Source organism: Larus michahellis, chromosome 5 (assembly GCF_964199755.1).
Source record: "Larus michahellis chromosome 5, bLarMic1.1, whole genome shotgun sequence".
Classification (NCBI taxonomy): Eukaryota; Metazoa; Chordata; class Aves; order Charadriiformes; family Laridae; genus Larus; species Larus michahellis.
In genome coordinates this window covers 26764749-26836837 of record NC_133900.1, presented here as the reverse complement: position 1 = coordinate 26836837, position 72089 = coordinate 26764749, and the positions used below count along the sequence as shown (strand labels likewise).

The following is a 72089-nucleotide window of genomic DNA, read 5'->3' as shown; positions in this document are numbered from 1 at the left end:
TGCATTTAGCAAGCAATAACTGTGTCAGTTTTCTCTTATGGAAAAGAAGAAAGCACCTGAACAAAGTCAGTCAGTTAAACAAAAAGGTTTATTGATTACAGGAATACTTTCTTTTTTTTTTATGATTGGATTTGGGGTTAGGGGAAAAAATCCTGAGAGAGTGGGGAGGGATAAAAAACAGAAACAGAAAAACAGAAAGGTAGGTGCACTACCAGAGCAAATAAGGCACGGAACGATTAAGTGAGAGAAAAATTACAAGGGACAGCCAGCCTCTGTTAGGGGTCCAGACTTGGACAACAGCTCTGAAGGATTAGGAAAGAGCTTAAGGACAACAGAGAAGATGGTTATATGCCCCTACTTCCCCGTAGGGACTGCATACGATGTGTCCCCACCACTGCCTTCAACCTCCCCACAGGCTATAAAGAGCTTCCAAAGGGGTCTCTTCTATTGACATGAGGGAACGTGTGATCTGTATAGTAGGTTACCTTCACTATCTCAAACCAGTTCCTTAAGTATTTTTAGAAAGAAAGTCCACTTCCTTTTTTTGCCCCTTCACTTTCCATGTCACATTCACTTTCTGTACATTTGAAATGTGTCATCAAGCATTGCCCCTTCTCAAGAAAGGGGACTGCTCTGTTTAAGTTCACAGCAGTGCATAGGTCTAAGCCATGAAGAAGGAACCAGCATTTTGTTGCCTGGCAACTCAAAATAAGTGTCAATAATAAGACCCACAGTGTAAAATTTTCCAAAGCTTGATTCATTTGTGGAAATCACTTAGGAGTCTAAATTCTACTAAAGATTCCTATTTGACTTACGAATGTCTTTAAAAATTGCTTTTTAATTTCAGGTAGTGTTTGAAACATGGGCCATGGTCTAGCATGGAAACATGACTGGCAATATAGTAAGATTTTCCAAAGCATCTGACCCACTTCTGTGCTTCCATATACCCCTTCAGCCATTTATCTGCATCCTTTATTTATAAATCTTTTCCTCCAGGCTCCTTACTGTCAGAGCTGGGTCTGAAAAATACATCTCCTTATCCTTGGAGTCAAATAGAGTTTATCTGTACAGCAAACTTTAGTTTGATTTGATTTTTTTTTTTGTGTGTGTGTGTTGGTTGAAAGCAGAGGTTTAAGTAAGCTGAATAAAGTATAGTCTGACATGCCAATACATGACAGCTGGCTCCTAGTAAAACAATCCATCAGGTCCTTGCTTGTGCCCATTTGCAGAGATTGAAGAGACAGTGATGAGTTTCCAAAACACAGCATGTGGCTTTAAAGCCATGAAATCTACTCTCCTGATGTATACTCAGAGTGCTGCAGGCATGCAGGTATGTCAATTATTTTCCCCAGCCAGCTTGTGAAACAAACTGTAATCCCTGAAATGCTCTGACACTGTACCTACACAGTTCCTGCTACAGAGAGGACAGCCAGGAATATACTATATATTACCTTCCTACACACCAGTTTATTTATAGCATAATTGGCAGAGCACAGCTATTGCAAGAATAAAAATGAAGTGTACGCAAATCAGTTTCTCCCCCCAAACACAACGATCTCTTTGGAACCACGGAGGTATGTGCTGGGATGATCTACTTGAGTTCGCAGGCAACAGGTCCCATCTGGGAACGGAGATGATAACATGGAATATATTCAGAATGGCCTATGCTAGGCCAAGGGCAGAGACCCATGTCTTGAGAATAAAGAGGCTAGCTAAGTATCCAATGCCTACCCTGCCCACCTGGGAACTAAGAAACATTTAAAACCTTGCTTTCTCTAGTGTACCCACTTCAATCCCCCAATACTCACCTAAAAAACTAAAAAAAGCCAAGCATTTTAACGAGCTCTATCAATACCTGCCTTAGTTTAAAAACAGTTTACCTCTCAGTCTCAGAGCAAGCTGGCCACATACAGCAAGAGCAGACAGCTAGTTAGAGACAGCTGTAGGCTTCCTGCTGCCTGTCAAAGCAGGCAAGTTATGGAAGGGCAGCAACTACACTGCTAAGAATTTTTTTTTCCAATAGACATACAACACGCTACCCATGGCCCTGTGATTCTCCTGTAGTTTATAAGAAGGATTTAGCTCATGTTTAAGCCTACAACTTCAATGTTGTCCCAAAGGCAAAGGGGTTGGTCACATTCATAAGAGTTTAATTAACAGTGGAGAAAAAGCACAATGTGATGCCAAGATTTTGCACGGTGTTCATAAAGGTACTCAGTTCTAGTGAATTTTCCTCCTCTTGCTAGAGCTGATAAACACGTAACAATGCACCATAAAAATGAGCAAATCTCCTTCCCTATCCAGTCTGGCATCTACATACAGCTGCAAAGACAGATAGCAAGAAGGCTTAGACCCAGCTGGCAGAAATGTCAGGTCTTTCAGCTCTATATCTCTATTATATCAAATACAAACAGCATTAGCTCCTAGCTGTGCCAGTCCTTGGAAAATGCAAGTATTTGGATGGAGAAAGATTGGATAAATCTAAGCCTGGACATGGCTGGAGAAATGACAAGGAAGCAGGACAAAAGGAGGAGCCAGAAATAACTTTAAAAGGCTCGCTTTCACCATGCACTACCAGCTATCACGTTTATCTCTCCTTTTATATGTGCCCGATCTCAAAATCACTAGAAGCTGCTTCCTGAGCTCTTTGTTGGTGAAGTCTTTCCCCTATCTACAGAGGACCAAGATATCACACCCACCCTCAAATAGAGGCAGGCAAGAAAATCTGCCCACTTATTATCTAAGATTAGTTTAAAACCAAAGACTTGTGTAATGCTTCTTTCTTTATAGCTGCTGTAATCAACACCTTCCTACAGCAAATGTCCCCAGACACAGGTCAGGGGCAACCATTTGAGAAGGAGTAGTTCATTTGCTTTTGTATTTGAAAATAGGATGTGTAACCTTCAGCAACACATTTGGACTCAAAACACCTTCAACATTTAACAATACAGGCTGAATGTTTCTTCTTTTGACTTGCTCCCAGTGGCTTTTCACTCAATACAAAAGCCAAGTGAAAGCAGCAGTCCTAGGGACAAGTCCTCCAGGGACTGCTGTTCCCTCACTGGGACCGCTTTGCCTGGCATGACCAGAGCAGGTGTGTTACTTAAAGAACCTGACACTAATTCTTCGTCAACCCGCTGTTGTTAGGATAGAGATTTGCTGTAAACATGAGAGTTTTCTTGGCAGTTTGCTAATACCTATGAAACTCCCTGCTGACGTTGGCCAGAAAGATCACGAGCTTCAACATGCTCAAGAAAAATGAAGTTCCTTTCACAGTGCTCTTAGACTAAGAATCAAGAGCTAAAAAAATAGGCTATCCCCAAATCCAAATCCTTAAAAATTAGCTAAGAGAGAGCAAAATAGAGAAGGGTATTCATCAAAAGCTTCCATCTTAATGGTCACAGAGTGTGACGATGCTCTGAGGAGGGTACAGACAGATTGATGAGAACCTATTTTGCATGCAGCCTCAAACTAGAAAAGCTTAATTTTCTGATACCCTGAGTAGAACTATAAACAAAAGATAAATATTATTTCATAAGCAAATTGTTTTTTCAATATGGGGTTTCTTACAGTTCCAAACTACGCCATCTTCTATGTAAAAAAAAAAAAAAAAAAAGCCACAGTCCATACAGTCGCATACACACACTCGCACAAATACTTTGCCACCCAGCACAGAACATGGGGAGCCTGGAAATTCTGATTTCAGGGATGATTTTTGCCTCCTTCAGCACAGGCCAATCAATCTGAAATCCCCACAGATCCAAGAAGTCTGATTACTTACAAGGGCTAATGGGAGCCCTAGCAAACCCCAGAAGCCCCCTGTATGTTCTGCCTGGTACAGGGAACCCAAGTACTCCAGAAGCTTCAGTGATTGACTTCCACAGAGCTACTGAGCCTGGAGGTTTCAGCCAGGTTGTTAAGAAATAGGTCTAGAAAGGAGACTGACAGTTGTTGGAAAGTTTTTTTTTTATAAAACTGAGTGCTATGAGGATCTGCTGTGATCCCTGTTTTGGGCAGGGATCCTCCTAACCAGCTCTAGATCTCATCTCAGAGGGTGTGGTGTTGTGACCAAGCATTTTACTTTCAGTTGTCTTCCAGTGGCTAAGAGCAGCTTTCTTAGCACAAAAGACCCAGGAACGCTGACACTGCTTGGACTCAGTTCAAACACAAAGTACAGAGACTCAGCATTCTCCTACATATGGTCTTCCCAGACAGCAGAAAGGCACGTTCCTCAAATACCATCTGCTGCTAAAGGTCTTCTGTAAATTAGCAGTGAGCATCACTTCTCAGAGAAGCTGAGTACTACAGCAGTAGAAAACGGTGCTTGGAGATCAACTGGATGTCAGTCCAAATTCCTCTTCTTGAATGACTGAGACCATGAAGGCTCTGACATTTCCCTTCAATATTAAGTTTAAAAAAAAAAAAGAGAACCTAGATGACTTAATAAATTGTTCTGTGTTCTTCAAATAAACTGAGAGTAAGAGACAGACAATAAAGCATTGCTGTTCTTTGCCATACAATTGCAAAACAAATAAATGAACAAAATTACTCTCTGGAAAGTCATATTGATCTATAAAGTTGCTTAAAGAGCTTCAAGGCATCTTTATCAAAACAATGTAATCAACAGAAGTTCTTTCTGACTCCAAACTCCGTACACAGATAAAAGCCACGTCTGCCAAAAAATATGCAACAGTTCTCATTCACATAGCACTCTGTGATTGGTGTCTGTGCTTCATTGCTTGCAAAATAGGATGGTCACTTTTTCCTAGGGTAGGCATTTGAAAAACTAATTGTCACCAGCAATGTCCTCATCTGCATTCTTCAATATGGCCAGATGCTACCTCTCATGCATTCTTGAAATAGAGCACCCAGGAAGAACTTTGCAGTGTGAAATCCCAGTTGGGGTTAATTCGAACTGACTCTCAGTCTGAGAAGTTTTAGGAATTTTCAGGCTGAGAATCCCGATTCACTGAGGATCCAGAACAGTATTTTCTAGGTAAACAGCCAGTTTTATTCAAACTGGTGTTAGTCTCTGGACCCCTGTGCACATCGGCTGACAGCTGTATTTTAATATAGGTAAGTTTCACTTAACATTAACCTCTCCTTCAGCGGTCATTGCTAGCTCAGCATGACAGCCAAAATTAAGGACACAGCAACACACCCTCAGAGGGGTCCAAAAGAAGTGTTTCTAGAGAAATGTGATGAAACAGAACCAAAACAGAAACCCTCAAAATAAACTGTTTGCAAAAAGGACTAGCCTTTCATTGTTTACTGAATAAATACGTACCAATCTACTGATCTGTAAATATACAGAAACTTCTCTTAAAAAGAGAAGAAATAATCCTTTGTACTTACATGCCTCTTGTTGATCCCTACCCCTAGGGTATTAAACACATTTCTCTCAGTTGCAACTGCGTGGTTTCACAATGAATTTAACAATAAATTCACAACTCAGTGTTCCAAGCCAACAATACAAGCAATCATGTAAGCAAGTGGTGTAAAACTGGAATTATACACAACAAGCCAATTATTAATAGGAGACCAGACAGTTACTTGAAGAGGTGATTAACAAGGTCAACGAGTATTTCTGTCCATTCTTCTCATATTTTCAACTTACCTGAAAAACGCAGCCTTTCCTTCATATCTATACTTGTAAATGCCTTTCCTCATATTGTTTGGAACTTAAAGGACCTTATGTACTTAATATCATTCCAAAAAAGGCCTTTCTACAATATATGTGTGTATATATGTATATATTTTCGAACTTAAATGGCAGCTTTTGAATTAGCAACTTTCTCCTCTGGTAAAGTGAAATGCTTACAGGGCACGTTCATCTCTACTGAATCCACATTTAACCTCCCAACCCAAGAATTTTCAGGCGGAAGAGTAAGACTTAAACATAAATTGTCTGAGAGGCTTCAAACATCCCTTACTTCACCTCTAGGCAAGAGGGGGTCTCTGCCTTGGTAGGACACTGAGACCTATTTTGGAAAGCATTAGAAGACTCCTCTCCTAACCTTTTGAGATATCCCTATTGCAACTGTTTTTGAAGCTTCATTCAGTTACTTCAAAAGCCAAACCTTACTTAAACTCTGATGTGTTTGAAGATACCAACATTTTATACCATTGACCTTTCATTCCCTCCTTTTCGTAGTGAGTATTAAATGCTTCTCAATCAGATTTAAATTTACTTCCAACGTCATCTAGACTAACAAAATTAGCTGCCACTGCCTTAACTTGATATTCAAGCACGAAGCTATTTTAATAAATGTCAACGAACAAATTAAATATTTGAATTTTGATGTTGGTCTCCAGAAGCAGAAGAGATTTAATGCTCATCTAAGGAAAAGCATGATTAACATTCAGGTCAGACCCAACCAACAAAACCTGCTGAGTGTTCAGCACTGACACACTCCTAGTGACTTTTAGAAGCGCTAGTCATAAGATCTGTTTGCATACAAACATATGTGACAAAATTGACAAGCCAATCTTGTAGAATTTAAATATTTGCAGATTACTGCAACGTGATTATCACTGAATTGGTGAGATGGATGGTGTTGCTATGGGAGCTGGACTAATGCTTATATAATGCAGGAGGCATCTGCCCTACCATGCAGGTCAAAGCATACATGAGGTTGCTTTGTAGTAGTCAAGTTTTATACTTCATTTGGTTGTGGACAAATTCTGTTCAGGACATTGAAGAAAACAAGGCTTGACTTTAGCCTGCCTTTGCTCCCCATATGGTTTATAGTAGATTGGATACTTCTCCAGTATATGGCAGGTGGCAACACGTCCTATCCACCACCTATCTTTGGCAGGTCTGCTCACGGTATTCCTGGCTTACCTGCAGCCTTTGACATCCAGCCTTGCAGTTACAGACTAGCTGTGTATAGACACAGTGCCTGTCGCAGGGTTTTGGGTAGCACACAGCGTGTTCAGAAGTGGAGCTGGTAGACATGGTAGAACACAGGAAGCAGGACCAGCTGCACTGGCCCATGTTACCTGGTCTTCTTACCACATACAACAATCTGACACAGACCTAGCAGGAGGGACTAACATTGCAGCACTCCAGCCAATGTGGCAGGAAGAAAGGATTCATCAGGACACTGGCAAAGACAGGACTCTCCACAAGGCCAACACTGCTCTGAGCAATGCTCTGAAAACAAAGTTGGGAAATGCATGAATGGATAAACAAGGGACTAGTGGGACATGGAAGGAAAGCATGTTTGGGGTGGAGTTTAACACATCATGTTGTGTATACAGACCGCACTAAATGAACAGCCTTTCTACTGCATTCTCTTTATTATCCTTCCCACATTAATCAGCAAGCTCCACAAAGTCAAGACAAAGAGATGTAGATTTGATTACATCCCTGATTATCATTGATAGAAGAGTGCAAACAAACACAAATCCCTGAGACAAGGTAAAACAAGGATGTGATTGATATTGTAAACAAACAAATAAGAGATGGGGCACTACAGATGCAGAATTCCATTTGTGAAGAAGTTAACAAGTAAAAAGAAAGCATTTTTACCTGGAAACCTCCATGACCAAGGCACAGACAGACAGTCATTTGCATGTTAATAAACTGCAGTCTGAAAGCAAAAACCTAATGAAAAGAACTGAGCACAAGATGAGTACTGCCATCCAGAGTACCATTGTGCAAGTTAAAGGACTCCACACACGACTACCCTTTACCCCATGCATCCCGTATTAATGGCCTGGGGCCTTATTGTTGATTACTGCTACTCCCAAGTAATCACTGGGGTAACATAGCGGGAAGTGGCTGTGATGGTGAGAAGCGACTGGACAGTGCTGCAGCCACAGACAAGCCTTTAGGAAGACTAGTACTGAAATAACAAAGAACAAGAGAAACCCAAACCCTGGCCAACACCTTTGCGTGAAAAAAAGGAAAGAAAAACTCTCCCAGCAAAATTGCTGTTTTGAATTCACCCCAGGTTATTAACATGATCACCCTGAATCTCAGTCACTGTAATTCACCAAACAGAGCAGACATGTATACAGAGGAGAAGGGAATGCGATGGCACAGCAAACATTTGCTTTCCATCCTCAGATAATCCTACCAACGTGTCACTGAATTCAGTGCACCAGAAAATTCTAAATTTCCCATTAGAGCTAATATTGTGGGCTCTGGGGTCAACCTGTGTTCTCTGTTAAGAGACTGTAAATTCAAAGACTTCAGTGAAGTCATCTCAGATTTATGAAGGTACATTTGGCCTTGTGACTCCCTGAACTTAATACCAATTGAGATAATTTTGTCCATTAAAAAAAAAGAGAGAGGGAGAGAAGCTATGTTATGATCATTTCAACACCAATTTATTTGAAATGAAGCCCTGAAAAGAAGTCTTCAGAGAAAACTACTATTAAGACAGCATTAAAGGAGCTGAAAAAGACAATAAAGAGTTGAAGGATGTTCAATTACAAGACATTCTGATACAGGCTTTGTTATGAGCTGCCACTGACAGAAACTGTAGTTTCTAACTGGTAGGGAAAGCCTTCTGAAAAAGTGGTGAATGGCAGAGCCAGAAAACAGAGGCAGTTTTACTATTAACTAATTCACTCTGCAGAGTTTTAATTGAGGTGCAAAGTATAAGCAACAGTGCCTCCTAGCCTCCCTGAGTGAGAGCTGTCCCAGTGCTTCAACCTCAGAAATAAGGAAACAAACTAAAGACAACGGAAAACTACAAAACAGGATGGAGAAAATATAGGCAATCTCTCATGTCATATGTCTGAGAGGCCTCAAATCTATCCCATCTGAGCAGTGCTACCAAGAAACCCTAACACGCTACTTTTCCTCCAGAGACAGAACACACGAAAAACACACAGGACTATCATGCGGGAAGCATTAAGTTGGTTTCAGTGTGGTCTCCGTGTCTTTTACCAGCTCCCAATGTTACACTGTATGAGTGCCAGAGATATTACATTCATTCATTATTTCCCATGCCAGAAATCTGGAGCTGCCAGGCTGAGACGCCAGGAACCATGTGGTTAACGTCCAGAACAGGGAACCACTAAGTTCCCACAGACTGCAGGAGCCCCCAGGATATCTTCACTCTTGCAGCAGTTCCCCGCCCAGCCACTGTGGGCCTTCTAGCTACAGCAATAAGCAAGGCAGTAGTCCCCATTTAGCAGGGTGGCTACCCAGTCTGAGAGTAGCAAAAATAATAAAGCCCCCTTTATCGTTCATTTTGGTGGCCAGCCCAGCCCAAACGAATACAGACCTTGTCTTTAATTGTCTGTTGAGTTTGATCACAGCATAAAAGCATAAGGGATTAGAAGGCCACGTGAAAGAATGTAGTTAGGGGAAGACTAAGTTAAAAAGATAACATGTCAAAGTTTTCTGATTTTGACTAACCAAAACACATTGCAAAGCTCATTCTCATCTACTTAATTTATTTGGCACTGCATTTAAGACTCCTTGAAACTCATCTGTCTTTTCAAATGAACTCAGCTATATAATAATAGGCCAAACACGTCAGCTGCTGGGAAATCTCACAATGTCTTGTCTATTTTTACTTCTTTTAGTATCCTTACTAATTTAAAACACCATCATTCATAATAGCATGTTATTCAAATTTTAGCAAGAGCAACCCGCTCAGAGGCCGGTATTTGGTAAGATTCTGTCATATCCAATTCAGTTTAACTGAACAGCAATAATGATCGCTTCCAGGACCAAGGATATGACAAGCAGGTATTTGAAATGGAGCTCAGGGTTCTGACTGCTTGCGCGTTACCAAACAACTATGATATACCTACAGTTGGTTTATTTTTTAAACTCGTAATAGTAAGTTTGCATCTGAATATTTTCTTGCCAGAGGAAAGCATGCCTGGGCAGCACGCTTAATACAATTGAGTTTGTTGATTTGTGATTTGTTATTCTCCTTCTTTGTGTTCTAAACTTCTCTGCCTGCTGATGCATTACCTCCCCGTGGGCAATGCCCACCGAGTACATAAAGCCGTGATTCAAGGTACTTGGTAAATGTTAGTTTGATCCCAGGGTATTTAGTTGAAACACCTGCCACATGAAAATAATTTGCATCTTTTTCTGATGCCAGAAAAAGATCTGTTACTGTGGAAGCTGAAGTGGAGCCAACCTAGACACATCCGCCTCAGGTTAAGAAAAGAAAGAGTGAGTTTAAAGTGATAGCTGTTCATTTTGACTGAGAAGTACAAAAAAACTTTGGACCTACTTTTTCCTGAGTCCTTCTTAACACTTTATATGTCCTGGGTTCAGCCAGCAACGGACCTATTTACTAGGCTGTTTGGCAGGGTACTCACACACGTCGAGACAAGTTGCAGGATGGGTATCAATCCTTTCTGACTTCATCAGCCTGTGAAATAATCCTAAACAATGCAGAGGAATGGTGGAAACTTACTACTTTGGGATATCAGAGTGAGGAGAAAAATCTGAAGAAATATTTTTAATGAATCAGTCCTATTATGGCAGTGCTATGGATGAGAGGCCAGATTTTAAACATATCTAGGGAGCCTACAGATGGCTTAAGGACGCCAAACATGAACTTCAAAGGCACTGATAAGCCTAATTCACATTGCTTTCAACCTTATGACTGTAAAAGTGAAAGAATCCCATCCCCAAAGACCTCATAGTCTCAATAAGATACAGAAGAAAAAGCTTGACCACTTGTGTCAGTGCTCTGCCAGGGACACAGACTTTGGGGCCAGATTTAGGGTATTCAAGAACTGAACTGCCAGTACTTTTGAACTAAAGGATTTGCCAAGTTCCCAAAGACATTATATAGCAGAATCATCAAATACCACATCTTCTCAAACCCAAACCAGTGCTTCCTCCAAGCTTCCAGACAAATCTTTACATCTTGAATCATACCACACATATTCTCCACACACACCATGGAAACAAACCTTCCAGGAGATGGCTGGCATTTTCCCTGAGCACTATCTGTATCACACACTGTTCATTTGAAGAATTTAAGAGGGTTTTTGGTCTCCAGAGTGAAATTAGCAGTGAATTAAATATAAAGATGAAAACATGGAATACACTAATGTTGTGCTGCGTATAATAGAACTGTATTTGAGGGATAAAATGCAGCAGCACAGCATTTATATGTACTACTGGCTCTGTATTTTTTTTTCAGGTTTTCTGTCTTCCATCCAGTTCTGTCAGAGAAAAAATTCTTAACATTTGGCATTTTGCATGGGTTAGCATTTACTGATTTTCTAAGGCAAAACCAATGGATTTGTTTCCTTCCATTTACCTGAAATACTGTTATATGTTTATCAGTTTAGTCATTAAAAAACAACATTCATCTCCACAAAGAATTGCACTATCATTACAATAAATGAAGAATTAAGGAAAGGCTGGAGCTGGGGAAGATCCTAGATAATTTGGGGATTTTTTTTATTTATGATTTCTGAGATTAACTCAGATATGATGTACATGCATGAGTTTCCACGTACAACACTTTAGCTATAGATCTTTTTTCTCAGATTGTTGTGCTAAGATTATCTGGTTCTCAGACATTGACTGAAAGAGCTGGACCTGGTCTAGCACCCATGGTGAAACACTAGCACCTGATAAAATATTACTGCTAGATGCTGCTATATTGTTAAGTCTCTTGGTTGAAGACTTTCAAACACTAGGTCTTTATCTGTTGCAACATACTGATAAGGAGAAGTCCACCAAATACTTCTAATAAGGGCCATTAGTGCTCTTTGGGGCACTGGAAATATTATTGTCCTGGACTGCATCTTTAATTCACAGGGCTTTTCTTACAGAGGTATCAGTGAGACTGTAAAGAAGTATTTGCAAATATTCCACATAACATAACATTACCCATTCTCTTGGCATCTCAATCACTGCCTAAGATCTCATTTTCAAAGCTTTAAATTCCCTCAAAATATTGCAAGTCCTCCTTGAGGTAGAAGTTCCCAAAGGTGGCTTTGGTATTACTTCAGTGTAAGACAAACCTCACAGTGTAGGGCAATTGCACCATCCTGAGGGGCTGCTACATAAATGTGTCCATCAGCCTTGCTAATGGAGAGTGTGCAGCCACATCCAAAGAAGCAGCTGGCAGAAGGAGCACACACCAGAGTAGGACCCAACTCCGCAAACTGTGCAAGTCATCCAGAAAAAAAGCACAGTAGTTGTACCTTCCCACTGAGATCCCACCACATGACTACCAGACCACAACCCTGAGGTGAGTCTGACATTGAGAATGGCAAACATTTATAGCCTACCAGAAGGTGCTTCAGACAGAAAGATGGCTTAAAAGATGCCTCCTTCCACTGAATTTCTCAAGTATCATCACTGATGTGCTAAACCTTTTAAGTTGTTGGGTGACATGGCTCACTTCAAAACATCAACACCCCTTAAAGCATTATAAGGCAACAAACACTCTTTATAGTAAGGACATTGTAATAGACATAGGAACTGTTGTCAGCCCTGCCTGAATTTGTTCACCTGAAGAGGTAGGAATAACAACTCAAGCAGGACAGAAAGGAAGAAAAACAAAATCTTTTTCATTGGAAAATTTCAAGAAAACCGAAGTACTTTTGTAAACAAGAGTACTTTGGTTTAATGGTTTCACTTAGACAAAGCTATTGCTTCTTAACCAGCTATACTAATGTTCATGTCTGTGGTAAAGAAAAACAAGGGAGGATTACAGCATCCCTCGTGTTTCTTCATGTCTTGGGACCTTTGAATATTTATTGCCACTGAAATGCAAAATGCTAGTGGTGAAAAACTAGATCCTTTAAATTAATTGCTCTAATATTGTACGTAATGTCTACTCTGAGGTTGTGCTGGTCAAGCTACTATCTATAAAGCTTTCGAAAAGCCACTGGTTGCCACCCCATATACCTATTACAGACAGTAACAGGTTTGCATTAACTCATGTTTTCTTACAAAAGCTGTGCCTAAGCAAGAGGTAACAAGGTTTTTGCTTTGTTCTGGCTACTGTAGGACGCATCCAGCAGGCAGGGATCACTTCTTTGACCAAAGGACCTGAGACCCCTGGCTTTAAAGCAGACTGAATGGATCCAATTGTTAAGTGCCACCGTGCCATCCCATGCTGTGAAGTCTCACCTGAGACTTCTGACTCATCTGAAACTCATCTGACCCTGTGCGCGGCCTGCTCAGTTGGCTGAAAAAAGAAACAAAATCCCACAATAGCAAACCAAAAATGTCACCAGTTTTCTGCTGCCTCAGCAAACTGAACAGGCTGGGTGCATGGGCGGTACCAGGACCACATACATGGCCAAGGAATAGTGGCAGAAAGAACCAGACCGCTATGATTAGGCTGATTTGGACTACTATGGATTTCCAGCCTTAATATAATCAGTTGGATGAACTGGACAGAGTCACCGGACTTGGAGTCTGTGAGGGGAGCAGGGAGTAGCTGATAGCCAGCACTTGCATAGCTAAACTGCAGGGATGGAAGAAAGAAGACATGCAACCCCCTAGGAGTTTTGTTAAAAAACCCAGGATGCCCCAGAAAACTTGTGGACTGGAATAAATGACTTGCTCTGAAAGGGCTCTGTGGACAAATCAGAGATTTACTTACTGAAATTTAATTTACGTCATCTAACAGTTCTGAGAATTCTAGGGCCAAAGAGGGAAAAAGCAAGGAGGAGATGACTGAAGCCAAGGAGAATAAAATATTACAGAGGGGAAACGGAAGAAGCAGCTAAAAGTACAAGCAAGGAAAAAAGGCTCAATACAAAGTTTGCCCAGAGGCAAGGCAAATTTCTTGATGAATCCTATCCAGCATAGGGTGTCTCCTCTTCCCCTTTCTACTCAATATATCCCCAAATCTGCTCCAAGGATGGGTCAGCGTGCGTGCCAGGGGCTCCTGCTGCATGTTCTGATCATCAGCTCCAGGGGATCATCACCTCTGCAACACAGCCGTGCACGAACATGCCTGGTGTGACAACATACACTCCTGCACGATGTTGGCCAAGTTTGCCCTGTTCCCACCAAACACCCCAGTAGCAGACCATTAAAATCCAACTTTCCCCATCTGTCCAATGCCCCGAGTGAAACAGCCACATATCTGCTGGTTAGGGCATTAGTGTGGGATGCAGTCAGCTCAAATTTATATACCAGGCTGAGCCACAGAAGGAATTGCACCCACATGCCTGTGTCCCTGTAAGTTCCCCAGGCCCTGAACATATGACTGTTTCTGAGTAAAGTCCCCTGTTCTGGCCCTACCAGAAAGTATCCTCCCATCCCCCTCCTCTCCAAACTGGGAAATAGTTCCTGAACACACTTTTGTCACAAAAATTATACATCTATCAAAAAAGTATTGTCTGCTTTTTTTCTGAGCAGAAATACTCCCAGTAATATGATCTAGTCTGTTCAACCGATAGATTTACCTTACCCTGTCTTCTCATCTATTTCATACCGCTGATTTCTGAAAGTCTCTCACTGCCAGTATTTCCTGCTTCCAGATGGTCAGTAAATTGCACGCAAACAAAATAACCCTTGAATTTTCACATTTCCATCTCCAGCAACTATTTATCCTGTGTATCAAACACATCTTTGATTGCATTCTCAGTGGGACAATAAAATTATCGCCTCTTATTAAAATCTGATGATGTACACAGGGAAAAGAGTTACAATTGCACATATCTGTTTGAGGACTGTGATAAACTCATCTGTGATAACTTCCAAATAGAGAAAACAATTTCTGAAGGTGGAAAACACCTCTGTCCGCAGGTTGCTATTAAGACTGCTGTGGCTTGTACCAAGCTGCCTTTTAAAAAGTAGTAGGCTACTGCACTGAATGCTGACCTTCGCCCATAGACTTTTTTTAAAATTGTGCTCCATCTGGAGCAATAAATTTCTCTTGCCTCAAACATTAAACCTGCTTTAATTCTACAGACTAAACAACAGGTGGTAGATTATTTTTCAGAATTAGCAGCCAACTGCCAGAGCAATTCTCAGCCCAGTTACTTTGGTTTGTGGTTTGAATTTCATGGCTTAGTGGCAGCCTACATTTCTTACCAGAAGAAACCAACGTCAATCCTCCAAGACACATGTCCCCATTTCCCCAGTCCCTCCCAAAGTGAAGACAACTTCATAGCCCTCACTTTAAAGATAAATACACTTCCTGGCATTAAAACCCTAAATGTAGTAGGACTCTCATTGCAAAATATAGGAAAGGTTTTTCAGAAGCAGTCTGAATTTTCTCAACATTTTCTCCCACTGGGCCTTAAAAAAAAAAAATAAAACCCACCCTTTGACTAAAATGGAACATATTTAGACCAGCACTCAATAGAGATAGATAGGACATTATTTTACCTGCCTAGTAGAATATACAAAATATGAAAAGACATTCCCTGTGTCAAGTTGACACTAATACTGAAATTGCAAAAACACAGCCTAAACTACATGCACAGTGTCAGCTCAAGTCAATTTAGTACATCTTTAAAATGACTGGAATTGCTTTGTTCTAAGTTTGATCAGTAATCAAAATAAAAATCACCAACGTAACACATGCTTTTAAAATTAATTTCAGGCTAGCAGACAGCAATTTTTCAGTCAGCTTATGTTGCCATGAAAACACCTTAAATCTGGACTTTTTTTTTTTGTAATTTTGTAGTCAGCTTCTTGAAAACAGACCTTTGTCCTCAAACTTCGTGTTTCAATAAGCTGGCATTTTCTGATTAAAAATATTTGAGAAAATCCTGACAAGTTCTAATGCTAAGCACTTCTGAAAAATTCCAGTACTGAGTGATTTAAACCATTATCCCTGAGTTGTATAGGTATATATTTTTAGAAGCGGCAGTTTTTACACGAATGGCCATTACGGGTGCTGCCATGGGAACAAGCTAGCAGCAGGCTATCATTAGGTATTTGGGAGTCCAGACAGCAGCTAAGCCATGGGCATCTCCCTGCTTCCACTTGCCCTTATATATCTGATTGTTAGGTGACCTGTTTAAGGTAGTTACCTTGTTCGTCCCCAGTGAGAGCTGGCACCTCCGGAGGGCATCTCATCTATCAAACACTGATCTCATGATGGGGCTATTCAGCCTCCTCCGCATCAACTACAGAAGGAGGGAAGCTGCCTGGTTTGAACAAAATGCCAAAGCACCTCCACAGCTCACAGCAGAGAACGTGGATCACTGTGTGGGTAATTGGCAGAAGTACCTAACGAAGGCCAACAGGCTCTCTTGCAGACTAGTTGTCCTCATGGCTAGTTAAGGGACAAGTAATTGCTTGAAAAAGGCTCATCTGAGATTAAAGTGAAGATAAATGGAAGATGACAGGAAGAGCCAAGGTTATCTAAGGCCAAAGTTTTTCAGACTGATACATTTCCATGAAAGCCTCCCTTCGATTTCAGTTAAATCTTCCTCCACCCTACCATTGAAAACAGAGAGAACCATCTGCCTTGTAAACTTCACCTCCAGACTTACAGATTTCTTTTAAGTATATTTAGACACAAAAATAATTAAGGCATCACTATATATTGAGTGTGTTAATTGAAAAATCAGGGACTACGCACTTAACTTTAATTAGCAACTGTTCAGTATTTACTTAGGAGCTTGTCATCCTAGAACTTGTTTAGCTTGCTGCCAAAGCTATTTTTGACATGCATATTTTCTACATTGGTTTGAAATCAGGGGAGGATGTAGTGTATCACACAAGGATATATACATTAATGCAGCAGGCATAATTTCTGATATAATTCTAGAGAAGAGCAACAATGAAGGTGCCATGACTATTTTTGCTCTGCTCAAGCACATGACAAAACTCCAAACCTTAATATGGCTGTTTGCCAAACACATTAAGCCTCTCCTCGCTCTCCAGCCTAATGCTCTCAAGCTCCTGCGACAACAGACCCATCTCCAGAGCCGGTTCCAGCTCAGACCCACTCAACAAGCAGCTGCTGCTTTGCCCTCCTGGCTTGCTCTGCTGGCAGTCCCCAAAACACTCCTCTCCTGTGTGCCCCTGCCATATCTACACTGGTCCAGCTCTGCCACACAGGTTGTTCAGCTTCTTGTCATAATTCCCCACCTATTTTAGGGGCTTACTGAGCTGTTTGGTCACCTATGCTATTTCTTGGGTGTCTCTATGTTTTATGCCCTCTGTTCCTTGTATAGAAGTGTCTATTTTACTCATGAAAAAGGCCCGCTAGTCATTAATCTAATGTTTTGATTATACATGCAGCTCCAGAGATATCTGCTTTTCCATTTAGTTCCATTTCTCCTGCCACCTCAGTTTCTCAGTCTTTCCTCTCCCTCTCCCAGCATCTTGTGCTCCTGTTGCCACCTGTCCATCACCATTACTCAGAGTTAGAGTCATAAGAGCCTCCATGCTTTTAACGCTTACTTTAGCAACACAGCTTGTTCCCACGACTATACAAGGGCTTTTTTTCTCCTCTTGTTTACTCCAGAGATCCCATCTGATACGGTTTCTAGCAGGATTCAGCAGATCAGACCTCCTCCCTATAGAGTGAAGCAAACTTTGCAAGAAGGGAGATGGAGTGATTTATTCCCCATACCTGTTCTCGTCAAGGTCTTGCCACTGAGAATATCAACAAGCTGCCAATTAGTGGTATTTTATCAGAGCTTGATACCAGTAATGTCAACAGTGAGAAAGGGGCCATAAAATCTCCAGTTCAGGTCATAATAGGCCATAGGAATGCTTATGTGGAAAGTCAGGAAGCAGCACAGGTCACACACCACTTAAGTCAAAGCTCCAGAGTTACTACCTTTCCTTTGTACAGCCAATTTTCCTGTAACATCTTCCTTTAGATACTATGTGTGTATTACTTAAAAACAGAACTACTCCAAAGACACAAGTTATCCAACACCCACTTCTTTAGAGCCTGTGCTTTGCGATAGTTCTAGACAGTAGCAATAAACACTTCATTTTAATTTTAACCTTAGCAATAGCAAAAGACTACAATGTGCTAAAAACTGAATGCAGACATAAAAACTCACAAGCACAGTTTTCAATTTAATTAAGCGCCACTTCATTTGTTTTCTTTGATTCTTGACAGCTCAAAACTCAATTTGGGGGAACTGTTCCTTGGTGAATATTTTGAGGAGGTAAACACAATCTACTGGCTTTTTCCTTTTTGAAGCATTGTTTTCTTATAGCCAGCATTTGCAAAAATGCAATTATTAATTTCTAAAACGTAGCCCACATCATCTCACCCTCTTTTTGGAGAGGGCAGGATGAATGTAAAGAAAAGATGGTCCTTGCTCAAAATGAAATAATCATAAAAGGAGAATTTCTACACCTCCAGGGAATGCAAAGATGACAGGCTCCAAGTGTGCAGAAGTTGAATATGCAGCAAAAGAGGGCACAGAAGGCTTAATCTACAGGGGCATTCAGAACACAGCATCTTGGCAGGATCTGCTCTTCATCTCACAACTGGTGTGAAAGAAATAGGACCTTCCTGGGCTACACATGCACAGCAAGTAGATAATGCAGCCCTGTTCAAAGGGAGAACAGCAGACTGCCAGGGATAAGAAAACTGCAATACTCAAGCCAGCACCTTTGAGCCAACATGACATACCATCAAGCATCTAATGGATTTAGGCATATTCATTACCAAAGGGCTAATGAAAATCTGTCGTATAGCCCACATGCATATCCATGTAAAATTTTGAAGCTGAAGCTCTAATAAGCCTACTTAGGCCCAAATACCAGAAAGAGGGAATGCTCCCACTGCCCTCATAGTAAATAGTCTATTTTGCTACTCACTGCTATTGCCATATACACACTTTCAGGTGAGAGTTTGTATTGCCATTATGTATCTTTATTACCTGCTAGGAGAGAAGCTATTGGACTTAACAATTATCCATTACTGGTACCTGGATACATTTCCCAAGGGAAGCCTTCCACTAATTCATACTCTTGTCATGTTTGCTGCATCGCATCTAATGTCGTTTTTCTAAATTAGATAAATAAAATATTTATATATGGTGACCTTGAAAAGAAATGTGGACCACTAGCTCAGGATGAATTTCCTTGAATTCAATAAATATTAATAGAATACAACAAGCACCAGAGCAGAAAAAGAACGACTGATACACCTCTAATGAGTGTGGTGGCATTTATTATTTAAATGACCATTAGAAACACTCTTAGCCTTTTGAGGAATTCAAGCAGGAGTAGTAGACAGATGCTCCTGTATGCAGGAGATTAATCATTCTCTCTGTGCAATGCAGGACCAATTAATTCTTTTTTTTTTGTGCTGTGGGGTTTTCTTTTTTTTCTCTCCAGTAAACAAAAGCAAATTAAAATTAAATCTGGATCTTCTTAGACATTTAACTTACGTAGTAGGAAGTACTGCTGTGGCTTCTGGGTAGGAGACAACACTTCCCACACAAACTGCTGTAGCCTGGCTACAACCGGTTTTGTTAATCCTTGCAAGCAAACCAGAGACAAGAGGACAGACATGCTGTCATATAATAAAAAGTGTTTTGACATGCTTGTGCTAGAAACAGCAGTTCTGGTCAGGGATGGAAACCGCTGCATTTTAGCAGATCTCACAAGCCATATAACAGACAAATTTGGAGGACTGGTTTTAAGAGTCAAGTTTCATCATGGGTCTGAGTAACTTGTTACCATGACTTCATTAAAATCAGTAGATCATGGCGATATATACCAACCAAAATCATGGAAGATCATTGTAAAAGTTGAGATAAGAAAGAATGGTGATATATTGCGTAATTCTTCCCTTTATGTCTACAGCAACTGTCCCAGCATATGGCAAAGGAACACCACAAACCCAGGGTGACCCAGTCCCATCCTCTGGTCAACTGACCTTGCCCCACCATAGACCTGTACCAGCACAAAAGGGTCAGACAAGTGAGTTACTGAGGCTGTGCCTCACCTCCAAAACTCAGGACTTGCAGAACAACATCATCTACCATACAACCACAGGCCAGAAAAAAAGGTATCAAGTTAGCATTGGCATAAACAGGCCCTGAAGTCAGACAAAGGCTTTAAGTTCCACATTGTACATTTTGCATTAGATTGAACAAATGCAGGAGATTTGTCACAATGAAGTTCTGATGCTGGTTTCAATGTAATTCTGATTATTTCCACAAAAATTTGGAGATGAAAAGAGAAACAAAATAAATCACGTCAAATATCATGCTTACTGGCTATATAGGGAAAATACGAGGGGGGGGAAAAATAAAAGTCAATGTATTCTATTGATATAATCAGTACTGCTTGGCATCTCAAAAAAATAACTTTCCCAATGAGACACTGCTATTTAAGATAGAAATTTTTCAAATCAGGCTGAGTGAAAATGGAAACAAAAATTAGCATTTTTGTATATGTAAAGCAAAAGCATTAAAGGCTTAGTACCACTTGTTCTGGTAAATCTTTATGAAAGATAACAGAAAGCTGAAGCTCTTAGGCATCCTCTTATTAAATACAGCAGAAGAGGCACATTTCTTATCTCTCTTGCTACTGCACGTCCTTAGCTTCACACCTTGATTTGCTGGCTGTTAAACAAGGGGAGCTCTTGCTTTATGACTGGCTTGTAAGGTTTTGGAAGGTTATAAAATTTTGAGTAGCCTGAACCTGTTTAGACAAGGCTCAGAAAAAAAGGTAAGATATTTGATGGGATAGTTACTCCACCCTTCCCTTCCCCTGCAGAGTTCTGCTGATAGGTAGGTAACTCTCAAAAGGCTGGAGGCAGGACACCTTTTGCCTCCAAGCCCATCTTGGGTCCATGAATATCCTGAAACTCTCAGGTTTGGTCCAAGTTGGTGAATGGCATCCCTAATATGGGAATTGGGACACAGAAATGCTAATGTCTTTTGGAGGGTTTTTTGGGCGATGAAGGTAAATTTGCAAGATTTTTGTTACAAGCTTCAAAGTTTAAAGCCAGAGCCTGATTTGGTGTAAATCAGCAAAGCAGCTTTGATTTCTGCCAAAATATTTCAACGAAGATTTGACAAGAAAATGACTGAGTGAAGGGTAGCCTGGTTGCAGAGGTACAGAAGCTAAGAAGAGGATGACATTTGACTTTTAAGGCTGCTGTTGTAAAGGTCAGGTGTCTAGATGCCTGTACATTACGTCACACTGGTTAAGGATCAAGTTATTTCACAATTGCCTAGACAAAGTCAGATGTTTACTGCAAGGTAGATAATGATCATCTACTTGAGTATGATGGAAAAACTTATTAGGTGCTGATATGTCTCTGAAAAATAAGATTGGAGCTGAGATGTTCTTTTCCCTCTTCCTCCCCCTCCAACACTCTCCACAACGGTTTAAGTGAATTTCATGGTAAAGGTACAGACTTAAACCTCCTGAGACTGAATTTTTGAGTTCATTATCAGACCAAAGAGTATGGGTAGGAGCTGGGCAGCTTGTTGAGCGTAACTGCTCAGCACATTCCCTGATAACACAACACAGCCACATCTACAAACAAGAAAACTATTTATTCCTCCTGATATTTAAACTTCTTGCTGCTAAACACAACACCAGAACTTGGTGGCTTTTGCCACCATTCACTCCTATGCAAGGCTACATTTAAGCAGATGCTTACCATTGAGCAGGTGTTTACAGCCAATTGATTTCAGTGCTTACAACCTCCACACATTACAATCAAGAACATTTTAGGTTTTGTGGCATTGTGCACAAGTAGGTGGTTTGCACACTGGACACTAGACAGATCATCTACAGCAAAGCAGCGCTCCAAAGGCTTTTGCTATCAAAGTCATTAAACAGAAGGCAGTGACAGGGCAGAGAGATTAGAGTGCTGGCGTGGGTTCAAGTCCTGCTGCTCCACTCACCTCCTCTGTGATCTCGGACAAATGATTTAGGATAAAGGCATTGCTTTGCTTCCCAAAGATGTTGCAAGAGGCATAGATACGGTGGTGATTGAAGATCTTGCAGCCTCCTGCAAAGAGGTGATAGGTCATCTCTGCATCTGCAATTAAGAACTATCCTGGGGAACATAAGAACGTGAAAGGAAAGCATAGCCAACTGCTATTTCCCAGTCCCATTTTTCATAGGATTGAATTGCCTTGGTATTTTCATGCATCACAAAAGAAAGCCTTGCCAAACACAGACCTACATCCCCATATTAACAGGAGACAAAATCATGTGATAGAGCAAACGTCATTTCTTCTGCTTCAAACCAGAGGGTGGTTTAGGAACTTCTACGGAGATTGGAAGGAGGAAAATGAAGGTAAGAATTCACTTAGCTATGAAGTTGTTATGACAAGTTCTACATAAGTATGAAGCATTTCCAGCCAATTACCTTTTAGTAATATCATTTGTCTATAATGCACACGGATATTCGTGTGCCTTACAACAAAAACAATGAAAATGCCCATATATCTTTGGAAGAGCAATAGACCTTTTTGCCCGTTAACTATTAGTCATGAGGTGCAACTATGTAGAAACATAAATACCTCTGAATTTGATGAAGCTTATGCTCTCGGTATCACTCCATTTGTTTCTCCACAAGTGGCTGTTGCAGATCTACAGCAGGCTTTATTGCCAGGCTAGCTTTTTAACCAGATAAAAGGACATTCAAGCCCCCTATGGCTCTCACTCACAGTTTAGTCACAGCTAGATGAATTAGAGGCTGAAGCACTTCCAAATGAAGCATGATGTCCATACAACACTGGCAATCAATGCCCCTAAATTTCTCTGTGATCAAGTCTGAGCTTCACTGCTACAGATTCAGGAGCACATGATTCAGTCTCTATATCAACAAGTCCAGTCAGGTGAGTGTGTACCTGCATATGAGAATTTTCTCTCTAGCATCTGTTGCAAATAAATGCGGGTCAGGACCAATCTCTAGTGAAGATCTGAACCATCAGTTTTACTCAAGATGCAATGCTCTTGTTACTAACAGTGATTTTCACCACTACATTAGAACCCATGAATGGTGACTATAATGTCCACAAAGTCCACATAGTCCTCTGCACATGAACTTTACAAATAGGTTTGCAATGACTGGAAAACTTTTGTATATCCATCAGTTGAAACTGCTGACTAATCTCAGCAATAGTACAGGTGGAGGGGCATCAACTGTAGCAATAGTGTCCTGGACTTTCAATCCTCTGGCTGGTCTACGGCAAACCTAACAGACTGCTATCCACAATTTCCTGAAGGGTTCTGGTAATAATACCCACTCTTGCATTCACAAAGCACAAGTCCATTCCCTAACACACCACAGAAATTGTTAATGGCCCTAAAATCAAGAGAAGTGCCCTCAATACGATTATTCCAGATGCTGCAGTTGCTGCGTTAATTCACCTCCCCTTTGCATAACCAAAAGGCCTATGCTTCACTACATATGCATGCTCCTGTAATAGAGGGCACGGCCTGACTTGGTCTGTGACACAAGGCACCAACAGCTGAGAACACCAGCAGAAGAAGCTGCAGAGAGCTGTACACTAGCACTGCCAAACCAGACAGCGTGAAGTAAATTTAAAACAAGAAGTGGTTTAGTTACACTGACACCTGACTTCACCCACTCTAATCCCGTCAAGTCAAGAGATGGCAATGTCCTACCGTAACAGCTAGAACAGAATGACCCCTTTTGAAAGTCTCATGCCACGTGTGTGACGCTACCTGTCACTGGAAAGATGAACAACATCATGGTTCTCCTATTCCCAAAGCAATTGGCTCAGACGTGCAAGAGCTAAAATCCCCCACAGTTGCTCTTTCAAGTAATGCTTTGTGGAGTGCCCATGCATGCCAGAGTGGTGGTACACCTCTGCTCACAATGCAAGTTTTACCTGTATGCTCTTCAATAAACAAAGAGCAACTTCAAAAACCACAAATAATACGGTTAAATAAAAAAAGATAAAGTGCACTGTACAATAGAAAGTAGAAAGAATATCTAGAACATTATCAAAATCATAATAATTTAAACATTTTCAGATGCTTTGAGTATTCTGTAAAAAATCAGGGGATTGTATATGGATTTTTAATCTTCTAAGCATTTCTACATTCCAGAAGAAGCTAATCCCTGTGACACTCCATTGGATAAGGCACTAAATTACAGGCAAGCATGTCATGCTGCAGAGTCTGCAATTTAAAGCCTTTCTTTAAAAAAAACATCCTTGATTGAAGCATCTGTGATTTGGTGTATGCAGGTGATACTAAAAACAGTTTCCTGATGAACATAGCTTCTGGCACAATTATTTATTTCAAAGAAGCTGTATGTCTGAACTGGGTTTCAAAGCGCATCGGGCAAAACAGGCATCTAAACCTTTGACTCATTCTTAAAAGATCATTTTTATCTACACTGAATTGAAATGCCATTGAAAAAGAAAAAAGCCATTACTCAAGCTAGAAGCATGTTTCCTGCTTTAAAGAGGTCGTATATAACGGCAAAAAAAATCCTTTTTTTAAAAATGTGAACAGTAGACATGCTCCATACCTCTTGTCTCAATAACTAATTAAGCATGTGTTTAAGGGGTTTGTTTAAAGACATGCAAGTTTAGTAAAGGCAGAAGTGTTGTACTGAATTCAGGAGTATAATGCTAAGTATACACTTCAATGCTTTGAAGAACTGCTTTTGATTTGATAGAGAAGAATTTCAGAGGGAAAAGAAAAGATGGTCTCCTCAAGTTCTTAAACTGAACTGTATATGTAATTTCTGATTTACAGGAAAAGATTTAATCTACAGTGCTTAATTTCTAACAAAGGAGCTCTATAATTACCTCTTGGAGCTTGTAAGTAAACACAACAGAACCCAAGAAGCTGTTTTGCAAATGAGGGTTAATACAACATATGATATACCATATAGGACTGGACAGCATTAAACAAAGGTTAATCCTCAGCAGCCAAAGAGATTAAATGGACCCTCTTATTGAACACCCTAGCAGCAAAGGGAGAGAGAAGAAAAAAAGCATTGCCTCTCAGATACTTAATTATCTGCAATGTATATGCAAATATCCAGAATTTGATGAGGTCTTTACTTTTCACCTTTAAGCACCACATCAGTAATTCATGAAGCCACTACTAACATTGTTGAGCGCAAGCAGCAGTGAAAATTAAGTACTAATGACTTCAAAGGTAGGGTACCCATAAAATGAGTAGATACCTCTGAGGTCATCCGTCCTATCTGAACACAAATTATGGAAAATGGTGCACGAGCTCAGCATTTCATCAGCTGCACATTTTTAAAAATCATCACTGATGCCAGGGGTGGTTAACCAGACAGCAGGTAAGTTGCTATGATCAAAAGTTCACACCACCATTACTAAGACCTCCACACATTTCCTGGGCCTAAAAGCCACCAGCTTATGAGACGGCATTTCAATAAGTCCAGAGAACCAAAATAAAACACTAGCGAGTCACTATACTGGGGAGGTGGGCTGACAAGTAAGGAAACCATGACCACTTTGGTTTTGTAACCTTTTCTGAGGACAGGATGATTCAAGTGAGCTGCAGAATTATGTTTACATAGTCATTGGCTTTTCAGGCCCACTTGTAAAGTCTGAACCCCAGTTATCTGAAGACTAAACCTGTGACAATGCAGGAGTCACACTGCAGGAAGTCAATTAACAATGTGTCCATTAAATTGCTGCAAGAAATCCACTAGACTTTCAAGCTATCCAAAAAAGTATATATTTGATATAACTATTATAGTAAGTTTAGTCCTGAGAACTAGCAATACAGTTTAAACAATATTAAAGAGCAAGTACTGAATTTACAACATAAAAGTTACAGGGTTATTTTGAAGTGAATGATACATTAGTAAATTAAGATAGCTGCTCGTGGCGTAATAGCAATCAAGCTTCCTATGAAGATGTCTCCATACAACTCATTTTCCATCTTACTGTGCTTTCAGTATTTCAACCCAAAAAGAACATAGGAAGAAAAATTTAGTATAAATAACTTCAAGAAACAGGAGAAATCAGTGGGCCCAGCTTTTTCATGCTCTTGAATTATTTAAGTACTATTTGACTTGCATGATTCCCATATACAGATATGTCAGAAAATGTGCTGCTCTGGAAGACCACAGCCCCTCTTGGTGTCCATTTGAATAGCCCCATGGGGCTGTAGCAATTTACACCCGTGGTCTGCTCTAGACCGTGAATAGAGAGGGGAGATTTGATTTTTAAAGTGATATCTCCATGAAAAGCTTGTAGATCAGACATGTAGCTGGCTGCTTTGATTTTTGACAGTAAGCATGAAGACTAGTGGAATGTATATTTAGAATCAGTAAACTTGAGTCTTAGCATGGATGGATGGCAAAGGCACACAAGTTGATGTGCATTAGAAATAGTGAAATCAGTTCATTAAAAATAAAGAGGGACAACAGGGGGAAAAAAAAATAAATCACATTTTCCAGAGTTAGAGTACAGCTCTTTAAGTGGCTTCACAATATAAGACAGATGAAATGGCAAAAAAAATCCAAATACAGATGCTGCACAATCAGATCAAATGGCATATATTTTATTACAGGCAAAAGAAACACGTACTTGCACCCTTTGCAACACGCTGAGATTAATCATTCATTACGGGTCTGGCAGAAAATGAGAAGGACAGGATAAAAGACTGCTGCCATCAGCGGCACTCCCTGAATTTAACAAGGTAAAACTCCTGTTCAGCTGGAACGATGAAATTATTAAGGTCTGGGAAGCACAGGACTGAGAAAGCATAAATGATTTATAACTGACTGAGGACTCCACCTTAGCATGTCTCTCAGAGCTATGAATTCATCCACCTCAGACAGGAGAGGAACTCCTAACTATCAGCAGGAACATGTCTCTCCCATCTCTCCCCAGACCAGGCAGGACACCAAAGGTACATGGCAGTCTCAGGGAGGAACATGGGGCCCTTATAAGCATGGTACCACAGCCCGTCCACTGAGCTTTTACAGGGCTATTTCCTGCTTTACCAGATATATCTCAGACCTGCAAAGACTTGCCTGCTCTTTGCAAAACTTACTCCAGGGCTCTCCATTGCTGCAGTGCCTGGATCTTGCCTATTTACTACTGTGTCAGTCCAGCTTTCTACTCCTCTCAGAAATAATGCAAACGCTGAAGATGTAGCATGGAAAAAGATGGTGCTGCCTAGCAGCTGGGGAACTTTGCCCTTCAGTGGGGCCCTGCAACTTGAAAGAGCACTGCAAACAAAGAAACAACCCCCAGTAACCGAGCACAGCAAGTCCTCCCACCCATGGCAACCAACACACAGGGTGGGTGAGAGATACTTGCTAACAAAATGCAGTTTCCCACACCAGGGAGTATTTAGCAATAAGTAATCTTCCTTCAAGAGGCCCCTTTGACTTGCTGGCAGTGAGAGGAGAGGTATTGCAAGAAAGTAGCATGCCATGGCTTCACTTGGGCCCCACAGTGCCCTTAGAAGAACAGTTACCATCGGAGATACTAGAGTATGTTCCAGAAATGCTTTAAGATAAGCATGGCCAAATTGGCCCCTTTGGGCTAGTTTAGGGCCAGACTAGACAGCCTAGTTACAACAATCAGTTCCTGTTTGAGTGGTGAACTTGTACACTGCAGGGCCGGCACTTACTCTGAACCTGCGGAACAAGATTATAGCTGACAAAACTGGAATCGAGACAATCTGACATACACCTGCCATAGAAATGCTAGAAAACAACATTAAACCAAAAATTCTGGTGAGGCTGGAAATTCTCAGACTTCAGTGTATAAAAGCCAGCCCTTAGTTACAGGAATTTAGGTAGGTTGTATCATAATTACTAACCCCAGGATTTCTTTTTCTGAGGCAGGCAGCTCTGCCTAGCATCAGCCCCATGTTGTCACCCCACTCCTAGCCAGTCTCGCTCAGCAAGCACAGGAAGATGTCTGCTCAGTGGTCTAGCTATGTGAATAGTGCCTTTGCCTCCTCATGAAAAGTGGATTTGTGACTATTTAAAATGGAAATACTGCTTTCCAGCACAAGAACTCCACTTACTGTTGGGGATCTTATGCAAAAGAAAAATAATATATATTAACATATGTAAAACTGAAAGAAAAAACTCTTTGAGAAAGGCATGTAGCCAGCTGGGGAATGACTCCTGAGAAAGTTGTTATACAGTGGTTAGTGAATTACCTTTTCCACAGTGGCAGCAGCTAAATTATCAATATCCAGCAAGTGGCTGTCTTGATTACAGTAAATCCTAAAGGCAATACAGTCTCTTCAATAGAAGAACTAACTGCATTGCTATTTGCAGAATCAAATCACTTACTTCATGTCAAGCCTTTGATTTCTGCCTGCTTCTTTTGGACTTTGAAGGTCGCATTATGCATTAAAACCTGAGCCCCACAAAGTTTTCTCTGCCTTGGAAAGGAAAAGAGTTTAAACTGTGATGGTAAAGGGAGAATAATGTGGAAATTGGCCTGGAAAGTCCTACAGAGCCAGACACAATTTACTGTTCTAGGCTGATCTTGGGGACCCAACAGGTCCTGATTCAGCTTCACTTTTTATGAATCCAGAAGAAAAAACAGCCAAAAAACCACCCCAAACCCAAGAACTGAAACACATCTTTATTGTGGCTTTATTTGTCTACAAAGCCTCATTTAATCTGTCTCAACCATCACACCAAAACTTTTACTATTTATAGGGTTGTCTTGTTCCAATCTACCTATTGTGTTCTATTAAAACAAATTTTAAAACAGGAGATCTCAAGGCTGTGGTTAGCTCCTCATGCTCATTTTAAGGACACAATGTCAAGCTTACCAGTGTCAGCAGAATGATAGAATTGTCTAGGTTGGAAGGGACGTTTCAGTTCATCGAGTCCAACCATCAACCTAACACTGCCAAAACCACCACTAAACCATGTTGCTAAGCACCATGTCTAGCCATCTTTTAAATACCTCCAGGGATGGAGATTCCACCCCTCCCCTGGGCAGCCTGTTCCAATGTTTGATAGCCCTTTCGTTGAAGAAATTTTTCCTAATATCCAATCTAAACCTCCCCTGGTGTAACTTGGGGCCATTTCCTCTTGTCCTAGAAGCATTCATAGGTCCCCTGTTATTCACAGTCATTTTATTTTTGTTGGATTTCTGGGAAAAACTTTAAATAAGCAAACATGTTCAAGAGAAAAAGGCAGCCTGGATTTTTTTTTTTACCACCTTTCTATTCTTTCTCACTTTTCAAAGATGCTTTTAAGACTGGTTCATTTTAAAGATCACAGAATCATGGAATGGTTTAGCTTGGTAGGGACCTTAAAGATCATCTAGTCCCAACCCCCCTGCCATGGGCAGGGACACCTCCCACTAGACCAGGCTGCTCTAAGCCCCATCCAGCCTGGCCCTGAACACTTCCAGGGACGTGGCATACACAACCCGTTCCAGTGCCTCACCACCCTCACAGTAAAGAATTTCTTCCTGATATCTAATCTAGAACTGCCCTCTTGCAGTTTGAAGCTATTACCCCTCATCCTATCACTACACACCCTTGTAAAAAGTCCCTCTCCAACTTTCTTGTAGGCCCCTGACACGTATTGGAAGGCTGTGACAAGGTCTCCCCGGAGCCTTCTCTTCTCCAGGCTGAACAACCCCAACTCTCTCAGCCTGTCTTCATAGCAGAGGTGCTCCAGCCCTCTGATCATCTTCATGGCCCTCCTCTGAACCTGCTCCAGCAGGTCTATGTCCTTCTTATGTTGGGAGCCCCAGAGCTGGATACAGTACTCCAGGTGGGGTCTCGCCAGAGCAGAGCAGAGGGAGTGAATCACCTCCCTCGACCTGCTGACCACACTCCTTTTGATGCAGCCCAGGATGCGGCTGGCTTTCTGGGCTGCAAGCGGACATTGCTGGCTCATGTTGAGCTTCTCGTCCACTAACATGCCCAAGTCCTTCTCCTCAGGGCTGCTCTCAAGCCATTCTCCACCCAGCCTGTATTTGTGCATGGGATTGCCCCGACCCATGAGCCGGACCTCGTTGAACTTCATGAGGTTTGCACAGATGGAATTTTCAGATAGATGGCAGCTAATTGGTTATAACTGCTTCTCCAATTTTCTGTGATACTAGCGTGCCTAACTGCAAATAGAACTTCCAGATTACAGTTCTTTCCCCTAGCTGAACACAGCTTCCTGAGAAACAGCCTACCTTTTGGGAAGTGAATCTGAGGGACTCAAATTTAGACGTTTGGGAAACCAAGCAGCATATTAACTCATACCTCAAAACAGGTCTGTGCAAAGAAACTAGGAACAAAGTGAAGTTCAGAGACCCCAGGAGATGCAAAAGGCAAAGGGGTCTGCTGACCCTTTCAGGGGAAGCACTAGATGAGATACCACCTGTCAGAACAAAAGCAAAGGAGATGCTGGGTTTTATTAATTCCTCAAAACTCCACAGATAAAGTGGGGTTTATCAACATTCAGGTGATGCAATACATTTTCCCTGAGGATCACCAATTACCTTGTGCAGACACCTGTCGTTATTTAATAATGTTTCTGTCTTGCATTTCACTATTCAAATACATTGACATTCAGTATTTTCTTGGGGTGCAGCACAACCCAGAACTCACCAATCTTCTCAGCCTTCCATCTGCAAAGTGGGTTTTGGCCCGAGGAAGGGATAGGTGAGTGCACACGTCCCACCTCAATTTCTATTTTTACTACAATATCCTTCGAAATCTTGTAATTATTAAGACTGGAAAACTGAAAAAAAATTTCAACAGCTTGTTTCTTAATATAGATATGCAGGAGAGGATCATCTTACCCAACACTGAATGGCTAAAAGTCAGGCATCTAAGCTAAGCTAGTTATTTTACAGAAATCAAGCGTCTCTCACAGACAACCCACTCTATCATATCAGAAGGAGCTTAAACCATTACTTAGACACTTGCCCCGTTGATGGGCAAATTAATCCTTCCCCAGGATTCCTGATTTGCATAGCCTAGCCTTTGCTTTTCTGCCATAGTTGAAACTACAAAGCAGTAGTAACAATCTTCTATTTACAATTGATGCATTTCAGCTCCTAAATAGAAACAGTACCTGGCTGAGTTTCAACTTCCCTCACTCTTCTGCACAGAAGGAGATGCTGGTTTCTTCCAAGAGCAGAATTATGAAGAATTTTTAATGCTGATGGTGTGACCTAATCACCTTGAGTATTTTGAAAGAAATACATACGAAGACTGCACGTGTGCCATAACTACATCACTACTAATCAAAAGCATCCTGGGCATTTTATAGTGTTTGTCACTGAAGTGAGACACACAACCATGTCAGTCTATTGTATCAGCCATCTGCAGGACTCAGTTCAGCAGTAAACCCAAGTTAAAAGTGATCAGAAGAAGCATCTTTGCAGCTGGCCTTTTGTGTCTAATCTTTTTTCACAGCATTAGAGGGAAAGCAGTTCAAAACATGCTCAGAACTGGTAACACAAGACTTATGAATGAGTCTGAATGAACCCCTCACAGACTGAAAACACAGAATTGACTGTAAACACAAATGAATTTGGGTTTGATCTGACAGTCTTTCTCACACCCTGGATTTCCTTGCTGTCCCAGAGATAAGCTTACAACCAGTGCTGCAGCCTATTTGGAGCTAGCTGTTCTTTCCCCTCCAAAAAACCAAGTGGTAACTCTCCAGCATGACTCCAGCAGATACAGCAGTGACAGACCTCCACAGTGGTCCGGCTTTCCTGTACAAAGGCGTTAAGACATGCATTAATAGAAAACCTGCAACACAGAACTCCCTGTTAAAAAAGCTAGCAGATGGCAATTCAGAAGAGGAATTCCTGGAGAAAGAGAAACAATGAGAAGTAAATCACAAAAAGGTTAGCACAAGAGCTCAATTCATGACCTTTACAAAGCCCTCTGTGCACACAAAGCCCAGCTGTACTTTTTCGGTTCAGATTGAACAGGATTTCTTTACGGTTTTCAACCCTGCAGGTGCAGATGAGTAGACAGAAGGCCAGGGACAATGGCAGCGCTCATGGAGTAACCAGAGGCTGGTTAAGGCCTCTGGCTATTACTTCAGCTTAGACCTCACTCGAGGTTTGTGCCTCACATGGTGTTCCCAGCCATGTGTGGGAACCCCATTATGTAGTGCTTGAAGCCAAAAGCTGAGTGTTTCCCAAAGGTGGAAGACAGACAGGCTGTGTGATAGCCCAACTCCTCCCTGATAGCTGCAGCAGCTGACAAACCTGGATAGCTGCCTGCCACCTGCGTGCCACAGACACCGGTGGTGGTGGCACCATCCAGAAGATGCTCTAAAAGACCAGCTCAGACATCGTTCCTGGACATATCTCCTTTTCCTTCTAGTGTCCTCAATCCTTATTCACTGCAAGTGTCTTTTGTAAGGGACAGATGGGTTCACCCTGGTTCCCTTATGTTCATCACCAAATGGCCATGAGGGAAGCATTTCTCCCCTCCATCCTTCAGACAGAAGATTCACGGTCCAAGCCACCTCTGTTCTTGGTTTGCCTGCATGCACGGAGAACTGAGGTCCCACAACACAAGTCCAAGGCACTTGGGAAGGATCTCATGACCCTTTGTCACTGCAGCTGACAGAAATGGCCCTTAAAACTCTGAGCACCAAACCAGCTGGGAAATACATTCACTTCCCCTTGGAATGGCAATACAGTCCTTCACTGACCTGAAAAACAAACCAACCCAGCCTTCTCCCCATCATCACTACCCAAACATACACAGTACAGCTCCAATTACCCAAATACTTCATGGGAGATCCAAAACACCAGTTAGTTAGATTTGGAAACAATCCCCCTGGGCTTTAAAGACTGCCTCAGACATCCACTGCCCTAGCACGCAGGCTTCAATGCCTCTTGGCTGGCTCTCCAGGTTTTGCAGGCAGCAAGGCTGTGCTCTGGGACCAGTAAACCCAAAAGGCAGGTCAGAGCATTCCCTGTGGCCAGCTGGCTCTGCTAACACGTGGGTGCTCATGCAAGCGATGCCAAGACAACAGGAAGGAGATGCCAGGCATCTGGTTTAGTATTACAGCACAGGGAACATAGACGTCTCCCACATTCATCTATCCAGTCTAGCTAGATTCACCTAACTGGTACACATCTGCAAGGTATCTATTTCCCTATAGCATGTGCTCTCTGCTCTCAAAAACATAGCAAGCCTCACACAAGCAATGCTGTGGCATTGAAAAAGTGGTTAGAAAAAGAACAGAACTCACCTATTTTGCACGCAAAATAACAGGTAACACTGAATTATTTGCTCTGAAAACATGCAACTAACCACAGACTAGCTCACCACGCCCAACAGCCCTCATTATGTCATTAATAGGGTGTTGCTCGTCTACTTCCCCCTGCTTTAACTAGCAGGTCTGTTATCAACACCACTGACAACGAGATGATTTCTTACATATAAACATACCACCTTGCAGTCACCACATGCTGTTTTTCTTTGGGCAATTTTACTTGACAGCTTTTAGTAGAATGAAGCATTACTAAGTTTCATAGGAACTGAATTCTTTTAAGACAGTAACGCTTCCTTTTCTAGTTAAGGCTAGTTTGGATCATTTTATCTATCTATATGTATGTATTAAAAAAAAAAGCAAAGCATTAATTCATCGAAACAAGCTCTCTCCAGATAGAGCTTGCATTAAGGAGAGTTTCACTAGGAGAAATTGTACAGGTTCAGGAAAGATTTCCAATGAAATGAGTATTTTGACACAGGGAACAATTTGAGAGATGTTTGTCCCTGCTAAACAGAGCATACTGTGCGTTACAATAGACTTGGCTAATGGGTACAGCACCAGACTCAGGCTCAGCTCAAGCTGGCACATAGGGAGCAGAGACTAAAAGCCTTCCACAGTGACTTTGGGATGACCAGGGTGATGTGACCAGAGCCAGACAGCTGGGCTGCAGTCATCCTCCTGGCAAGCACAGGCTAGACAGAGGCCCTCAAAAAAAATAAGAAAAGCCATTGACTGAATAGTGAGCAATGCCTGAATTAATAATTTAGCCATGTAGCCTGGGTGGACTGTCAGTGAGCTGTACAGCTTGGGTTGTTTAGGTTCCTCTCCTCCTCCACCCCCCCACAAGCTACTGTTTTTCATTCAAGAATGTTTGTTGAACTTGACAACATTTACTGAAGGAAAATAAAACCCATGAAATATTTCATCATGTGAAAGAATTTCATGTTTTATTAACAACAGAAAATGCATCGTGAATTTGAAGTGTCCTTTTAAGTGTAAAGTGGTTTCATTTTATATGTATATTTGGAGAGAGTGAAGTATAGGAGTTAAATCCAGAAGAGGACATTCAACAAGCACATCCACAGTGGGACAGTCACCTCTGAGGAGAGGCCTCTGACCATGCACACAAATGAAAAGTCAACCTTGGTATTTCACTCCAAAAGCAAACTCAAGAACAGCAGCAAACTGACATTGTTGGTTTCATAGGGTTTTTTGGGTGATTTTTTGTTTAGTTCTTTGTGTTTTTTTTTTTTTTTGGTGTTTTTAGGTGGGGGGTTTTTTGTTTTGCCTTTTTTTTTTTTCAATCTGGCTGCTTGGGGAAAATACTTGAAGGTATCTTCTTCCTATTCAGTAAGGAGGCTGCAGTAACCTAACAGAAAAGTGTACTCCTCCATCCAGTTGGGAATTCTATGTTAAGAGAAAAATCCCTCAAAGACAGAAACACTAGAACTGAGACTTATTCAGAAAGACTGCAGCAAAACCTCAGAGGAACCATAGTCAGCTTAACGGATAGTATGTGCCACTTGAATCCAGCACACCCTGGCTGGACTACATCTCCCACGAACTCCCACAAACTTTCTTCCTGCTGCAGAGAATAACAATTTTTGGCTTGTCATCTGAACACACCCCTGCAGCCTAATGCATTGGAAACACCTTCCTAGTAGTAGAGCTGCATCAAGCCACCATCTGTCTTGTTCTTTGGAGCTGGAGCCCTACCTATTTTCATGTATTAAAAAAAACACCAAACGAACCACAAACTAACAAAGGAAGTTGTTGGGCAAAGTATTTTAAGCCAAAACAAACTTCAGCCCAGCTATTGTTTCTTCTTTACCTATTGCAGCAAATACCAGATGAGATATGATGTACCTTTTATAGGCAGCCTTGTGAAACCTTGAAGTGCTATGCGTAGTAAAGTCCACTGCTGAGATTGTGATCAAAAAAAACCCTGATACAGGACAAATGTCAGAGTGAGAAAAGAGCTAGGAAATGTTAATAGCGTGCCTTTAATCGCACACTGGCTCTTCATCACAAGGCAAACGGCTTGCTAGAGCTTCAGTTGTACTACAATAACAATGAATGTAGCAGCATTGTTAACGCTCAGCTACTATTATGTTCTTAAGTGTGCATGACTTACTTTTAACAGAACAGTTCAGTTCACATTTGTTACACAGACAATAGCACCACTTTGGGAGAGGGTATAAAACTTTCAAATCTCCAGAGACGTTCAATGTGACAGTAATTCACGAGTTGTTCACAGCTACCTTTCAACAGAAAATAGTCTCTTGCAGTAATGCAAGCGCACCCCTCACCCCGCTTTTTTTAAACAGTTGTACCATTCATAAACTGGAAGTTGAAGTAATAGCAAAAATTTTACAACCACTCCTAAAAATATACGAATAAAATCTATAACCATCTCAAAGTTAATCCATTTAAGCTGCAAACATATCTAGAGAGCATGAATTTCACTAGGCAGGAAACAAGAAAACAGCATCGTCTCTTGATGTGCAACAGCCTATTGTTTACTCAAGGCAGACAGAGGGAGCTGTTGCTATTCAAACAAGAGATGCTCTCGGACAGACACACATGATGATATATAATCAAATAGTTTGAAAGATGACTGGCACCAAAGACCTCATTTACTAAGGTCAAAGAGAAAATGCATCTGTAATTCCCCCCATTCACTTGTATAGTTTTCATCATGTCTTGCAAAAAAGCACCAACAGTAATGCAGAAGGGTTGCGTAGCATTAAAAATAAGTTTTTCAAGCCTGCCTCAATTACAGTCCATTATCAAAGCCAAGTAGATTTGAAAACATTTATCCCCAGATGTGCCTTATACCAGTGTAAATGGAGCAGTTGCCATGGTCCAATAGAGGGTTGCAGACTGAAATGACCAAGGGGCACATCCCACGCTGCCTCAGGGCACCCTGGACACAGGTTCTAATTGACTGCTGCAGGCTTGCAACATGACCCTGGCCAAGTCACATAGTCCCAGTCACCCTCTCTGCAATAGCCTCTTGACTCCCAGCACTGCTGGTAGCAGTTCTAGGTAGGACCCAGCTCTAGTTTTCCAGGCTCAGGCTGTTTTCTCAGTGACCCATCTAAATGCTGGCACCTAAATTGTTCAGAAACAACGAGTCGTTCTCAAAGCCTAGGAACAGATGACTATGGGGACCTGTTCCGGATCAGACTGAAGTCCAGCTAACTTCTACCCGGTAATTATTTAGAGCAAGAGTCAATACAAATCTTGACCCCACTACATCCTTCCACTTTGACAGGTAAGAGATGAGCGTTCCCAAGAAAGATTTTATCTGGAGCATTAGCTGCATTAATGGATATTCAACATGTTCATTAACTTGACTAAGCCTTTCTGAAGTTTTACTAATACCCTCCATAGCATTCTCTGGCAGTGAGGTCCGCAGGTTAATTAAGCACTGCAAGTTAAAAATAGTTTTAAACTCTCCACCCAACAACTTTATTGCTGCCTTATTTTCTTCTTGCAAGAAGTTTCTCAACACCCCTTACTCTTCACCCCACATACAGAAACAAAACCACTGCCCAATTATCAGCTATCGCACTAAAAACTAGCCATCACTGCTGTCCTCCCAGAACAGGGATGGAGGAAAAAGCCAACACCTCAGAGATGCAGCCAGCAGGCTCCAACTGAAGTCCCTAAACCCCCAAATTGCTCAGAATATTTGGCCAGCAATAGGCTAGTTGCACAACTCTTTCCTTTGCACTTCACTTTTGCTTTCTAGCAGCTTCATTCAGTACATTAACAGGTTCCCCCATGCAGTGCAGCAATGTCCTTGGCCTCAAAAATGGTGACTAGACAAGCAATAATTAGCTTAAACTGGGTATCTAAAGACCTTTCATTAGCAGGATCTGTAGCAAATAGTCTTCAATCCTCTTAAAGTAGGGATCTCAACTCTGAATGGGAAATTTTAGGTATACAGAAAACATGCCAAAGTATTATCCTGCTATATTGCTTTTGCTCATATTGGCAAGAGTGTTGTGCTGTATGAAGTGAGCTCTAGTTCAATATTCACTGCAAAAAAAAAAGCCTCATAAAAATTAATGGCATTTTAACTAGAGCTGGGTGAAACACCCAATAAAACAAGAAAGCACAGGAAGCCAGCTTGACTTGCTGATCCATTGCCAGCACCTTACCCTTGCTAGTCTTCACTCTGTTACAAGCAGCTAAGCAACAGAGGACAATAAGAGGGCAGAGGTTTACCATGTTTAGAAGACATCTTTTAGAAGATCACCAGAGATTATTTATTCCTTTCTGCCATGTCTCGGTTTTAACAGAGCTATCATCCCAGTAATTAAACAGGGAACTCTAATGCATGTTCCTATGGAATTTAATGACTAGTATCTAGTGAATATCAGAGCACAGGCTTCTCGCTCTGTACTTCATGCTGAAGTCCTTCAGGTGGGATTCCCCAGAGTACTCAGTATACTTCACCTTGTTGCAGCCAGTGGCATAAAACCTCATGACCTGAGTAAGAACAGACCTCAGCAACGCAACATCCTAGCTGCTCTTTCTCCTACCTTGAATTTGTCTCCCTACTGCCACAGACAGTTTAATTGATGCCAGTCAAGTTATGAAACCCCATCTCATGTAAGTACATGGAAGAGACATACATCATTATTCTTCTGAGCAAAACCCAGAGGTATCCACTCCACAGAGGGGATTCAATTTCAGAATCTAGTCCAAAACTGTACTTTCTATCTTGTTTAATACTTTGATTTATATCCTCATTACCAAGGGGGAATAGCTCCTATTAAAACTATTAAAGATAATTTTTGCAATAATATCAAAGGATATGAGTAGGTGTAATGATAGTACTAATGATAAAAATTAATAACCATTCATTATTTTTAATCATATGTACAGTTGAAATGAATAATCAGGAAAATAAACAAGACATTTTATACGAACCTAAAACTAAGAGGATGTGAAAACACCATAAATTACACTCAAAGTTATCAGTTGTCCACTCAACATTTAACATTGCACTTTTGCAGAGAGGGAAGTGTGCTGCAGGTAGGCCAGATAGCAGGATCCAGTGAGCAGCGTAACATCAACTAAATGCCCGTTTACCTCTTCTATACTTGAATCATTTGATGCCCCTGTCACTCTTGCACATCCAGGATAGTGGGGGCACTTGGCATTTTACTTCCAGGTGTAGGAGAGATCACTAGATTGGGATGTTATTAATGCTGAAAAGCACCAATAATAACATTTCTTCCCTTAGTCTCTACAGCTGTTCCTTTACCATCCCATAGGCCATGTCGGTTCACATCATTAGCTCTTTAGCATGGCACTATTTTTCACTCCTAGGAAGAGCCGCACAGCCAATGCCCCTACAGACTTCAGCAACAACACATCTTGGGTTCACGCTCAGTTGTCAGCACAAGTGACCAAAAGAAATACCCACACAAGTCTGCAGGATTCCTTCATTCAGCGCTCTGTCTGATCAGTGCCTACCGAAGCTGAGCTTCACCCAGCAGATCTCAGCAGGGCAGGTTAGGGAAGCTGGGATGACTTCAAGCAAGAACTCTCCTGCCAGACTGACATACGCAGCAGTTGATTCTTCCAACCATGTTCCCTTCCAGTTATGGAACAGCTTCAAAAAGTATTAACTTGCACTACTTGTTCTTTATTTCAAGCATGCAAGACTAACGCCTAGGAAATAAGATACTGTACTTACCATCCCTGTTTCAAATCTCTGAAAAACACAGCTCATGCTAAGCACCACCTACAAAGCATATACTTAAATGATACTTACACCTCTTGGTCTTAAAGCTAGAAGGATTTCTTCTCTTCTTGGAAGGAGGACTGTCATTCAGGTTTCGTTTAAGGACAAAGGGGCAGGTGGGAAATCAAGCAAGAAATAGACCTCTGAACTGATCAAGTTATTTTCAACAATAGAAGTGCAATTTTGTTTTTCATTACAGGTCACCTTAAAGGTTCTGCAAGAGCCTTTGCTAGATATTAAATTCCCCAGTGAAAGTTACAACAGCCATTTGAAAGTTGAAGTGATTTTATCTTCAGAATCAAATGTACACTTTGGTGCTGTCAAAAGCTCTGTGCTTGTGTCATCCAAAACACATGTCCTATTTTAATTCTGAAATAACCGACAGGGCTTTCAGTCTGCAGACACAATGCATCTTTGAAAGTTTCACTATTCCACGGCCTCAGTAAAGGGGGGGAAAACAGGTCACATGGGACTTTTTCAAGAAACCTTCTCAGATAAGGTTCTGGAACAGTGAAGAAACAGTGCCAGCAAAAGGCTACCAGAAGTGAGCATTGGGTGCTCATAAAAGCCCTTCTCCAGATGACGAATAGAAGTCCTCAGGTGACAACCAGTGTATATTCTAGTTGTCACCTCAGTGGTTCGTTGTTCCATGCAAACCTTTCCAAACTTGGCCAAGGCTGCCAAAAGTCACAGCTGCTCCCACGACAAGACTTTGCACACTAGAAATTGCAGAAGTAGTTCCCAAAAGCAGAATTTGCCTCTGGGTCAACAGATAGGACAGCTTAAAGCTAATTTCCATTATCTTGTCAGCCTAATTCACTGAGGTCAGAGGAAGAGTTTCACTAAAGCAAGTTGCCCACATCTCCCTCCACCCCATTGGGAGTTTTACAGGACATGCAGAGCCTCTTGCCAACAGCAGCCAGGCTGCCCCATGTCAGTAAAAGCTTTTCATAAGCAGGAAAGAAAAAATCCAGAGTCAAAGAGGAAAAAAAGCCCCTTATCCACTGCAGTTTTTTGCTTCTGCATTCCACCAGAAAGGTGGTCATCCAGTCCTCACACTTGTCTGTCTGGCACACAGCAAGTTATGCAGGACAGCGGTCAGGAAGAGACAGGTCCTCGGTGGGGGGAAGTGTTCACCATCTGGAGAGAAATCACAGGCAGGAGAGGCAGCAGAAGTCCTACTCCAGCTCAGCAGAAACACAAAAGGACTATTGGTTTGGCAGTCAGAGGATCACAGATGACACAATCCCTTTACTGTGTGTACAGGGGCTTTATATTTTGTGCAGCTAGTGGAGGTAGAAACTTTTCCTTTCATGTTTGCTTATATGCTTCTACTCTGACAACACTGAGCGAGTTCACAAAGATCAGCGCTGCCTTGAGAGTGCATGGAGATGCTGGAGCACCCGAATTCAGAGCACTGTGCTGATGGTTATACAGGACTTGCACAGACAAGGTAAGCAAAGTGTATGCTAATCCAAAAAACCCTCATGTTCATACTACACCGCTCAGTTCGTGAAACTCACTGCTCAACTCAGCTGAGGAAAGAGCCTTCAAGGCCTGTTACAGACTAGGACTAACAGAGGCTCTCAAAGCTAAGGCAGCTCAGGCTGATTTGTCAAAGCCCAAGGCAGCCATGCAAGGCTCCCCATGGCACAGCACACCCAAGCCCTTGCCAAATCCTGTCACTGTCTGGACCCATTTCCTTACCCCACAGGAGAAGCCTAGGGAGGTACCAGGCAAGACTGCTCAGGGCAGTTAAGGCCTGCTGGTGCCTTCAGCCACTGGCTACCCACCACCAGAGAGATGTCTGGTGAGAGGGAACTCAATGGCTTCTCCCTGGGATTCCTCCTGAGGCGAGAAGGAAGACAGAGGTTTAACAGGGTGGGTGTAAGAAACTTGCAAAGCATCTTGCCTCTTCCCACTTCCCTCCTGTGGGCTGGGCCCGGCCCTGCATGACCTTGGTGTCCTCAGGCATGGAATGTCAGGCTGGTTGGGGCCACCTTCTATTCAAGGCAGCCAAGGCAGGACCCTGCCCACTGGCAGGATGTGGCCAACAAGTCCCAGGTCAGAGTACTGCTTCCAGCAGTCCTACCAGGAGAGCTGGATTGCTCACGAGCAATTTCTCCCTGGCCTTGCAAAAGACAGGAGAAAGGTAATGGGCAGCTTCAGGAGCCACACAGCTGCTCCTAGAGGTGCTGATCCTTAAACTGTGGCAGGGCAGATTAACCCCAGGAGACCCAGAAACCAGCACCAGGCAGCTAGTAAGGAAGCTCTACAAGGTGCACAAACAACCTGTACTCACATTTTCTTAAGCTGCTCCTTGTAAGCATCCAGCAGCCAAGCACAGCCTGCAAAGGTCTCCTCCTGATCCTTGACGAAGTTGAGCCAGTACTGTCAGTAGGACCTGGAGAAAGACAGACCTATGTCACAACAGGCATCTTTCTCTATCTGACATCCCTCCCCATTACCAGCACTTGTTCTAAGAGCTGCCCTATAGATGTGTGTGACCCCAACACATGTAGCCCTGTGCAAACACATGTGCAGGATAGCACCACCTTGCTGTGCAAGGATGACTGTTGGCTGCAACAGCGCTGTGCTCAGGGCAACCCCCAAAACAATGCAAAGTAAGTAAGGCATAGAGCAAAGATCACTCTACTGCATACCCAAATGACATCCTGAACCATCCTCAAGAGCTAAGATGCTATTGCCACTAAAGTTAACAGCTGTTGTGGAGGCAGACACATGGCCTGCATTTAACTACAGCACCCCTACTCCCTTCAAGCCATAGAACCCTGCACAGCTGCATCCAGGTACACCACTTGCAGACTCCCACACCACTTGCAATTAAACCTAAAGCTACAAGCCAGCCCCAAACAATCCCACGGTGGGAAACAAGCCAACCCACCCACCCCATACCTCCCAGACAAAGCCTGACTCCCCCCGCAGCCAGGCAGGGCAGAGCAAGAAGCACCAGGAGGTTCAGCCAAAGGTCCAACGCACAAAAAGCAAATACAAACTGATGAAACTGAGACATCCAGGGAAGGACATGAAGCTTGACAAGGACCAGAGCTACACAAAACCACAACCAGAGAGAAAAACAAGGGAGGGTACTCAGATGGAGCTTAAATAGTGGTGGGAGGACCCAGGTGAGGCTGCTCAGGGCAATTAGGGCCTGTAAGGGCCTTCAGGCCCTGCAGGGCTGTTCCCCATTGCTGCCTGAGAGCAGGTGGTCTCTCTGGGAGAAACAGAGTGAAATCAGACAACTAGTTTGGACAAAATCCCTGACTTTTTGGGGTGCTTTCCCCCACGTTTCTTGCATAGTTCTGGGAGAGACAGCCACCTCTTGAGGCATCTTCCCTTCCACAAACAGTCAGGGAGGAGATCTTCCAAAGTCAAGAGAGTTAGTTCAATGCCTAGTGTTAGGGAGGAGGGATGAGAATTGAAGGTCCTGATCTTGATTTGGAGGCTTTTGTTTAAATCCCTGTCCAGGCAGTCTACAAATTAACAAAGCAAGGTGGCAGATATGATGCTCTCTGGCATTGCAAAATTACTATCCCTCTCCCTTAGAAGTACGTTAGAAGTCACTTTTACATCCAGGCTTCTTGCCTTCTCCTCAGTGAGGAGATTCCTGCTGCCCTGAGGGACTGGTGGTGGTGGGGGGTTTGCTCCCTCCCATGCCCACTGTGTGGGCAGTGGGGAGGCAGCAGCTGGGAGCAGAAGCTGGTGGCCACTGAAGCCCCTGGCAGCCCTCCAGATGGCTCCAGGGAAAGGAGGGGTCTCTCCAGCTGGGGATTTATCAGCCACAAGGCCGAGCTGGCGGCATCCAAATTTAGGAGGGCCCCAGCCTTTGCTGCCCCCCCGGGCTCCTCCTTTATCAGTGTCTGGGGCTGGAGGATGGGTTTCCATGAGCGGGATTTGCCTTTTCTCCTGGCACTTGTTCCAGCTAAGAGTTGCAGGAGGCTTTAACTTGTGTCTGTCCTTCAGACACACTGAAAGAAGCAGATAACGGGGTGTGTGTCCTTCATATGTACACACTCCTGTGCACAAATCTGGTTGTAGAAAAAGAGATGCTAAAGCGATACCGGGGAGCTCCTTGGGCTTCTTTTTGTTTTTCTCTTTCTCCTCATTTAATAGTTTTTTTAGTTGTGAGAGTCCTGTGCACCCAACCTTGTGCTCTTAAGTGAAAATGTGGTTCCCAACATATCTGTGTGCTGTCACAGCAGCTCTGACACCTTCAGTGACTGATGCAGTGCTGCTGTCAGTATACGTGCCTCTGAGGGAACTTTCTGGTCTGCCCTGGACATGGAAACAGATCATTATGGTTGTTTTTCTCTCTCAGAAACATCAGTTTCCAGACATGAAGGCATTATGTGGCATCCAAGCTGAGCAGCCCTTGAAATGAGGAAGGCCTGGCTGGGACTGGCGTAACTGGTGTGACCCAGGGCACTGACACCTGGTTTTTTTCAGTAGAGCCAACTCATACGTTTGTTCATCTGAGTCTGACATGGGGAGGTTTGGGGCTTCTTTTCCCTCCACTTCCTGTGTGGTTTTGATTTGTCTGTTTGGTTGTAATTGTTGCTTTATTAGCATTTGTTGGATGTTTATTTGTGTGGGGGTGGGCCGAGCTGAGCCATTCAGGGAGCTGCCAGGGAGCAGCAGATTCTATAGGACACCAGAAACTGCTCCTTGCCCCGTGATCACCATGCTGTGGCAGATCCACGGGTGAGCAGTGCTGACTGTTCAGTTCAAGGCACCTACAACTGTGGATTTGGCTAGAGCATGGTAATTCCTGCTCTTAAAACATGTATCCCCAGTTGGTGTCTGGGGGAGTCCCCATTACATAGCTTCCTCACAGGACTGTGCTCTGCCCACATTTCCACTTCTCCAGGGCAAGGGGCAACGGCACTGCCTGTTGCCAGAAAGGTGTTCCTCACAAAATGGTGGCTAGAGGAGCAGTTGGGTTCATAGAATCATAGACTCATAGAATGGTTTGGGTTGGAAGGGACCTTAAAGATCATCTAGTTCCAACCTCCCCGCCATGGGCAGGGACACCTCCCACTAGATCAGGTTGCTCAAAGCCCCATCCAGCCTGGCCTTGAACGCTTCCAGGGATGGGGCATCCACAACTTCTCTGAGTAGCCTTTTCCAGTGCCTCACCACCCTTACAGTGAAAAATTTCTTCCTGACATCTAATCTAAATCTACCCTCTTGCAGTTTGAAGCTATTACCCCTCATCCTATCACTACATACCCTTGTAAAAAGTCCCCCTCCGGCTTTCTTGTAGGCCCCTTTAGGTACTGGAAGGCTGTTACAAGGTCTCTCGGGCGCCTTCTCTTCTCCAGGCTGAACAGCCCCAACTCTCTCAGCCTGTCTTCATAGGAGAGGTGCTCCAGCCCTCTGATCATCTTCATGGCCCTCCTCTGGACCCACTCCAAGAGGTCCATGCCCATCTTGTGCTGAGGACTCCAGGTGGGGTCTCACCAGAGCGGAGTAGAGGGGGAGAGTGGGGGATGCTGGCAGACTCTGTGTTTTCTCCTGCTGCCAGCAGGTTTGAGGCAACCGCAACAGATGGCAACGCGGGGTTCTTCTATCCTTATAGATGTGTGGAGTGTCATTTCAGGGATCCATTGCGTTTCCCTCACCGGTCAACTTTTGAGCCTCCCCACCCGCCAGCGACCCCGCCCTTCACGCACGGCTGCCTCTCCCCTGCAGAGCCCGGGCCGGCACCGGGGTCATCTCCTTGCCGCTGCTACAGACCCTCGCCCCCCGCTTTCCACCCCCCGCCCCCCCGCCACCACGACCTTGTCCGAGCGGAGCTGAGGCACCGGCTGCCACCCCCGCGGCTGCCGGCCGCCCCCCGGCCCCGCAGCGCCCTGCGGCGGGGGCTGTTGGGCGGGCGGTGCTGGGAGAGGTGCCCTTCGCCTGGCCGGTGTCACCCCTCAGCAGCAGCGGGAGCCGAGGCCCCGTCCGGGGTCGGCGCTTCTGTGAGGCGGCTGCGGGGCCACCGGCCGAGCTCTCGCTCCCCGCCTTTCCCCCCGCGCCGTTCCGCCCCCGCCGTACCCCCCCTCCCCAGGCGGTGGGGGCAGCGGGCATGTTGCCGCCTCCCCACGCTGCCTTTCCAGGGCTCCCCCGGGGAAGTGGCGAAGCCGCCCATGCCGCAGCCTGGCAGGGTTTGGGGTCAGCAACGCGGGGCCGGGCCCGCTCTCAGTGGCTCCGAGCCAGGCCCATTTGGCTGGTTTTAGGGCCAGAAACATGGGATTTAGTTCTGCGTTTTCAAGTACTTGAAAACAAAGAATGAGCCCTGTGTTTTTCAGACTTGAAAACAGGCTCATGGGGCAGTTTGGGGGGCTTGAAAACGGAGCCCAAGTCCCGCATTTATGGGGCTTGGAAAAGGGTTCCTGTGGCTCGTCTCGGGGGTTGGAGCAGAGACAAAGTCCTGTGTGTTTGGGCTCAGAAAGAGAGTCAGCTGTTTCAGTGCAGAGGGCTGGGAGGGCATTGGGTTCCAGGCAGGCAGGAGGTGGGCAGGGTGCATGTTGGTCCCCAAACTTTGGGAGGCCAGCGCGCACCAAACCGAATTCAACATTTGAGAGAGTCTCTGGCGGAAAAGGCACTTTTCACACCATCTTCATGTGTCCAACTCTTTATTTAAGGTGTGAACAACAGCTGGAATAGTCATTAACTCATTAGTCCATATTTAGACAATGTACAACTATGACAGTTCATACTCTTATGACAGTGATTGATTTATGACCTTGTCAAAGCCCACACTGCCATAATGAGCAGAAGCTGTAATTAGCTGAAGGATGGGCAGGGCTGTCCCCAGCCAGGAGCAGGGCGGGCAACGGCATCGTCCTCTGTGCAGGCAGCCCGGCTTCTTCCTCAGGGATTCAGTAAACCCCGGGCAGGTCTCTCCCCGTCTTCTTTCAAGGGCACAAATGATGTGTCCCAGCACACATGTGGCTCCTGCTTGGCAATTTGTGGGGGCAGCACCACTGGCCCGGTCGCCCTCGCTTGCTGCAGATGAACGCAGGACTGAACCGGCTCCTCCATCCCTGGGGAGACAGGCACTTTTCAGTGAGAAAACAGCCATATAGCATCTTCGATTTCATATGTCACACTTATATAATACTTTATGTATTTATTAACTAATTATTAAGTGTTTAATAATCAGAAAATATTTGTAAACTAATAATTCGTTATTATTTAAATGATTGTAAATTGATTATTCAACATGTACTCAATATTAAACCATGATACTTATAATCAAGTGATGGCAGCGACTGATTTACAGCCATGTCAAGAGTCCCCCCGGTGCCGCAGCGAGCAGGAGCCGTGCTCCCACCCCACGAAGGTGTCAGGATCCAGGCAGGACCCAGCAGTGCCTGGCAGTGGCCCAGCACAGGCCTCTCCCCTCAGCATGGGGCAGGGGGTGGCCACAGGGGAGCCGGAGCAGCTGTGGGTTCCTCCCCAGGGAGTCCGGCCCCAGGCACTGCTCAAGCACAGCTGTGGGTCCCTCCGGCTCTCGCTCCTGCCAGCGGCCACAACACAGCCCAGTGATGAGCACCAGCCCCTTTGGCTCAGCCCGCAGTCACCTCCCTGTCGTGGTTTAACCCCCAGCTAGGACCATGTACCAGCTCGCTCACTCCCCCTGGTTGGGATGGGGGAGGGAATCAGAAGAGTAAAAGTGTGAAAGCTCGTGGGTTGAGAAAATGACAGTTTAATGGGTAAAGCAAAAGCTGCTCACACAAGCAAAGCAAAACGAGGAATTAATTCACTGCTTCCCGTTGGCAGGCAGGTGTTCAGCCATCTCCAGGAAAGCAGGGCTCCATCACGCGTAATGGCTACTTGGGAATACAAAATGCCATCACTCCAAACATCTCCCTTCCTTCTTCCCCCAGCTTTATATGCTGAGCATGACATCGTACAGCACGGAATATTCCTTTGGTCAGCTGGGGTCAACTGTCCCGGCTGTGTCTCTCCTAACTTTTTGTGCACTCCCAGCGTGCTCATTGGCAGGGTGGCATGAGGAGCAGAAAAGGCCTTGACTGCTTAGCAACAGCCAAAAAGATCAGTGTGCTGTCAATACCATTCTCATCCCAAATCCAAAACAGAGTGCTATACCAGTCGCCAGTAAGAAAATCAACTCTCTCCCAGCTGAAACCATGACATTCTCCACCCCTTATTCCACACCATTTATGTCATGCTAAGGTCCCATTAATATAACGTAGAAACTTTAGGGAGGTGCAGGCTGTAAGAAGCACCATTCAAAGCACTAATCAAATACAGGATGAAGTGCTACAGCATTTTTACAGGTATAACTAAGAGAGAGAAGATGAATATGCAAGTAGAAGACATGAAAACTCCTGTTTAAATACTAATTAGTAATGATGGCTTGCTGCAGAGGCTAATCACAAAAATGAGAACCAGATAATGGCTCAGGAAGCCTAGTTAAAAAGTAGAAAAAGACTGCAAATCCAAGAAACTAATAGTATCTTTAATTGAAAAAAAAAACCAAAAACGCACACCAAAACCTACTATAAAATTAAAGGAAAAAGAAGCGGCTGTCCAAATCACGAAGCAAATGAAGACACTGACAAAGAGTTCATATTTCAGGAATAAATGGTCTTAAAAAGTGATCCCATAAATCTCCATCAACTGGTAGGAAAATGCTCCAAAACCAAGTACCTTCATGGCCTTGGTGGGGCTCTCTGGTTTGTTAGAGAGGGTAATCCCCTAGACGACAACAGCTTAAAGAAGCAGCTGAACCTTGTGCTGGAGCTATTGATTTCAGTCATTCTTTCAAGCAAGTGTGTGTAAGTATAGAAGAAATCTCAGAGGAGAGAATAATGAATAGTAAAATGTTGATTCTTCCAGAGTAGAAGTAACATTGAAGCAAAACAGTTACCGGGCCAGCAGCTCAGCCCCACACAGCTGCTTGCTCAGGGAGAATCAGAAGGATAAAGGTGAGAAAACTCGTGGGTTGAGATAAAGACAGTTTAATATGTAAAGCAAAAGCTGTGGAAGCAAGCAAAGCAAAATAAGGAATTCATTTTCTACGCCCCATCAGCGGGCAGATGCTTAGCCATCCCCAGGAGAGCAGGGCTCCATGACGTGTAATGGATACTTGGGAAAAGAAATACCAAATGCTGCCTCTCCCCCCCACACCCCTTCTTCTTCCCCCAGCTTTTATTGCTAAGCGTGACATCACATGGATATGGAACATCCCTTTGGTCTGTTGGGGTCAGCTGTGCCAGCCGTGTCCCCTCCCAACTCCTCATGCACCCCCAGCCTGCTCATTGGCAGGGCGGTGTGAGGAGCAGAAAAAGCCTTGACTCGGTGTAAGCACCGCTCAGCAATAGCTAAAATATCCCTGTGTTATTGACAATGTTTTCAGCACAGATCCAAAATATATTTCCATACAAGCTATTGTACGGAAAAAATTAACTCCATCCTGGCCAAAACCAATAAAATAGTAGAGGATAATCATACCTGTCTATAACAGAGGCTTAACTGTTGCATTTCCTGTTTCCTGAAGTTGACACTATGGCACATGATTATAAGTCATGGGTTAAAACCTTTCCTGTAAAGGAAAAAAGATGGTAAAAATTTATGCCTAAATGTAGCAACTGCAACTTTAAAGTATAAACTTTATTGCTTTGTTATAGGCAAGAGATGGAACCAAGAAATAACAATCTGGTGAACAGCTGTTTAAGAATAATAGCTAATAAACTGAATAAAAGAAGAAAAAATCTACTGACTAGGCTGTTAACATCTGACTCCTATGGAGGAAGATGTTCTAGCCTGGATAATTAAAATAATCATTAACACCAGTTTTATGGTATTTTTAAATGTCTTCCATAAGTATTACAGAAGAGAAAGTAGTTCACCCCATAGATATTGATAAGTACTAGCTGCCTAACTTTGCTTTAATTATTTTCCTTTATCACATATGTATATGATGAGGAAAAGATGGAACGCTTAGCTCACGGCCATGGCTGAAGTTAAAGGAAAAAAGAATATAAGGAACTCAAGTGGCACAAATTCGAGGGTGTCTCAGAGTCCGAGGAAGAGAAACTTTGCTTCCCTCCCAGTATTAAATATGATCAGAATGACCTATCATGAATATATTTATGTACAAATTGTGAACTGTGTATATAAGTCTGTGTAGATATAATTATATGTATTTGCAAATGATACTTGAGTTGGAAGAAACAAGTGATTCAATTAAGTCCAAATGTTTCCCACATGCAATCTGGTAAAGTGTAATTTGTTATCATTAAGCTATCTCTGAAACTTCAGAAGTGAGAACTATACTTTCATGTCTTTCAGAAAACTGTTAGAGAAATTAATGGTCCTTGAATAGGTAAAAAAGGAGTAGGTAAAAATATGTTAAGAGTAGTACTTGGCAGATAGAAGAGGTTCCTCAATTAGAGATGTCAAAAACCTAAATCTGTAGTATGTAGGCATGTAACTTTATGGGAAGGTGTTATCAAATGATTAACCAAGAATTCATAAAAATATACAGTTACTATTCCTTTTCTGAATGCTAGCTGCTATTTTCGTATTGAAATCCTTTGAGCTAAGATAGTCAGTTAAACACGTGTGTCATTTTTTTGCAGTAAGACCACAGTTTGAAGTTGCCACCCACACCATACCTGTAGTAAAAGAGTCCCCACCAGTGACTGAGCTTGTGAGAATCTGTGGACACAGGGGGAGCAGCCAGCACTGTGGTCTCGGGGATAAAATGGTTTCTGGCAAGTTACCCTGGGTTATCCACCATGCCAAAATGTTAGTCTGTACAATCTGTCAGTTACAAGACATGGTAACCTCACAATATTGCAACTTGTGCAGGCCTCTCAGCTCCAGGACTCTTGCATTTGGCCTTTTACCCGTTATAAACTGTCACTAACATCTGCCATAGTGTGACGTGTATTTCAATAGTTGTGTTACTGCATCCTGGCTACTGCATGTGTGCAGTGCGAGCTTTCATCCTAGCAGTGGGCAAGAACAGGTCAGTGGGTGGGCTGTAATGCTGGGTGCAGCCAGAGCTGTGTCCAGGGCCAGCATCCTATGCTAGGGTCATTCCCACCGGAGAGCCGTGCAGAGCTTTGACCTGTGCCATGCGCTGCGCCTCTCCCCTTCAAGTCTCATCACCTTGCACTGGCAGATCCTGAAGGCTGCATGCCTGCTAGTAGTGTCCTTAATGTATGAATTGTCCTTTCCTCCCTGTCTGGGCTGGTATTATGAGTTTAGACCCTTATGCCAGGGAGCAAATAGAGCTTAGAAGATGTACTAATAGCTAATAGTCACTTAGGTAGCCAATAAGTACTTCCCAGCAATGCACCTGCACAAAGCTTAACAGCCAATTAGTGCTGCAACTTCTGTGCCGATCAAGCATACTCCCTCCAGTCAGCACTATTAGCCTTGTAGGTGAGAGAAACCGATAGGGAGATTGAGCAGGGCCTGATGGAACTAGGATGCTTTTCAAAAGCCCGAGTACTTGGCTTTCAGCTTACAAAGATCTCTTTAACAGCATGTGTTCGGGTCTGTTTTGTGTGTACATGCCCCTCTTTTGTAAGAAGTCTAAAGTCACAATGATATGCTTGGAGGAACCGGACTATAGCTGGCAGAAGCTACAAAACATTGAATCAAAACCTTTCCCCTAAAGCAGGGCAAGAGCAAATCTTCTGTATTTGATACACTCAGTCCCCAGCAGCCAAGAAATTCAAATACGAAGACTTGATAAATCTGACCAAAAATCCCACAAAAATCAAGCTTCCTCATGCCATGGGCAAACTTCCAGGATGAGCAGGTCGTCCCAACAAACATGAAACGAAGCAGGACTTGCTCCTGGCTGGGTCTGAAGGAGTTTCCTTTTAGAGTGCAGATAAACTGTAAGTAAACTGCAACAAAAACAATGGAAACAAACTAATTCACCCACATAATGCCTATTTTGGTTATAATACAAGCACTAAAAATGAAAATTTCTATAGAGTGCTTTCTCAATACCTCCCCCCAACTTTCTGCATACAAAGGACATTCTTCAAACTCTCAGGGTCAGGAAAACCTCCTAAAGATTTTGCATATAAAAATGGTTCTCAAGTTAGTTTGAGAAGGAAGTGTCAAGAGTATTTGAAAGCAGACTGGTGGTTATGAGAGCAATTGCCAACATTTTCGAATTCCATTTTTCGTTTGGCAGCACAGTGAGTGCTACTGTGCCAGGTTTTTTCTTGGAAAAGCAAAACCATCCACTGGAGCCCAAAGATGAACATCAGCTTCCTAGGAAGGTTAAGCAGATGGAGTGGTGGACATAGGCACAGCCTGTCAGACTGCAGATGAGAAGTTTATGGTGAGCTGCCCCCATACTTAGCTTTGCGGATCTCAGACAACCAATACTTGAGCTCAGGGGAAATTTTATGCGGGAGAAAGAATAACATTTTTAAGTGAAATGCCCAGATATTATTCACCAAATGGACTTCTCAGTTCTCCTGTCACTTGGGCTGTAGTCACTCAGACTCTGCCTTCTTTCAAACATATTTAGGATCAGTATTTCAACTTCAAGAAGCAGCTGAAATAGTCATTCTGTCAGACACATCCATCACCCAGTCTTCAGAGTAGCTCTTTGTGAGCCAAACCAACCTCAGCAAGATTACTTTTCTTATTTTTACTAGCTTAAAATAATACCCCCTAAGGAAACCTCAAGGACCTAGTCAGAGCCTTGTTTCTTAAACGTTCATTGCTATTAGGCTTAGCTCTTCTCCTCCAAATATCCCAGTAGCTATCTTGCCATAACAAAGGCATGCAAAGTTACTGATGCCATTCTTCAAATCATAGAAAACCTGCACACCTCTTCCTGCCTGCTTTGCATTTCACTGAGTAGCTGATCTAATGCAAACCGTTTATGTGTGCAGAAGCAGCAGGTAGCTACTGTCACTAGGTGGTATGTGATTCCCTCCCTTCTCAGAGAGGACTTCCTTGGTGCCTTTAGCACTGCTGAAGGAGGTAAATATCTCTGCAAACCTGTGCCACACCAAAATACTCTAGGAAGTAGCAGTGAGACAAGAGGCTGGCAAAGAGCTGCCAGTTACAGGCCAATAAGTAGCTAACTGCTTTCACTGGGAGCTCCCCAAGTGGACTGGAAAGGCACAGAATAAGTGTCTCGGCAACCAAGAGGAAAGGAGAGACTACTTTGGGTGCCACATCTACTGCAAGCTGACTGGAGCTTTAAGGACAATGCAGGAAAAGCAATACCAGCTCCTCTCCCTGAAGAGGTTCATGAGAAGCAGAAATGGGACCTCTGTCTGCTACTGCAAAGACAGCAAAAATTTATCGTCCACAAGCCTTTACTCGCAGACTTTGGCGTAAAGGATCTCCTCTGAACAGAAAGAAGTGAAGAGGTGACCCTAAACCCAAAGGCTGGAACACACCTACTGGGAAGTCTCCCAGGGTTGGAAAGCCATTCTGCAGTGAGGTAACTGTCACAATGAAAAGACAATCACACCAAATCAACTAGCCAAAGAAGAGTCACCCACGCACAACAGAAGTGAAGACCTGGCTCACAGCAGAGTTAGGTTTGGTGCACACCTCACGTTGCTACAATGCTGTCTCTGAGGTAAATGGAGACCATGTAATTACAGGTGCTGATAAACAATTTCCATGAAGGAACTGTGTAGTCAGACTGGCTGCCAGGCCAAGAAAGCATCTTATCCTTAAACCTGAGGAGGACCAGCCAGCTTCTAGCACCTGGTCCATAGATCTGCCCTGAGCTACCGAGGACTTCTGGTGCTGCTATTTGTAATAACACAGCCCTTCAGAGAAACATCTGTTCAGAGAGTCTAGACAAGGGCAGTAAGGGGATGCTAAAATGATAAAAGAGGAAATTAAAACAAAAGTGGGGGTTATGGTAGGGAGGGGGACACAAACAGCATCTTAGTACAGCTCCTGGTACTGCTGCGAGAAGGTGCCTCAGGACTTGGCCACCCCAGGCCCAGCCTCCTGTCCTTGGCTGCACGCGCAGTGTCAGGCAGTCACCAAACCAGGAGGAAACTGCTGACAACTTGTAACCCCTATAGAAATTAATGCTGCAACTGTAAGTGAAAAGTGTGGAGTTTTAGGATTGATAACGTAATTAATTTTTCCATGTAACAAACTTACATTCAAAATCAGAAGGTACCAGACTGCAGCACGATAGCATCAGAAGGGGCTCACTGATCAAACCTGAGAGCCTTCATAGGGAGGGCGATGCAAAGTGAATTAAAACTGATCAAAACATCCCTGCGCACTAAGTTAGATTAATGTCCCTATACATCATCCTTTGCCAATACTATGTGGCAGTGTCACTTCCCAGTGTTACTTTATTAAAGAAACTGTATGAACAGAGATCTGTAACATTGTCTTTAGTTTTGATTCATAAAGCATCAATTTGCAACACAGCACGTGAACTTCCAGGCTTTAACTTGCATTACATTTAGCATTATTAAAAATCTGATACTGTGCACCAGGAACAAGCAAAACACAGAAGATGAGGTGATGTGAATGCTACAAATCTGCCTTAAATAAAGTATTACTGGTGGTTTCTATCAGTAAAATCCACGACACAGAAAAAGCATTAAGAAAAGTGAATAATATAAACGGTGAACAGACGAGACTTTGAAACACTCCGTAAGTGTGTATCGGTCACAGCAAATACTGGTCAAGGGGGGCAAACCAATGGATCAAGTTTTGCAGGGCTTTCAGTTCTGCACAGGCGAGTCACGGGTGTGAGGTCATTGTAACCAAGAGGAAATGAGTGGCTCCTACTCTTACTTTGTGGGCACTGCATCTCGGAGACCTCAGCATTGCCTCACACATGGCTTTGGGAATAGGGTCAATGTGGTTCAACTTCCTCCCCTGCGTTTCATAAAACTCTGGGTAAGTCCAACTTTACGCTCTCGTATACCTTGTTTCTTGAGTGATGAACTTGGTATTTTAAGGACTGAAAATGAGGCTGTTCCGTGCCCGCGTCTGTGGAGCGAACTGTCTCAGGGACTCGGTAATGGCGGCAGCCTGTACTGTGCGGAAAAGAATCCACTGTAAATATTAGTGCTCAATAACCAAATCACACCTCCGTCAGTAATTGTACGTTATATATTATATTTATACATGTCACCCACTCACCACCAAGTCTGAAAAAAGAAGAGGGAAACCGCACACACACACACCCCCTGACCAAGCACATACTACAGATAACAGAGAAATGCCAAATCATTGAAGTTTTCATTATTTTTTTTTTCTTCCCCCTAAGTAACTATGTGAAAGTAAAAGAAGATCCTGAACTACTGGAAAAGGAATCCCAATGGGATGCATCCATCATGTGCCACATAAGGAAAAGTAAAGATGGGGATGCACGGGTAAAGGATGTTATCACAACGCTTTCTATAAGTGCTGTAGTCTGTGATGTGGTGAGACGTTCCAACTAGCCCCGTAGGCAGACTGCGGACAGAGGGTGGAAGCGTCTCCCCTGTTCTGTTCCCGGCCAAGCAGTGGGCCACCTCTCCAGAAAAACATTTGTCTCCTGCAGGCCTGATGTCCCGTCTGCCAGCCCTGTGACAGCAGGCATCCAGGTTTAGGCAAAATAAATGTCTAAACTATTACTAGGTGGAACCTTAGTGCAGGGCACGCGCAGAATTATGAGGTGACACGTTTGCAGTTGCCTGGCTGCGTGGTTTACCTTTCTCCTGCAAAAACCAACCGGCCACGCTCTCCTCTTGAAGAATCCAAGCCAAGATCTGTACTTAAGTCCTTTCCCTTGAGTACATACAAAGGCATTACCTGTTTACTGTGTAATTAGGTAGGTCATCTAAGTTGTCTACGCCAATTATTTTTGCTTCTGGTTTTGTGCACCACTTTAAAACTCGTTCTTGATTTTGCTGTATGAGATGTGACACAGAAGAAATCTGTCACGCTTTGCTCTTTCTGAAGGGACGTCTGTGCGGCTTCTGGTTTACATAGGCAACTGTTCTCTGGTGTGTGAGACCTGAACGAGATGTTGAGCTTTGATAACGGGTTGCTGCAAAAAGTGTATGACTGGTAGGGTGTCACGGCAGTTTAATTCGTGAAGCTGAGGGGATTTTCTTGTTAGCAAAACCTGCTTTGTTGTCTGACGTGTGGGTTCTATGGACTTGCTGCCAAACGCATGGAGTCGTACTCTCAAAATGGCTTACGCATCACGATAGGATTTTTTTCTCCTAATGATTTAAGTGCCTAAATTCTGTTTTTGAAGTGACTTGGGCCAGAGTCAGGGAAGTATTTTGGAACCCAGCGTTATAAAGAAGCTCAGTAGAGGGATTATCAAAACAGCTCATAAAGGATTCCAAATCTGCACCATGGGACCATTTTGGAGAAACACGCCTGCCAACACTCTTGAGTTCTCTTTAGTTTTCAAAAATTCAGGAGTTCCTGAGTGAGGAAGGGGTTATTTGAATACAGAGTTACTTTCAAAGCACTGACAAAAATGCAGACTTCCTGTAGAAGCAAGCTGTGATTTCAAAAGGGGAGGGAGAAGGAAGTTTGGTTTTTTACAAAAATAGGAAAACTTTCATGCAAAATACAAATAAATCTCTGAAATAGGTAATACAGTCTCTGTTCCTCACTTCTCTTCCCATAGACTCTTGAGGGAAAAAAATTACTGTCACAGGCAGGCAGGGAGCAATTACCTGTGAGGGCTGGGCAGTCAAGGCGGCAGGATGGCCTCCAAAACCAGGCAGCGTGCGACCATGGCATGCTATTGCCCAAACCAGACCCACAGCAAACAACATCCCTGCAGGTTCTGGACCTGTGCTACACCCTGCTTCCCCACGAGAGTGAAACAGCCCGGCCAGGCACTGAGTAGCTGTCTTAGCCTGGGGTCGTGTGTCAGCATGACCCTCCTGTGCCATTTAATGTTCCCTGCACCCAGTGCTTCACCAGCACCACCACACACAAGCATTTGGGCTTCGCATTTGGACGTGACTTTTGTTCTCTGCTTCAGGTTTGTGACACTTGAAAGTCCCAGTCTGCACTGCTAGCAGCAACTCTTTGAATTGCTTGTGCATGCAGTAATGGAAATACCCTTCAGTTATGACTGGAAAAAGTGCTGTGCTAAATGGTAGAAGGGCCAGCAAAAAAATGCCCATGTATTTTTAGTCACCCTGGGATTAGTTCCCAGGCAGGTCTTTGTTTACAGTGCTATATTTACATGGAGCGGACATATGGAATAGGGATATTCCTCCTGACAGCTGCTCTGCTTTCCTCAAAGCAGCGGAGGGAGGGACTGCTTCAAAACGACACCTGCTGCATTTCTGTCTCCCTTCAAACACCATCATGAGTGCAAAGGAGACAGCTACCCCAGTGCAACCCCTCTGCTTCCTGCAGCTCACAGGAGTCAGCTGGGGGCACACATTGCCATCTTCTGCCAGGAATGCCCCAGGCATGGACCTCAACTCCCATCCCTGAGGAGGCACAGTCGAGAGATCTCTGCCCATCACTCACCTCTCAATACTATAAGGCTGATGAACAGTGTGTAAACAATGTGTATGTTTGTTCCTCCATTCTTCTGAGGAAAGCTGTTTGTTTTAAGGTGTCTGCGTTGGCCTGCCCATCCTCTCCACCACGTTCATTTAGGACATTGTCATTTCCAAGGGCAGAAGACAAAAATAAATTAAGTGTATCAGTGATAAGCATGACATCTTCTGAAACTGATGGTCCACATCTTACGTATCTGAATTTTTTACAACAGCCAATATTTGCTCCTCCCCTAACTCCAGTTAAGCTCTGATCTCTTGAGCCCCCTTTGATTTCATTCTCAGGCTTGGTGTGCAGGAGGGGTTTCTTTCAGTCTTTGCTGACTGCACATACAAGGTCAGAGACTCTTCTAGCCACGTAATTTCTAGAGAGGCAAAAGTACTCAGGGTGACTTTTGGAAAACCCCCATTAACATTTTAGTCCTATACTGAGGAGTCCAACTCTTAAAGACTGTCTGGCACCTGCAGCTTCTCTTAAGGTGGTGAAGAACCACCAACCACCATGCCAGCAACTTTTACAAGACCTTTGCTAAAGTGTTGTCATTTATGCCTTTGCAGTGACTGACTGGGTGGCCCACCGTGGGTATCATGGTAATTGCTGAGGAGCAGATGAGCATAATATGTGCCATGTGGATATTGAGTTTTTCCATTGTATTTTTCTGGGCAGGATTGAGGTGCTGTTAGTAAGCAAGGGTGAGGGCAGTTGGGCAGCACTGGATTCTTCTCATTAAAGCGAGACAAGAAGCAAAGCCTCACTCTAACCTGTCCCAGGCTGGACTATCTTGTACCTGCAGAGAAACCCATGCACAATGAGAGAAGTGCATGCAATTGCCTAAAAAGTTGCAGGTAATCCGGAAAGATGGCTGATTCCCTCCTGCTATTGTCCCTCTGCCTTTACTTCATGCTGGGGCTACAATGCAGAGAGGTATCACCCACAATCACAGGCTATAATGTACACTTTTTGAAAAAGCTTCCTCACAAAGGAATTTCCCCCCTTTTTTTGCCAAGATGAGTTTTGCAAGCCAAATCTTCATTCTCATTCTAAAAAGCCTGACATCTGACCCTGTTGAAAATTTAACAGGGTTTTTTTTTCCAAGTTATGCTGAACTGCATAATAGAGGGGATATTGTCAAAAAGTTGCCATAGAAATGGGGAAAGAAAGCAAAAACGATTATAAAGAAAGAGGACAGATGCCACCAGGGGCATGAGAGGTCATAAAACCCTGTCCCCTATCCTGCTGAGCCAGATGAAGTGACCTTAGCCCTCAGAGGATTCAGGCAACTTAGAGAAATGCAGAACAAACATCTGAAAATCCCTGAAGTACAAGAAGTGAGTTTGCCTCTTCATCAAACAGATCAACATTGCAAATATTCCCAGATACAGCTGCCTTGAGTTAGGCTTCTCAGTCCAGAATGGGGTTCCCTCAAGGAACATTTGCCCTGATTTACCTGCCTGAACCACAGCCACTTCCCTTGGTTTAAATGGGCTTCAAAGGTAATTTCCCTGTCCAGATGACCAGACCAAATTTCTGTGAGCTGGCTACACATGGAGGTTGGAGAAAGCCTTCTCTAGTCAACGAGGCCTAACTTTATGTTGACGATAACGTTTCTGAAATGAATCGTTCCTCCCCAAACAATTGCTACAGGCTAAATATTGAACATAGGAAATGATTTCTAAGCTGTTTTGCAGGCTACTGCAGAGGATTCAATGATTCTAGCATGGATTCACACAACTTCTTGGCACTGGCATCTTCACCAGATCTGTGGGACAAATGTTTCGCTTCCCTTTCGTGCTGTGCTGGGACCACTGCAGCCCACTAGCCTGTAGGCACCTTTCTTTAAAACTCCAGAGAATTGTCTTAGCCTCCTAGAGACATGAAGGGAAAGAATGCATTTTCTGGGAGTAAATATGGCCGATAGGGAGGTCTTTGAACTGTTGGATGATTTGGGTTGTGGAAAAAGGAGTGGGGAAACCTTACTGCAAAAGGAGGAGCAGTCTACAGAAGCTCTGAGTTTCATCACAGCATTTCATTAACATCTGTGGAGGCGACTTAGCACACTAGTGGGACTTCTTAAGGTCATGTTTTCAGTGCCAGGTCATAAAAGAGCAGCACTCTGTCAAACCAATGGCAACAGACACTAGAAAGTAAAGTCAAGAGGTGACTGGGTTGGGCCTTCTGTGTGCAGAAACATCTGGGCCTGCACTTAAGTCACCATGGGTTTGAGGTGGAGGACAACTAACCCGCTGAACCACAGTGGACGCTGTGGATCCTAAGAGGGGGAATACCAGCAGAAAACATGAAACAGGAATGTGATTATCTAGACTGGCCCGTCTGCTACTGCAGGGACAGGCCGACCAGATCAGATTTCAGCATAACCATCCAGTACTGCTAAATGATGGATCAAAATAAATTTCCCCTCACTTGTCATAAAAAAAAAAACAAAACACGGGAGCACCTTTAGCACTTTCCAGTTCCACTGCCATTAAGAGCAAATATGCATATATCATAGCAGCATTAGGTGCCTGGGGTTCAGGTAGGCCATGGACAGGAGTAAGGGTTCAGCAGTCACTTGTATATGCTTCTTACCTCCATTTCTAGGTTTCTTGCCATTCTCTAGTTGTTAGATTCTGTGCACTACCACATTTCAGAAAAAGTATTAAGCTATTCCAAATCTAACTTGAAAATTAAAGCAATGTAAAATGATGCTAAGAAATTGTAGGTACTTTTGTTCCCAAATGTATTCCCTGCAAGCAGAATTTACTGATTTAAGTGCTGCCTGTATGAATTCCGGCTATGTGATTTAATAAATGCCCCACAGATTGTTTTCAGTTTGCTTGTTTTTCTCCTAAAGGACTGTGCTGCCACTGCCTTCACTCGAAGAGGATTTCAGCAATTCCAGTGCAGAGCTAACTCTAAAGCTGTTTTTTGCTGATAGCAAAAGATCTGTATTCTTCCTTGTGCTCACCTGCAGCTTCAGATGGGTGTCACATGCTCCTGGATTAGCACCAAGTAGAGCATTTTTGTTTCCTATGAAAGAATGCTTTTGGGGGAAAACAGTGATCTGGTAAATATTACAGTATTTTTTTGAAAAAGAACCTTTCCATTTACCTTCATTTTTTTTTTCATGCCAGCGAGGGGCTAGGGAGAGAACAAGAGAAAGGATGGTAATGATCAAGACATCTCAGGTTGGTATGTTGGGTTTGGTGTTTTTTGGTTTTTGTTTGTTTGTTTGTTTTGGTGTTTTCTTTTGTTTTTTTAAAAAAGTACTTTGGTCATTCAATTCCACGTGACTGTTTCTTTCCAAAAGTTCCTTTCCAGAAGTTCCTTTCCATTTTACTTTAAAATGTCTTAAGACCTCAGTCAAAACCCAAAGAAATGAAATAAAAAAAACCAGGAAAGTTGGCTCTAAAAGATTTTAGTTGACTAAAAATTTGTATTTTGTGTTTATTTTGCATCAACGTGAAATAGAATTTTTCTTACTTTTTAATCCTGAGTGGCATGGAGTGAGTACATAGGGACTGATTTTCAATCTCTCTTCCAATATGAGACTTAAGGCAGCACCATGTAATACTAAAAGAAAGCAGATTCAGTATAAAACTAAAACAACACAGATTCAAAAAACAAACCAAAGGAATGGGTTTGGTCCAGGAAGCCTCCAAGTCACGGAAGATAAAAGTATTTGGGGAAAATACATATGTGTTATACTCTTCCCCATGCATTGACTTTTGGCTGGTATAAAATGGGGGATACATGAATGAAGCAGATCACCCAAAAGATTTTTTAGTACAACCCATTATTGCCATTTTTATTCTCTGTTCTTTTTACAGTAATATATAGATTCATTGTATGCACAAGTTTCATGAATTGAAGCCCTCATTTCACTTGGTGACTCCAGCAAGCTAGGCAGAAATTTAATTTTAGTTTAAAATAGCTAGTGGGTCCTTCTAGTTACTCTTCAGCAGCTCTCTCTCTAATCCTAGTACCAGCTGTCATGTCTCCACCTTTTTCCAAGCAGAATTGGTTAACCAACCCACAAGATCATAACTGAATTAACAGGTTCTATCAAAGGATTAGGAGATTCATTACCCCATTGGCAATTAGTTGTACATTTTTTCATCTCTCCTGTTTACTGTAAGAACAAGACGGGAGTTGCAACGCACATCCATCTAAGCTGGACCCCCCCCCACCAATAAATGTCCAAAGCTGCATGCAAAAGAAAGCTTAGGAGGAAAACACCTTGTTTCGAGTCACTGAGAAATCCTTACTAACAGACTGCTATCATGCCAGTTCCTTTAAGCTGAATCTGACATCTCTCTCTTGTCTAAATGACCAAGATTTTGCAGATGCAAAAACATGATGGACAATCAAGAATAAAAATACAGAATTACAACGTTCAGTAGTACTTTCATAATCATACAGCAAGACTGAGCCTTCAAAGGCCAAAACCTGTCAGCATTGAATAACAAACAATGCTGTCTGGATTTTCAGGGAAACCTAATGAGAGTGAGAAAGATCATGCCCTCAGGAGAGAGAGCACATGGGCGTGCAGCAAGAAGAGGATGAGCCAGTCTCAGCTGAGCAGAAAACATTTCGCTGCCTGCAGTTGGCACTGGCGCTTCGGTAACATTTGACAGGTCATTTTCACCAGATTTCCTCAAATCACTGTCAGACTAGTTGCATTTCTATATTTTGTGAAGACACAAGCACATGTGCATACAACTGTTTGCATGTGTTGCATTCAAGATACACTTACCAAAGGTTTTTAAAAACATTTGTGGAAAACAGTCCTGAAAAGCAAAAATGTCTGCTCAGGAAACAAATTTGTGAGAAATTTCCATCTACATTGGTGACATCAGTATTAATTTGGGAGAGGAAATAGATTTAATTTTGGAGGGGAAAACAAAAATGATGAATATCACTATCATCTGCGCAGGTTTTCTGCTGTTCAGAGCAGGCGCACGCCAAATTCTTTCCTCCCAAAATTAAAATCCACAAAACCATACATCCCTGCCCTCAGACCTCAGCTCCAGACAGAGACCAAGAAATACCTAAATCCAGACAGCAGTAGTTGCTTATGTGTTATTGATTTCCAGTCCTACTTTTGCTTTAGGCGCAGATCAGTTTAATCTAGGTGAGCAGAGTGGAAATACAAGGGGGAAAACTCTCAACTTCTTGTTCAGAGAGAGAGATTTTCTCCCTGCCTTTGGGGAGGCAGCCCGCGATCTTCTCCCTCAAGGGACTAAGGAACGCAGTCCCACTGCCTTGCAGGGAGCCTCGCGCTCTCAAATCTCCTGACAGCTTCAGAAAAGTCGCCTACGGAAACATTAAGCCTGTGCTTTTGAAATTGCTTCCTAAGAGATCTGAACACACACTTCCTATTAATTTTCTTCTGTTTCAAAGTACCTGGAAAGCCAGCAAACATAGTTCCCAAGGGATTCCCTGAGTGGGGACAACTTTGCACAAACAGCCGCCACTGAAAGCAATTTGGCAGCTGCCACAGACCTGCAGGACATACCCATGCTGCCGTGACCAGCTTGGTTTTAGAGAGGCCTCAGGTGGTACAGGAATAACAGAAGCTATCTAATAGTGAATATTTCAGACCATCTACGACTAGAGGGAGATAAGCCTTTTGGTGTTTTTCCTCCAGCTGTGGGCACCAAACTCTTGGGAAACCGATGCTGGAATAGCTCAGAAATGGTTATCCCCAACATGGCACTGCGACGTCCCCTCAGCTAGATGTACAGCCAGCCTCCCCCGACGCAGCAGCTATGCCCTGCAATGTCACTCTTTGCAGCAGAGCCTGGTGTAGCCCCTAACAAGCCGACTCCAGCTCTAGCAGCAGTACAGCTGCCCTGTTGTGGGTGAACAAACACCCACACCGAGCCCCAAAGCCTTGCTGCGAAGCCATCTTAAGGCGCGACCCTGCTCCCATATCCATCTGAGGGGCAGGGGTTATTAAGGGAGGCCACAGTCATGCTCTACTGAGAGGAAAAGGCCCATCCTGCTTATCCAAAAAGCAAAGTGAAGCAAGACAAAACTGTCTACAATACCTCAATAATGGGTTCAACACCATTTCCAGGATTAGAGACAGCCGCTCTGCATGGCGCTGAGTTACGTGGAGAGAGCAAGCGTGCTGCAGGGAGATATATAGCAACAATTACAGAAAATACAGAACTTAATAAAAACAAGGTCAAGAATTTTGGTATCTGATAACCCAAGAGTAATCAAATTGAAGAAGGTACTTTTTGATGATTTTTGTGTATAAAGAAAACAAACAAATGTTTTGTAATTATAATAGCTAACAAGCAAGGCCCAACCATCTAAACACTTGCCAAACTGTGAAGGAAGTTACCCTTTAACCTTTGTCTCTATTTTATACACATTATAGCTATAATTTGTAGCAGAGATACGGTAGATGAAGCTGTACTAGTTGATACTTGAAACATAGTATTATCGCTAGATAAAATGCATTTGAAAGAAGTCAATTAAGATTTGTAGAAACCATGCCCCAAAATTAAAGCTATCTAAACATCTTCTGTCACAGACCCCTCCAATTTGAGGAATTTTGTTGCCTAGGCAACCTGGTCACAGCGTATCTCAGCCAGTTCAGACCATGCTCGCTGTTTTAAATAGCAATGCCATCCATTTAACGCACAGCTGATTTTTAGCAAAAGGTATATACGTGTAATACATACCAACAGACCATGTATTTGTTTTGCGTTAAGAAGCCAATATGCTTGCGAAGTACTTGCAAAGGCTAATGTGAAGTGTAAATCTAAGGACGAGTGAACAAAAATGTAACAGAGCCGAAATGGCACTAAAGCCTGATTAGCTGGGTGGGATTGGCAGCTGCGTAAGAGCCCTGCATATATGAAACAGTCCTACTGATCTTATCACAGAGACGTAAGAAATAATCAAGCAGTGTTAGAGGGGGTGTATGCAGCTATTTTTCGTTGCTTCATTATATCCAATTAGAAACTGGCCAAGCAAGTGAATCAAATGACTTTACATTGCCACTTGAAGAGCTACCGGCTAAAGACAGAACCATGCAGGTGCATGAAAAGACTTCCCCACAAAACACACTCCTCCAATTCCAGATCTAATGTTTTCTTCAGGGGTCAGAAGTGCTAGCAATCGGTGTGGGCTTAAACATCGCTGCATGCCTTGGCAAAGGCATTGTTGGAAAACATGCTGGCAGTGGCCAAGCACAGAAAAACTAGCAGGTGTTCAGTGCAAGGCTCAGTACCTTCTGTATAGGTGGTTATGGCAGGTGGTGATTTCTGTGAAGATATTAAAATTTCTGGGCAAAGCGACCCAAAAGATGTCCAGATGGAGAGAGGTAACAAGTGGTGTCCCTCAGGGATCTGTACTGGGACCAGTGCTGTTCAGTATCTTCATCAATGATTTAGACAGTGTGATCAAGTGCACCCTCAGCAAGTTTGCCAATGACGCCAAGCTGAGTGGTGTGGTCGATGTGCCAGAGGGATGGGATGTCATCCAGAGGGACCTGGACGAGCTAGAGAGGTCGGCCCGAGCAAACCTTATATAGTTCAACAAGGCCAAGTGCAAGGTCCTACAATTGGATTGGGACAATCTTTGTTATCAATACGGGTTGGGGGATGACGTGATAGAGAGTAGCCCTGCGGAAAAGGACTTGGGAGTACTGGTGGATGAAAAGCTGGAACATGAGCCAACAATGTGCACTTGCAGCCCAGAAGGCCAGTTGCATCCTGGACTGCATCAAAGAACTGTGGCCAGCAGGTCAAGAGAGGTGATTCTCCCGCTCCGTTCTGCTCGCGCGAGACCCCACCTGGAGTACTGTGTCCAACTCTGGAACCCTCAGCACAAGAAGGACATTGACATGTTGGAGCGGGTCCAGAGGAGGGCCACGAAGATGATCAGAGGGCTGGAGCTCCTATGAGGACAGGCTGAGAGAGTTGGGGTTGTTCAGCCTGGAGAAGAGAAGGCTCCTGAGAGACCTTATAGCAGCCTACCAGTACCTAAAGGGGGCCTACAAGAAAGCTGGGGAGGGGCTGTTTGCAAGGCTATATAGCAACGGGACGAGGGGCAATGGTTTTAAACTAGACCAGGGTCAGTTTAGATTAGACATTAGGAAGAAGTTCTTTACAATGAAGGTGGTGAGACACTGGAACAGGTTGCCCAGAGAGGTGGTGGAGGCCCCATCCCTGGAGCCATTCAAGGCCAGGCTTGATGAGGCTCTGAGCAACCTGATCTAGTTAAAGATGTCCCTGCTTACTGCAGGGGGGTTGGACTAGATGACCTTTAAAGGTCCCTTCCAACCCAACACATTCTATGATTCTATTCTATGAAAAGATGTAAAGCAGCTACACTATCTTGCTACAGGATTGTAGGAAGCTATACAACATTCAATTCTAGCTTGGCCTGAAATGAGAGGCACTCTGCCTGATCCATAATGGCCTTGTCAGAAAGAGGAACAAAGCTCAACAAAGGATGTATATGATGTCTTGTAGTGCTCATTCATCTGCATGGTATATTTGGCATTGCGTTACCAGACAAAAAAAATCCCACTCACTGCTTGGTTGCAGTCTTGTCATTGCTAAATATCAGCAAGTTTGCCTTCTGAAGAAGTTGTAGCAGAGGGACTAAAGACCTCCAAGAAGAGGCTGGGCCATAAGTAACCACAATGACTAGTGGGAATTGTATTGATGGACACTGCCTACATTGAAAAAACAGGCCCTGGAACAGTCAAGCTGGCAAGGGAGAATCAATTTTTGCATAAGTTTCTACTTATCAAAGTAGATACATGATCTTTACAAATGTATCACCTAGCCAAGCAATGCCAAGCTAAAGGCTTCTCAGAAGACATATACCCGTTTAACCTTTTGAATCACTACCGAATCCCACATCCTGCCTTTGCAAGTGAAGGCTTTCCACATGAAGACGGGAAGAAATGCCTAGAATAGTACCAAGGCAGGAGAAGATCCTTAACCTAACTCTGCCTGGCATGGATTTTAAATGGCAAACTCTGCTTTCATACAGCCTAAGTTACATATGGGAAGCCTTGTGGATCTTAAAAAAGATGTCAAGAGATTCAAGGCTGTTGTAGGCAGAATGAGGGAGAAACTTCAGAAATTGTACCCCTCAGTGAGCATTAGTTAAATGCAGCGTAAGACTTCACAAGAGTGGTGACATTCCAGAAATACTTATATTATTTTCCAGTTACTTTTATATACTGTTATATATTTTATGCCTGATACTTAGATAACGTACAGTAGTCGCACAAGTTTAAGTGGGCAGGCTTAGCTGCAAGCATCATTTCAGCAATTAAGCCATTTCCCTAAACCTATAAATTCTACTTCAGAGTTGTTTGGGTGACAGGGCACCATTGATTCTCCCTTCTACAGAAAGCTTGCAAAGCAAATCAATAGAACCGTACATTTGGAGGTCCCTGACACCAAAAAAAAAAAAAAATCATCTACCATAAATACTACCGTGCTAAGATAAAAGTTTGCTTTGGAACAAGATTATGCTAAGGCACTGAATTAATTGAACTGATTTATTACCACTTGAAAAAGGTAGTAAATGATGTTGACCTCAGCTTTTGTGCCCACAAATACCATTATCTAACCATCTTTATTTTCCTCATAATTTTTTATTTGGTTAAAAGCCTTATTTGCTAATAAAACTCATACATTTATAATAATTCTCCCATCCTGCACTGCAGGTAAGGAGCACAGACATGAGGAACATTGAGAAATTTAGTAGAGATAAGTGACTAATTAGATTATGATATACACATTGCTTAAATAATTTATGATCCTCAGAGTACAGATAAGCAAACTGTTCATTTCAAATGGAGAAGATTTAACTTTCATTCCTCCTTTGATCTGAACTGAATCCTTCCACAGATTATTTATCAGTTGATTGAATCTTGTAGGGAGATGGGGGTTTTGACCTCTGCTTATTTATTCCATTTTGCTATTTAACTTCAGTTTGCTGGAAAAAACAAGGACAAGGCTGTGACAGTTCACAGAGATGCAATTTATCTATTGAACTTAACTTGGCATCTGTTAGACACACAAAGAAACAAAAGAAACTGCATAAATATTCATCAGCAAAGAAGTCAACCACGATGCTGGATTTGAAGCATTATATGTTATTTTTGTAATGATAATAGTGATTCATCAGCCCTAATGATATCTCAGTACATTGCCTGACTGATCTTTTACTCGTGTGAGTATAATTTATTTTTCCATTTTATGTCTTGCCTATCATTTGTTCCCAAAATATGGAAGTAGATTTACATAACAGAATTCTGCTCAGTGGTACTGGACATGTTGGAGGTTTTTCTTTCAGGTAGTGACAGCGGTATCAGCTCGTTCTTCCCTTTGCATCTCATTTGAATAAAGCCTATAATGTGACAAGCAGAAGATGGCAGTGCCTTAAAACTGGCTAATTGGGGGAAGAATTACGGTGTAGGCATTAGGTAGCGTGGACTCAGCTTTGAAACCTATCATCACCTCTTGAGAAAAAATACTTTCTTCAGCCTCATTTCAAAAGCCAGCTTTATTTGTCAGCTCTGTTTATCCTTATAAATGAATCTTTTAATGACTTGTTTTTCTGGATTGTAAATCTGCCAGAACAGAGAGAAAAACTATCCTGTCTTACAAAAAGGCACAGTTCAACTTAATACCTTACCACTACAGCTATCCCAGCTGGGATTTTTAACACGTTGAAGAAAGTTACATTTTTGAAAGCACAACAGGGTCCTCTGCCCAACTAACTTTCAGTCGGTTCCTAAATCACTCAGGGTCTTTTGCATATATGCCTGAAACCCCCTGAAAGCTGATGGGGCAATGATATCTAATTCTTTTAGACACAGGGAAAATTCTGACCTGGGCTCATAAACCAACAAATATTCCACAATGCCTAGCAAAAATGCCTACAAATCATCTGGGTTCCATTTAAATTATGAACTGCAGGCTTGCTCGATTTCTTGGAAGGAGGCAAAGGGAGGAACACACAAATGCTTTGTTGTAGTTTCCCTCTAGTCAAAGCATTGCAAAAAGACTGGGACAGATTTATTGAAAAGAAAGTTGTCCTTCCTCCTCCTTCCAAAAGGAAGCGGAGATAGTACTTGAAACCGCCAAATATGCAAGAAAAGCCTCCTCAAGACAAGCTGCAAGGAACGACTTAAGGGAAGAAGAGCACTGAGAGGTCTGCAAGGAGCTGAGCTACAGCTACGGTCTGACCCTGCTGGGCTCAGCAAACCTCTGGCAACCTCAGTCCTGAGAGCAGATGATGGATCTGCCGGACTCAGGGCTGGCCTTTTACAATTCCCCTCCTTTTAGGATTGAATTCCGCTCACTGCGAGGACAGCCAAGCACAGGAAGAAGGGCACAGAGGGGCTGTGGGAGCTCAAACATAAGAGGTTTTCAAGTCCTGACTGGACAAAGCCTTGAGCAAACCTGCCTGGATGCAGCACTGGCCTTGCTTTGAGTGGGAGCTCGACCTCTCCCTCCAGCCTCACGCTTTCTAAAGGATCACAGCACGCAAGTCAGAAACAGAGAAATCCAGTAAGTTTCTGCCATTGTCATTCAAATCCCTGGTATTTACAGTATGGGTTGAGTGATTTCGGTATCACTGTAAAGCGTCACTGATGAGCCGTGTTGGCAAAGTCTGTTTGTTTTAGCCTCTGGTCTCTTGGGAGACACTTTCCCCAGCAGTCTCCTCCTGCCCAAACTGCTCCCTCGAAACCCATCCTTTACAGTCTCATGGTTCTTCCTCAAGGTACATCCAGCAACACCGGGGGCCTCAGGGGTCCCTAGCAAACACCATCCTTATGGTTCCTTTCACTTGCCCTTTGCTGAACTCCGACCAGCACCAGCCACATTACTTTGAACTGGATGGAGCATCTTTCATAATTAATACACATCCCTTTCCCTCTGCTCATCTCAGAGAAGATTTTTGCTTATCGCTTGCTTGGTTAGGAACCATGAAACCAAACAAAATAGGTCTGGAAGGGACCCCATGGGATCATCTCATCCATTACCCCTTCCCTAAGGCCTACAGAGTTAATAACGGAACGACAAGCTTGCAAACCCCAGCTGCCAGCCTTTGAAAGTTTGGCTTCTCCTAAAGAAGTATGTTGCTCTTATCAACATGGGAGATTCTGCATGTGCTTGCTGATCTGTGCAAAGATTAATTTTAAAGCATACATTGTGCTCAGACGGCCCACTGCTACCATTATATGCATCAGTAAGTTTCATATTATGCAACTACCAGCACTTATGTTCAAAGAAAGCACTTTTTGCTCATGACAAAAGGTAGCTGCTATGCTCTCATTAAAAGATAAAAGCAAGGAAAGATTGGTCTTTGTGCAGCATCATCTTCTGCCTATTCTGTTAAAAATATTTATTATATTGAGGAGTGCATCATTAATTTTCTGCACCTCTCTCTCATGTAGCACAGCTGATTTCTAACGCATGTCTTTATTGGATTTGACTGCTCAGTGAGTTTTAGCCATTATCAACTACTCCTTTCAGTGCACAGTTTCTCTATAGGTCATTCTCTGAAGACACATCCATACATGAAAAACACTGTTGTCTTTTCTCTCTTCCTTGTTTCATTTAGTATTAATTTTCTGGTCATTCCCACCTCTGTAAAGCTGAATTTAGAGACATTATCTGACGAGGAGCTCAGATATCTGAGAGCGAACTGGATCCGTTCCCTTGCAAGAAGGTTACATACATTAAGTCCAGTCCTGGGAGAGTCAGAGCAGTCATAAAACTATTCTAAACCACAATGTGGACACTAAAGTCCTACAGTATATCAGCAGCTAAAGCAGCCCAACAATGACAGGCAATCTGCAATACCACAGAGACCCTCAGGTAGCTAATTTGGATACACCTACACAGGGTCATGCGTCAGCTCTGAGACGGACTAGGAATGTCGCCTCAGGCTTTAGCCAGTACAGTCTGAAATGGGACTGGAGTAGATGTGAGCTGTGTGGGCCCCGAGGAATGGTTGCCTGTTCCTTGTAGCTTGCTGCGTCCCAAAACTTATAGAAGTAGTACTGGACGCTGAGGTAGGCAAAGGCATAGTCATCATTTCAGCTAACTGGAGAGCACTGTCAGTGATCGAGGAGGCCTTGGGCACAATAGCATTTCTGTACCCATAGCACCAGCTGCAATGTCCTTTGGGACCCTTCCAGCCATATCTGCCTCGAAAAAGCTAAGATTTCTTACAAGTAAAAGCAAGGGTGAATTTTGCATGATTAGGAGTGAATTCCTTGTGAGGGCTCTGCAATAATGGGAACCTGGGAAATACCCAGGGGCCCCCGAAATCCTCCAGTTGCATTTTCTGCTCTTGCCTATTCAGCTGCAGCAGCAGCAGTCTAAGGCACCAACCTACACAGAACAATGTTTACACGCATGGTGTGAATGCACAGACACCACCCCCCCCACACACACACTTCAAAGAGACAGCACAGAAAAGTTGGACCAGAGACCAAAATTATTTGACTCCAGCAGCAAAACCCACCAACTTGTAGCTCTCTCTGGAACAAGTGACCATCTGTGTTGTGACCATGGTGTGGAAGCATGGACACATGGCTGGTGTCTCCATTCCGGTGGCAGGGAAGGACACAGGACAGGCTGCTGGCGTGGCTGATTGATCCTCTGTCCCTGTCATTTCCAGCACGTATCATTGATTACTTCCTCCATGCTTTTTAAAGCATGCAAAATTCTTGTGTGATCCCCTCATTTGTTTTGAATTCTGGTGGAAACAGCAGCTTCTTTTTTTTTTTGCTTATTACAAATAATAATGTCTTGCTGCCTCATAACATGCTGCAAACTTTTTACTACAGCTGAAAGTCTACTTTGAAAGCATCTCTCCAAATAAAATTCTTAGCACTTACAACACACTACACTATTACACAATTTTAAATTACCAGTCTCAGGGTGCCAATTTCTAGAGTAATTAAAAATCACCAGTAAAATTCTTGCAGCACTGTTGAACAAAAATAGAGAGGTAGGGGAAAGTATGGAGAAATATACAGGATACAAGAAGAAAAACACTGATAATATGGTATATACTGTATATATTTCTATACATAGAGGCAATATTAGCTTTCATTGCAAATGAAGGATATTCCTAATTTACTAGTGAATACCAGCCTCCCATCGTTTCCTTTTTCCCATCAGATTATAATGCAAAATTATCCTTTATGGTGATGTATCCTCAACCTTGGCCTAACATGTAAGCAAGACTGAAATCTAGATTTAATAACAGAGCTGTACTATGCCAAGATGTGATCGGGATCAGCACACGTTCTTTACAGAAACCTTCCTCAAACAAGAAATCATGATTTCCAGCCAGTAAAATCTTTCACACAAGTACAACTTGAAAAGAATAATATATAGCAAGGACACAAAGGATACACAGAAATAGCCCAAGTAGCAAAATACTAGTAATTTCCATGGAAATGTTGGCAGTTGATCAGAAAAATCACGCATTTTACTGAACCCTATCTGCTCATTTGTATAAACTGACAAGTATGATTTTAGGAGGTTAGTCATTCTGCATGGGAAGGGCTATTGAGAGCATTTCATTGCCAGAGCTGTCTACTCCTGTGTCTATGTCTATTTTGAGCCACATGCCATCTTTCACAGAGGTGGATGTTATGAGTTCAAAGTTGTTTTAAATCCTCCTATAAAAAAAGGTAAAATTTTAAATGATAAAGAAAAGTTAGAGAGAGACCACTGTTAAATTTGCAGCAAGCTTTTTCATGGATATTTAAGGTTAACTTTAAAGCCTATGAGCCAGGCTTAGACTGCAGGTCCAAGCACGTGACAGAGAAGGATTGAGAAAAAATAACTTTTAGCAGTATTCACCGTGAGAGCACTACCAGCCTTGAAAGCAATGAGGAAACAATGGAAAGCCTCACAGACTACAAAGCAAAGATCAGGATTTTGATGAAACAGTTAATACACATTCCTTCCACAGATTTCAGATATAAGATGTAGATTGAGAGCTACTCCGTGAACCTGCAAAGAAAACTTATACTGCTCTACCTGGAAGCAAAGATTTATTTTGACCCTGATAGTGGAAGTTGTTGTAATAGTTCGTAGCTGATGGCAACGTAAGAAAACAGCATTTTCTTTGGGCTTTGCTACAGCTGAATTAACTGCATGTCATGTATGCAGACTTCATTTTGCTTAGATGAACAGGGTGCATGCAGCATTGTCTCCCTTCTTACCCCACTCCCTTCATTACAAGGTGATGTAAATTCAGTCACACCCTTGATTACTGCGGATGGAATACTGCAAACACAGAGATGGGAGACAACATGAAATGAAGCTGTGAGTGATACAGTAATAAACACAAGACAGGGCATTGCAGAGGCACAATTTCTCATGAAAGAGATTAAAAGAGGAAAGCAAGCCGCCTTCCCTCGCAGCCTTCCACAGCAAGAATACTTAAATAGTCACTTGGTTGTCAACAATGTTGTGATTTGGAAGCGCAAGACCTAATGAAAAAGAAGACTGAGCACAAGCAATGTGGACCGTGAAGAAGCATTGACCAACTTACAGAGTCCCCCTTGTCTCGTGACCGGTCAGTGAAGCTGTGAACAGGAACCTGCTCAGCCCTGCTGAGAAGTATATTATTTTCTTACTCTGTGTTATTGTAACTTAGGGAAAAGCTTGATGCTGTGTTAGCAG

General features: G+C 43.0%; 1 long non-coding RNA gene across 1 annotated transcript; it reads right to left on the bottom strand.

The window, feature by feature from the left end:
- Nucleotides 1-45470: 45470 nt before the first annotated feature.
- Nucleotides 45471-53889, bottom strand: LOC141744043 (uncharacterized). The gene is made up of 3 exons (XR_012587324.1): nucleotides 53783-53889; nucleotides 48334-48424; nucleotides 45471-45896 (listed from the first exon to the last, which is right to left on the bottom strand). It is a non-coding gene; the product is annotated as an uncharacterized LOC141744043 (long non-coding RNA).
- Nucleotides 53890-72089: the final 18200 nt, after the last annotated feature.